The sequence below is a fragment of the Bufo gargarizans genome, chromosome 6, assembly GCF_014858855.1.
Source record: "Bufo gargarizans isolate SCDJY-AF-19 chromosome 6, ASM1485885v1, whole genome shotgun sequence".
Classification (NCBI taxonomy): Eukaryota; Metazoa; Chordata; class Amphibia; order Anura; family Bufonidae; genus Bufo; species Bufo gargarizans.
Window position 1 is genome coordinate 126101438 of NC_058085.1, and position 72089 is coordinate 126173526.

The following is a 72089-nucleotide window of genomic DNA, read 5'->3' on the forward strand; positions in this document are numbered from 1 at the left end:
AATATACCGCCCCCACAGTATACAGTAGAGCAGTATAGCACTCCACAATATACAGCACCCCACACTATATAGCACCACATAATATACAGTAGAGCAGTATAGCACACCACAATATACAGCACCCCACAGTATACAGTAGAGCAGTATAGCACACCACAGTATAAAGCCCCCCACAGTATACACTATCCCACAGTATACAACACCCCACAGCATATAGCACCCCATAGTATACAGTAGAGCAGTATAGCACACCACAATATACAGCACCCCACAGTATACAGTACAGCAGTATAGCACCCCACAGTATACAGCACCCCACAGTATACAGTAGGTTACAGTATATTAGCATAACAGCCCCCGTCACCTTTTCCTGATGTAATCTTCACAAAAAAAAGCCCCACAGTTAAGGCAAACTTCTCCTGCAGCAACACTCCAGATAGAAAGAAAGGACCTTTGATAACCTCATAGCCGTGTGACCAGTAATATTGCTAGGTTACTGGTCACATGGTGATGATGTTATCTGAGGTCCTTTCTCCTAAGAAAATCACAGCTCTCACAGTTCGCTGCCTGGAGTGCCGGCAGGCATGGCATGGCAGCACCCCCTGTGTAGCTGACAGCCTGACACCCGGGAAATTGGCCAGCAGGGCTCAAGAGGCCGCTGCCTTGGGCCCCCCCAGGAGCAACTGGGCCCGGGGCAGCTGCCCCTTTTGCCCCTTATTTAAGACGGCCCTGTGTGTGGTGTCCATATACACTCACCTAAAGAATTATTAGGAACACCTGTTCTATTTCTCATTAATGCAATTATCTAGTCAACTAATCACATTGCAGTTGCTTCAATGCATGTAGGGTTGTGGTCCTGGTCAAGACAATCTTCTGAACTCCAAACCGAATGTCAGAATGGGAAAGAAAGGTGATTTAAGCAATTTTTAGCGCGGCATGGTTGTTGGTGCCAGACGGGCCGGTCTGAGTATTTCACAATCTGCTCAGTTAACTAGGATTTTCACGCACAACCATTTCTAGGGTTTACAAAGAATGGTGTGAAAAGGGAAAAACATCCAGTATGCGACAGTCCTGTGGGCGAAAATGCCTTGTTGATGCTAGAGGTCAGAGGAGAATGGGCCGACTGATTCAAGCTGATAGAAGAGCAACGTTGACTGAAATAACCACTCGTTACAACCGAGGTATGCAGCAAAGCATTTGTGAAGCCACAACATGCACAACCTTGAGGCGTATGGGCTACAACACCGGGTACCACTAATCTCCACTACAAATAGGAAAAAGAGGCTACAATTTGCACCAGCTCACCAAAATTGGACTGTTGAAGACTGGAAAAATGTTGCCTGGGCTGATGAGTCTCGATTTCTGTTGAGACATTCAAATGGTAGAGTCCGAATTTGGCGTAAACAGAATGAGAACATGTATCCATCATGCCTTGTTACCACTGTGCAGGCTGGTGGTGGTGGTGTAATGGTGTGGCAGATGTTTTCTGGGAAGACTTTAGGCCCGTTAGTGCCAATTGGCCATCATTTAAATGCCACGGGCTATCTGAGCATTGTTTCTGACCATGTCCATCCCTTCATGACCACCATGTACCCATCCTCTGATGGCTACTTCCAGCAGGATAACACACCATGTCACAAAGCTCGAATCATTTCAAATTCGTTTCTTGAATATGACAATGAGTTTACTGTACTAACATGGCCCCCACAGTCACCAGATCTCAACCCAATAGAGCATCTTTGGGATGTGGTGGAACGGGTGCTTCGTGCCCTGGATGTGCATCCCTCAAATCTCCATCAACTGCAAGATGCTATCCTATCAATGTGGGCCAACATTTCTAAAGAATGCTATCAGCACCTTGTTGAATCAATGCCACGTAGAATTAAGGCAGTTCTGAAGGCAAAAGGGGGTCCAACACTGTATTAGTATGGTGTTCCTAATAATTCTTTAGGTGAGTGTATACAGAATAGGAGCAGATACTGAGGATCACATCTAGTATATAGTACAGGAGAAGTGGTACTGTGCAGTGTCCATATATACAGAATAAGACTTCACTGAAGTCTTGCAAGACTTCAGACTTAAAGTTCGCCTCCGTGAAGCCCATACATTTTAATGTTGTACTTAATGTACAGCATTAAATCGAAGTTGGGGAACAAATCGACTTCAGATCTTGTATACATATATATATAGAGAGAGAGAGAGAGAGATAATATATACACCTAGTGGATAGTGGCAGAAACTGTAGAGGCCCCTGTGACTTCTCAGGTAATAGTAGCAGAACATTTCTTTTCCTGAATGACATGTAGTGCTCCCGTTCTCTCTTTGGCAGCTGCAGAGTGTGTTATACAGTTCTGTGTCCCAGCTGCTGCAGAACATCACAATACACAGCTCCTGCAGAATGATATCATACACATGTCAGCTGCGGAGGATCTGGAGGAGCAGGATCTGTAACCAGCAGCTATATTACCGCACAGGTAACTTCAGACTAAATTATGACTGAGCAACAAGATAATCTTCAGAGCACAAATCTCGCAACATCCCCAAAAATCATCCCCACAGGCTTCACACTGACATGAAAATTACAGACACGTGCCGCAATGATTTACAGTACTGCTGCAGGCGGCGCAGCGTAAAGAAGGCGGGTGTATGCTAAACAACCATTTATATAGTACCCAGTAGAGTCCTGCGTGCCACATGCCAACAGTGCCCCCCTTCTAGTGGGAAAGAGAGTGGGGTTAGGTTAGTTTGTTTCTGACCTGAATGTGGTGCAATAGGGCAGCATCCCCCCTGCGCTATCCCCCCTCTATAATTTGACTGTTTACCCCTTCAGCACCCTGGGAATTTCCATTTTTATGTTTTTGGCTTTCACTCCCTACCTTTCCAGGGCCATATTTGTTTTTTTATATTTTTCCGTTCACATAACCAAGGGCTTGTTTTTTGCGGAACAAGTTGCACTTTCTAATGGCACAATTTACTATGGCATACAATGAGGGAAGCTGGCAAAGAATTCCAAATAGGGTGGAATTGGAAAAAAAAAAAAAAGAATTCCATCAGTTTTATGGGTTTTGTTTTTACAGTGTTCCCTGTGTGGTAAAACTGACCTGTGCCAGTCTCTGGGTCAGTACGATTACAGTGATACCCCATTTACCGTATTTTTCGCCGTATAAGACGCACCGGCCCATAAGACGCTTCTAGGTTTTTGGGGAGGAAAATAAGAAAAAAAATATTTGTAACCAAAAGGTGTGTTGTGTGTTTGGTGGGTTTGGAACTAATGGTGGTCTGTGGATGGCCCTATTACTGGGGATCTGTGGATGACGGACACTGTTATGGGGGGATCTGTGGATGACGGACACTGTTATGGGGGGATCTGTGATGGACACTGTTATGGGGGGGATCTGTGGTTTGCACTGTTACAGGGGGATCTGTGGCTGGCACTGTTACAGGGGGGGATCTGTGGATGACACTGTTATATATGTGTCATCCACAGACCCTCCCAGCCCATAACTGTGCTATCCACAGATCCCCCGCCGCTCCAGTATACAAATATAATATGTCTTATTCAATTAATAGTTATTAAATATGCCCCTTTATTCCTAATAGTACCTTAAATCCTAAGCGCTGAAGCAGGCGGCGCAGGCAAGTGACATCAGTGAGTGACGCACCTGCCGCCCGGCCTGCATTGTACTGAAGCGGTTAGGATTTAAGGTACTATTAGGAATAAAGGGGCATATTTAATAACTATTAATTGAATAAGACATATTATATTAGTATACCGAAGCGGCGGGGCGGGGCTATAGTACAGTGACTGCACCGCCCCACCGCTATTGCCGGCCCCCAGCTCCTCCTCCCAGTCCCTCCCCGAGTCCCCGCTCGCTCTTGCGATGTAAAACTGACAGCATTCGCCGTATAAGACGCAGGGGCATTTTCCCCCCATTTTGGGGGGAGAAAAAGTGCGTCTTATACGGCGAAAAATACGATATATAGATTTTCTGACTAAAATAAAAACTTAGGGTAAAAATCTTTTTTTCTTTTCGTTGCCATATTCTGACCTCCTTAACTTTTATACTTGGTATTATGGAACTGCGTAGGGGCTCTTTTTTTGCGGACAATCTGTACTTTTTATTGATACCATTTAGGGGTGTGTACGACTTTTTGATGACTTTTTATTCAATTTGTTTGGGGAGATGCAGTGAGGAAAAAACGGAGAATCAGCCATTTTCATTTTCTTTCTGTTACGCCGTTCGCCGTATGAGATAAATATTAGTACATTTTATTAGTATGGCCGTTTTTGGATGCAGCAATGCCTATGATGTTTATCCTTTTATGCTTATTTATTTTTATTTTAACAAAAAATAGAAAGTTTGGTCGGCACTGCTGTGAGTGTGCGGATTTGGGGGTGCAGTGCGTCCGCAATGTTTTGGAGAGTTATAAAAAAAAAGGCAGATTTTGTCACCAAAGCATTGCATTTTATTTTGACACATAATGCGTTCATGTTTAACAAGGAGTGGTTCATGCACCGATCAGGGACAGCGATGGGGACTCCAGTGACATGTACTTTTCCTAACTTCTTTCTTTCAGTGTTTGAAGAGAAATATATATTCACGGTTGATAACCCTTTTGTATGCTATATTAAGACATTTCTTAGATTTATTGACGATGTGTTCATCGCATGGATGGGGACCGTAGTGCAGTTTGATGAATTTGTGGAGTACCTCAATACCAAAAACCAGATGACTATGCGATTCACAAGTAAAATTAATTTTCAGGCGTTGGAGTTTCTGGATGTCAAAGTGGAAATTAGAGGCGGTTCTAGTCACACTAACATATACAGAAAACCGACCTCCACAAATTCACTACTACACTACCATTCCTTCCAGTGGTGCACCAACAGCAGTGGTCCAGCGGGTCTGGACCCCTCCTAGAACAACCAGTGAATAATTTATTATTATTTCTTTATCCCTCAGGGCCGCACTGCCGATCACCACAGGCGGCGCGGCCCTGGATCTGGTAGCCGGCGGTGGGGGGGGGGAGTAGGAGATGAGTGCTTCCATTGTGGAAGCGCTCATCTCCATATTCATTCGTATCGCCGTCCTCAGGACAGCGATACAGATGGCTGTGCTGCGGCGGGGTAGGAAAGAGGCATCTCCCTTCCCTCTTCTTCTGATAGGCCGCAGACACTAATGCCTGAAGCCTATCAGAGTCTGGCCCAGGCAGCACACAGCGGGCGAAACAGGCCGGAAGAGGCCTGCATTGCATCACTGCTGATGAAGGTAAGTATTAGTGTTTTGTTTTTGTTTGTTTTATTGGGGGGAGCTGGCACTATGGGGGCATCTGGCATTTCTTACAGCCCCATTTTTTTGGGGGGTGGCACTCTGGGGGCATTCATTTCTTGCCCATTTTGGGGGGCACTATGGGGGCATTTCTTACTTGCACATTATGGGGGAGGCACCATGGGAGAAAGAAGCACTATGAGGGCATCTGGGGGCTCTATAGGGACTCTTTTTTTATTTATTGTTGGCACATTATGGGGGGCACTAAAGGGGAGAGTGGCACTATGGAGCATCTGGTGGCACTATAGGGGCATTATTTAAGGGCACTATGGGGAAGTGGGGGCTCTAAAGGGGCCTTTTTTATTGCCACATTATGGGGGGCATTATGGCATCTGGTGGCACTAAGGGGGCATTTTTTACTGGCACATTATGGGAGGCACTATAAGGGAGAGCGGCACTATTGGGCTTTTTGGGGGGGGCACTAAGGGGGAGTGAAGCACTATTGGGGTATCTGGTGGCACTAAGAAGGGGCATTTTTTACTGGCACATTATGGGGAGAGGAGCACTATAGGGGCATCTGCCGGGGGCACTAAGAAGGGGCATTTTTTTTACTGGCATATTATGGGGGACATTATGGGGAAGGGGGAGAGGAGCACTATGAGGGCATTTACTGAGGCACTATATAGGGATATTTTATACTGGCATACACTATGGGAACATTAGCTCAACTGCGGGCACTAAGCTGGGGTATTTCAGGTACTATCATATTATAAGGAGAATTATTACTACTAGGGGGTATTATGGGGAGCTTTACTACTACTGGGGGGGTTATGAGGTACATAGTTACTAGTATGGGCATTATAGGGGCATTAATACTTCTAAGTGTGCTCTGGCTGAGAATTATTTCTATTGGTGGGATTTTGGGGAGGACTGTTACTTTGGGGGGCACCCTGGCTCAGTATCAGCTTAGCACAATTTTTTGGGGGGGACATTATCTTTATACTATTAGTGTCTGGCCGCATTTATTTTTTAGAGCACTGTGTGCCAATAATTGTGTGGTAGTAGTATTTCCAGAGGGACTGTGTTCAGAAGATGTAAAAATGATCGAAATGTGGGAAACTAATGTCTGTTTGTCAATCTCTGCAGAGACGGGAGATGGCTGATAAATCATCATGGCTGTCTGGTCTGAATAGAGAAGATGAGGAAACAGAACATCTACGATAAAGGTGACATCACTGGATGTTAGAAGTATGGGGCGCTATGTAGGAGAGGAGATGCTCCGACTCCTCCCACTGCCATTTGCAGTAGGAGGATTTAGAGCTGGGGGAGGATGGCCAAAGGGTACAGCAGGCCACGGGCGGGTGGCAGATGGTGGGGGGGAACCACAGGCCTTGAGCAGAATTTGGAAGGGAGAAGAGCGGAGGAGCTTCCTGGCTGTAGCTTGCTGTTGTTTATTGTATAATGTGACGCAGGCAGTGCAGCCAGAAAACACCTTCCCCTCTCCGTATGATGTGTAGAGACAGGCCTCAACAATAGAATTTCAGCTGTACAATGTTTGTTGGGAGTGGCCTATTATATGTAGGAGGGGTTTTTAATATTAGCCGGGCTAAAAAAGTTTGTGCGGCACGCTGCACGCACCACATTTTTCCACTCCTACATGGCTTTTAGAAATGGCCAGGCAAAAGAATCGGCGCAGCATGCTACGCACGCCGCATTTTTAAATATGAAGGGGGCTTTGAAAAACGGGCGGGCAAAAGAATTGGCACAGCACGCTACACGTGCCACATTTTTTGCCTTTCGAACCCCCCCTAGACAAAATTCCTAGGCGCTCCCCTGATTCCTTCCATCCACCTCATGTGAAATTGTGTCAGATCAGGCTGAGTTATTTGAGCAATCCAAAATTTTAAAGAAACGTTTCCTTCAACGTGGCTACCCGGTAATTGACATGGTGTATAGAAATGCATCCACCCCTCAAAATGTTAATCCTAGGTCCAAAGCAAGTGAAGATAGGGTGGTGTTCACATTTGATTATTCTCCTATGGCTCCAGCTATTAAGCGGGCCATTCTTTTTAATTGGCATATCTTGGTGCAAGATAATACTTTGAAAGATGAAACACAGTTTAACCCCATTTTCAGCTTTAGGGCGCATGCACACGACTGTATGCCCTCCGACAAATACGGTCCATGAGCGGGCCATATGTCCCGAGGCGGCATACATCGTGCGTGCCTGGCACCCCGACTGGGTACCTCTGTTGATGGATGCTCTTAGTGCTTCCCGAGGGCTCCAAGCACTCAACTTGACACTGTAACCATCACAGACCCCACGAACCACCGCAGCTTGGTTGGGGTCTCACTGTCCTCTACCCACGCTGGACCCAAGACTGGGTGTCAGCTTCCAGTGGGTGAACCTCTCCTAAATCCAGAGAGCAGGAACCATGAACAAGCTCTTACAAGAGCTAGTAGTAATAGCCAGGGGAGTATAGCAAATCTTCAGCATATAGCAATCCCCAGTGTCAATCAGTTACCCAAATACCAGCCTCAACATGATGAAGGGTAAAACAGAAACTCTCTATTGAACACACAAGCATTGACTTATATTCACATTTTCCAACAAGGATACCACCCCCGTGGACCTGGTTGGGAACTAAGGACATAACATAACAGCCAATCCTTTACAGTTTTACAGTTTAAACACAAAAACTATACATTCAACAAACACAATGGCATTGCCTGTGACGCACTCAATAACAGAATAGGCATTGTCTTTGACGCAATCAATAAAATACAATTACCAAAACACAATGGGCTCTGCCTGTGATACAATTACCAAACATAATGGGCTAACTTATTCACTCTAGAAACACAAATTTTTCCCCAAAACACAGAAAACACCTCAAAACCCCACATATCCCCATAATTTATACATCCATTGATAGCTCTGATCTGGATGAACAACATATCCAAAAATCACCCAGATCCGAGCAGGGGTTCCCGAATTCCATGGAAGTCACAATTGGCTGACCGCAAGCATGGCTTTCCTGCCCAAACAGTTCCACAGATGTAGGCTGTGCGGCCGGTCTGTCTTCTCCTTCAAAGTTAGTATATGGTCCATAATCCTGAGGCAAGAGGCTGACAAACAGGCTCCTCCAAAACCCGGTGGTGAGGTTAGTTTCGCGAGCACACAGCATCATAGGTTACTATGATGCTGTGCGCATCGATCCACCAACAGGGCTATTGTCCCCCACTCATAATATCATATGAGTACGGGACAATAGTCCCGCAGGTGGTCCAATGCGCAGCACATTACAGTAACCTATGATGCTGTGCGCTCCCGTGCGCACGATGTATGCCTCTCCGGGACATATGGCCCGCTCATGGAACGTATGTCTCAGAGAGCATACAGTTGTGTGCATAAGCCCTTAGGAGGTGTAAAACAATTAAAGATGTCATTGTGAGGAGTAATTTCCAAAAAACAGAACGAAATTGGTTAAAAAAGCGCCCCTTAAAAGGCAATTTTGCATGTGGTCATTGCTCCATGTGCAAATATACACTGAACAAAAATATAAATGAAACACTTTAGGTTTTGCTCCCATTTTGCATAAGCTGAACTCAAAGATCTGAAACATTTTCTACATACACTAAAGACCCATTACTCTCAAATATTGTTCACAAATCTGTCTAAATCTGTGTTAGTGAGCACTTCTCCTTTGCCGAGATAATCCATCCAACCTCATAAGTGTGGCATATCAAGGTGCTGATTAGACAGCATGAATATTGCACAGGTGTGCCTTAGACTGCCCACAATAAAAGTCCACTCTGAAATGTGCACAGTATTGCCTTACTGCTCAATGGGTGACATGTCCAGTGAGTATGCTGGCCATGCAAGAACTGGGATGTTTTCAGCTTCTAGGAATTGTGTACCGATCCTTACAATATGCGGCCATGCATTATCATGCTGCAATATGAGGCGATGGTCGTGGATGAATGGCACAATGGGCCTCAGGATCTCATCTCAGTATCTCCGTGCATTCAAAATGCCATCAATAAAATGCACATGTGTTCGTTGTCCATAACATATGCCTGCCCATACCATAAACCCACTGCCACCATGGGGCGCTCGATCCGCAACGCTGACGTCAGGAAAACGCTCACCCGCATGACGCCACACACGCTGTCTGCTTGCTATCTGCCCTGAACAGTGAAAACCGGGACTCATCTGTGAACAGAACACCTCTCCAACGTGCCAGACGCCATCGAATGTGAGCATTTACCCACTCATGGGCACACGATGACGAACTGCTGTCAGGTCCAGACCCCGATGAGGCCAACGAGCATGCAGATGAGCTTCCCTGAGACAGTTTCTGACAGTTTGTGCAGAAATTCTTTGGTTATGCAAGCCGATTGTTGCTGTATCTGTCCGGGTGGCTGGTCTCAGACGATCATGGAGGTGAACATGCTGGATGTGAAGGTCCTGGGCTGGTATGGTTACACGTGGTCTGCGGTTGTGAGGCCGGTTGAATGTACTGCCAAATTCTCTGAAACGCCTTTGGAGACGGCTTATGGTAGAGAATTGAGCATTCATTGCATGGGCAACAGCTCTGGTAGGCATTCCTGCAGTGAGCATGCCAATTGCACGCTCCCTCAAACGTTGAGACATCTGTGGCATTGTGCTGTGTGATCAAACTGCACATTTCAGAGTGACCTTTTATTGTGGGCAGTCTAAGCCACACCTGTGAAATATTCATGCTGTCTAATCAGCACCTTGATATGCCACACCTGTGAGGTGGGATGGATTATCAACACAGATTTGTGAACAATATTTGAGAGTAATGGGTCTTTTGTGTATGTAGAAAATGCTTCAGATCTTTGAGTTCAGCTCATGTAAATGGGAGCAAAACCAAAAGTGTTGCGTTTATATTTTTGTTCAGTGTATGTATAGAAAGAGATTTTTCAGGTAAGGAGATACTGAGTGCGTGGTCAACCAATTTATTTCCTGCAAAATGCAGTTTGTAGTTTATGTCATTTTTGGGTAATACATTGGTAAAACCATCAGATCTTTATATATCAGATTTATAGAACACATGAGATCTATTAAGACAAGAATTGGAGCTACTAGATTGATTGACCATGTACATGAAGCACATGGAGGAAATGACAGTGTTTTGCAGGGATTGAAGTTGTCCAGCCCTTAGCATGGGGTGGTGATAGAGGCCGTATCTTATTGCAGAAAGAAGCAGCCTGGATTATAAAAACTAGAGCCATGGGCCCTCTGGGGTTAAATGATAAAGATGACCTAGCAGTGTTTTTATAGTGCCATTATTTGCTTGTCTTGTCTTTTTGTCTGTTTTAACGCATGTGTCATTCGTTTAATCAGTGACGAGGGCGTGAAAGCATTTATTCCCCACGCCGACTCAGTCACTGATGGCTTCAGAAAGCTTGAGAAACCGAAACAAGAGCGAAACAATTGTTGCCTATGAACTGTGCTGTGCCCGCATGCCGCTAATTTTTTAATGTGAATAAAGCTGTAAAGAGAGTTTTCGGTGAGGACTGCATCTTCTTTATCTTTTCTATTGCACAATTTTTATTTCAATCTTAATTTTTTTTAAATATATTTTTAAAGGGATTCTGTCACCTCTTTTTACCCTATAGAGATGTGGACATGCACGGCTAGATCGCCGCTAGCATGTCCGCAATATACCTGTCCAATATCTCTGAGTGGTTTTATTGAGTGTAAAAAAAATATTATATATATATATATATGTGTGTGTGTGTGTGTGTGTGTGTAAATCAGCCTGGTAAGGAGCCCAAGAGGCTGTACTAACCGTTCTGGAGCCCAGCATCGCCTGTATCCACGAATCTCCTCCTTGCTCACAAAGTCAGATCGCCGTAATCTCACGATGCGCGAGCTCACGCATGCGCAGTTCCTTCCCTGAGGCTGATGCCAGCACAGGGAAGGAACACTATGCCGGCACAGCGCATCGCGAGATTACGGCGATCTGACCCTTGCTATTTGAAATCGGTCACAGTGCTCAGGTTAGGGCTGCGTACTTTTCCTCAGCCTGAGACGTCACATTTATCAGTTACATGACCTTAGTACAGCTAAGGCTACTTTCACATCTGCATTTTTATCTTTCTCAGTATTGAGATCCAGCAATCCATTCTGTTTGGATGCGTTCCCATACCGGACAGAAAACCACTGCAAGCAGCGTTTTTCTGTCCGGCATGGGATGTGGAACAAAATGGATCCGGCGTGACACACCATGCAAGTCAATGATGCAGTATCAGTTTTCTCGGACACAATAGCAAAGGGATCCAGCACCCATTGACTTGCAATTGTTTTATTGCCGGATCAGTCATTGCCATTTTGAAGATAACAAAACTGGATCTGTTTATAACGGATGTAGCTGATTGTATTATCAATAACTGAAGCGTTTTTGCTGATTCCTGTCGGATCAGGCAAAAACACATATCTGAAAGTAGCCTTAATACCATTCAAGTGAATTGGCCTGGGCTGCAATACCAATCACAGCCACTATACAATGTAAGGTGCTGTGCTTAGTATACTGTGAAAAGGTCACAGTGCTCATCTGAGTGCCAAGGTCTCTATAAACAGCTGATCAGCAGGGGGAGCTAGGAGTCTAACCCCAAGATCAAATATTGATAACCTATCCAGAGCAAAGGTTAACAATATTTAAATCCCACAACGCCACTTCAACATCAATGTAATGCCTGTCTGACTATGCGTCGTGCTACTCAATGATCTCTTCCCAGGGTGCCCCATCCATATGTTGAGGTGAGCACCCTGTAAAGAGACTTCTAAAACTCCTAGGGGGCGGGACTATAATTTACCCAAGCAATCAGGAGGTACATAGCCTTTACCATGGCAGAAGGAATGTTTGAGACATTTCATATCCTGGCCCGAACAAGTCTTGAATGCCAGCTGCCTGACATAGATGCTCTGAAGGGTGGAGGAGGTGTTTTGCACAATCTATAAATATCAGTGTTAAAGATGTCCGTTTAAAAATAAAAATAAAAAAAAGAGCTGCAAATATTGTAAAACACTATTTACCTCTTAAATCCCTGGCCTATCCAGCACAGTTGTTCCTCCAGCCTCAGTGGTCATGTGCTGTATATATTGGCACCACCAAGCAGTGATACCAGTAGTACCGCACGTGACGGCCGAGGTCACTGACTGCAACTATCACATTCTGAATTGTTGGAAAGAGATCACCAGAGCAACTGCACTGCATTAAGACAAGTTGTGACCCAGTGAAACAATCTATAAAGGATGAACACACAGAAAACAGACAGATGCTGATCAGAGATTCCTCATCCATGATATGTCTAGCTTGAGATCTTGGACACTTATTCCAAAGTTGATGTGGACACCACTTTTCCATCTACCATTTCCATAACAATTGTTACTGTCTTGATTGTTGTTGTGCTGGTACTTTGGGCTTGTTCCTTGCTGACAATTTTGACACCTGAAGGTAAAACAAGGTTCAGGCTAAGAATGGGAGCAATTAAGATAACACTTACAAAAAAAAAATATATTAGATTGTGTAAAAAGGTGGACATTCACTTAGAGTGACCACTCAGTGGAGGACCCCCCTTTCTATAACATTCTTATCTCCTAATTCAGTATATGATCAGGGGTTGGCCCATTAGGACCTACATGGTATACAAATAAATCCTGAGGCAAAGATGACTTACTTTTCTGTGTTTCCAGCTGCTGAGCTGATAACAAGCTGTTGACAAAAAAAATAAAACATAATAAAAAATTATTTTATTGTGGTTGTGACCGAAATATACAAAAAAAGGAACAAAGTGATTTTCAATATAATTCAACAAATGACACAGTCCACTATATACTGTAAATATCACAGTTCTTGTCCAGACTCCATACCTTATGTCTTCCTCTTCCAAGTGCCTCCTGTAGGTGGCAATGTCTTGCTCCAATCTTGTCTTAATATCAAGTAGTCTTCTATATTCCATAGAATGGTTCTCATAGTCTGATCTCACTTGCTGGAGTTCGAGTTCATTCTGAGAGATCAAAATCTGGATTTTACTAAGTTCGTTTCCATATCGATCATTTGTTTCGGCTACTATTCCTTCCAGAGCTTGTTTCTGGAATATAGAAAGGGAGAACCAATGTTATAACTAAGCGATCGGACTGTTGAAGAGATAAAGATATACAGAGTATATACTGTATATTTTTTGGTATAGATTTCACCCTTAAAGGACACTTGAAGACCTGCAGACTCACTATGTGCAGTATTGATTGTAGCTCAATTTCCAGGCTCTGGGATGTACTTCTCAGTTCTGTGATCTCTTTCCTAGAATATTCTAAATTTAGTTTGCATACGCTGACTTCCTTCCTGAGGGTTTCAGTCTGTTGGAAAAAAAAAGAAGTCAAGAATCAGTGGAACGGGTTAACTTCACTCAAATTTTGATCTTCTATTCTGGCCATTTCTACCTAGCATTATTGGATTTTTTGCATACCTGTGTTTGGTACCAGTTCTCCACCTCCTGACGGTTCTTTGCCACGTTCTCATACTGCTGTCTCACTACTGCAAGTATCTTAGACACGTCAGCGCTTGAAGAAAAATTAGCTTCTACATTGACCTTTCCTCCAATCTGTCCCTCAAGATCAGCCAGTTCCTAAAACGAGGGAAAATTGTGATAATGCTACTCAGACGACCAAGACTAACCGAAAAACATATACAGCAAAGACAATTAAAAAGCTGATATAATTAGTAAAAGTTACAGGTAGGTGTAAGGTAGTCCCTGCCAAAAAACATGACCCTGGATAGCCGTACCTCTTCATGGTCTATCTTCAGGTAGATCAGCAAATCTTTCAGGCCTTCATTCTTCAGCTCCAGATCAGAGCGGTTGATGGTCAGCTCATCCAGGGCCTTACCCAATCCAGCTGTGTCATTCTCTACTCCAAGCCTAATGGCCAGTTCTGATTCAAATCTACAGAGCAAAGGGGCAAACAGAGGAATTGAAGGTTATATGTGATAATGCACCATGTCTACTGCTTTAAAAGCTTCACATGTGGTCAAAACTATTAAGGTGTTATGTCACTTACTTCAGTTTGAAGTCATCAGCAGCGAGTTTTGCGTCATCAATCTGCAGTAATATCTTGGCATTATCGGTGGTGGCCTCAAGGATCTAAAAAGGAATGTAGAATAAATGATAAATATAAAATAAAAGAATGAATGCAACAATAGATAACCTATCATACTGCCATCTAGTGGCAACAACACAATATGGGAAAAAAAATTAAAATACAAGAGAGATAATATTACCTGAGATTGTAACTTGTTTATTGTCTTATAGAATTCACTTGGGTCAAAAGCGCTGATGGAGGACTTTCTCTCGTAGAACTCACGGATTTTACCTTCCAGTTCACTGTTAGCTTGTTCCAAATAACGAACCTGATAAGAAACAAATGTATATCTCTTATATATATAAAAATTAGTTTCTGTCTGTCTGTTTAGACGTCTGTCTGTCTCGACGCTCTTTATGTGCGACCAAACGACTGGACCAATCTTCACAAAATTTGGCACACAGGTACATCAGGTGTCCGGGAAGGTTTTAGATCAGGTCTCAGCTCTCTAGGACGTACCGTTTCTGAGATATTCCTCAAAAATGACCCACATTAGCCAATACAAGCCTGCAAGTCCTTCTCTTCAAATCCCAACTGCCATAAACTCAAACTCAGCCATTTTTCTTTACTGCTTAAAGGGGCGGGCACTGTGGAGGTTACTGGTGTTATTAAAGGAGCTGGCACTGTGGAGGTCACTGTTATTAAATGGGCAGGCACTGTTTAAAAGCTTCACATGTGGTCAATGTTAAAGTGGTGTCACTATGAAAGTCACTGTTAAAGGAGTGGTCACTGTGAAAGTCACTGTTGAAGGGGCGGTCACTGTGAAAGTCAATGTTAAAGGGGTGGTCACTGTTAAAGGGGCGGTCACTGTGAAAGTCACTGTTAAAGGGGCAATCACTGTGAAAGTCACTGTTAAAGGGGCGGTCACTGTTAAAGGGGCAGTAACTATGAAAGCCACTGTTAAACGGGCGGTCACTGCGAAAGTCACTGTTAAAGGGGCGGCCACTATGAAGGTCACTGTTAAAGGGGTGGTCAATGCTAAAGGGGCGGTGACCGTTAAAGGGGCGGGCACTGTGGAGATCACTGTTAAAGGGGCAGGCACTGTTAATGGGACGGGCACTGTGAAGGTCATTGCTAAAGGGATGGGCACCGTTGAGGTCAGTGTTAAAGACGCGGCCACTGTGGAGGTCAATGTTAAAGGGGTGGGTACTGTAGAGGTCACTGTTATGGGGTAAATTGTCTATCTTTTTACGACACACGGAAACAAAATGAAATAGTCTCTTAAATATATATAGAAATGAATTCCTATCTGTCTGTCTAGACGTCTGTCTATCTGGACATTCTTTATGCGCGATCAAACGACTGGACCGATCTTCACCAAATTTGGCACACAGGTACATCAGGTGTCCGGGAAGGTTTTAGACCGGAGATATTCCCCAAAAATGACCCACATTAGCCAATACAAGCCTGTAAGTCTTTCTCTTCAAATCCAAACTGCCATAAACACAGTTTTACTCTAGGTTTATGTAACAACCCAGCCATTTTTCTTTACTGCTTAAAGGGATGGGCACTGTGGAGGTCACGGTTTTTAAAGGGGCGGGCACAGTGGAGGTCACTGTTATTAAAGGGGAGGACACTGTGGAGTTCACTGTTATTAAAGGGAAGGGTGCTGTGAAGGTCCCTGTTAAAGGGGCGGGCACTGTGAAAGTCACTATTAACCCCTTAAGGACCCATGACGTACCGGTACGGTACCTGGTGCGGCGGCGGTGGTGCCATTGGGTCCCCATGGGGCTGTAGGGGGGACCCGATGGCATGGGCATGGAAGGCAGCTCGATGCTTTCCTGAGGCATTGCGCTGCCTTCCGGTGACGAGCCTGTGAGATCCAGCCCCCTGGATCCCACAGGTCGGAAGCTGTACGAGTAATACACACAGTATTACTCATACAGCCAATGCATTCCAATAGAGAAGTATTGGAATGCATTGTAAAGGATTAGACACCCATCACAAAAAGTACAACAGCAAGCGATCAAAAAGGCGTTTGCCCACCAAAATAGTACCAATCTAACCGTCACCTCATCCCGCAAAAAATGAGCCTCTACCTGAGACAATCGCCCATAAAAAAAAACTATGGCTCAGAATATGAAGACACTAAAACATAATTTTTTTGTTTGTTTTAAAAGAGCTGTTATTGTGTAAAACTTACATAAATAAAAAAAAAGTATACATATTTGGTATTGACGCGTTCGTATCGACCAGCTCTATAAAAATATCACATGACCTAACCCATCAGATGAACACCGTAAAAAATAAAAAAATAAAAACTGTTCTAAAAAAAACTTTTTGGGTCACCTTACATCACAAAAAGTGTAAATAGCAAGTGATCAAAAAGTCATATGCACCCCAAAAAAGTGCCAATCAAACCATCATCTCATCCCGCAAAAATCATACCCTACCCAAGGTAATCACCCAAAAACTGAAAAAATTATGGCTCTCAGACTATGGAAACACTAAAACATGATTTTTTTTTTTGCTTCAAAAAAGAAATCATTGTGTAAAACTTACATAAATAAAAAAAAAGTATACATATTAGGCATAGCCGCATTCGTGACAACCTGGTCTATAAAAATATCACATGATCTAACCTGTCAGATTAGGTATAGCCGCATTCGTGACAACCTGGTCTATAAAAATATCACATGATCTAACCTGTCATATGAATGTTGTAAATAACAAAAAATAAAAACCGTGCCACAACAGCTATTTCTTGTTATCTTGCCTCACAAAAAGTGTAATATAGAGCAACCAAAAATCATATGTACCCTAAACTAGTACCAACAATACTGCCACCCTATCCCGTAGTTTCTAAAATGGGGCCACTTTTTTGGAGTTTCTACTCTAGGGTTGCATCAGGGGGGCTTCAAATGGGACATGGTGTCAAAAAAAACAGTCCAGCAAAATCTGCCTTCCAAAAACCGTATGGCATTCCTTTCCTTCTGCGCCCTGCCGTGTGCCCATACAGTAGTTTATGACCACATATGGGGTGTTTCTGTAAACTACAGAATCAGGGCCATAAATGTTGAGTTTGGTTTGGCTGTTAATTTTCTATTAATTCTTGTGGAACACCTAAAGGGTTAACAAAGTTAGTAAAATCAGTTTTGAATACCTTGAGGGGTGTAGTTTATAGAATGGGGTTATTTTTGGGTGGTTTCTATTATGTAAGCCTCGCAAAGTGACTTCAGACCTGAACTGGTCCCTAAAAACTGGGTTTTTGAAAATTTCAAGATTTGCTTCTAAACTTCTAAGCCTTGTAACATCCCCAAAAAATAAAATATCATTCCCAAAATGATCCAAACATGACGTAGACATATGTAAAGTAATAACTGTAATGTAATAACTATTTTTGGAGGTCTTACTATGTATTATATTGGTAGAGAAATTGAAACTTGGAAATTTTCAATTTTTTAAAAAAAAAATGGCAAATTTGGTATTTTTTTTAGAAATAAAAATTATTATTTTTAAACTTCATTTTACCTGTGTCATAAAGTACAATATGCGACGAAAAAACGATCTCAGAATGGCCTTGATAAGTCAAAGCGTTTTAAAGTTATCAGCACTTACGCTGGGTTCAGACCTGAGCGTTCTGAAACGAGCGCTCTGTATGCGCGATTGTACGGGCGTTTACAATCGCGCATACAGAGACTGGCGTTCACACATTGTCGCGCGTTCCCGAATTTCTATGTGCGGGAACGCGCGACAAACGCCCCAAAAAAAGCTCAAGCACTTGTTTGAGCGTCGGGCGTTTTACAGCGCGATCGTACGCGCTGTAAAACGCCCAGGTGAGAACCATTCCCATAGGGAATCATTGGTTCTTGCCTGTTGTGCGTTTTACAGCGCGTAGGAACGCGCTGTAAAACGCTCAGGTGTGAACCCAGCCTTAAAGTGACACTGGTCAGATTTGCAAAAAATGGCAAAGTCCTTAAGGTGAAATAGGGCTGAATCCTTAAGGGGTTAAAGAGGCGGTCACTGTGAAAGTCACTGTTAAAGGGGGGTCACTGTTAAAGTCACTGTTAAAGCCGCGGTAAATGTGAAAGTCATTGTTAAAGGGGCAGTCATTGTGAAAGTCATTGTTAAAGGGGCGGTCGCTGTGCAAGTCACTATTAAAGGGGCGGTCACTGTGAAAGTCACTGTTAAAGGGGCAGTCATTGTTTAAGTCACTATTAAAGGGGCGGTCACTGTGAAAATCACCGTTAAACGGACGGCTACTGTTAAAGTCATTGTTAGAGGGGCGGTCACTTTTAAAGGGGCAGTCACTGTGAAAGTCACAGTTACAGGGGGGTCCCTGGGAAAGTCACTGTTAAAGGGGCGGGCACTGTGAAGGTCTCTGTTAAAGGGGCAGACACTGTTAAAGGGGCGGCCACTGTGAAAGTCACTGTTAAAGGGGAGGTCACTGTGAAAGTCACTGTTAAAGGGGCGGTCACTATAAAAGTCACTGTTAAAGGGGCAGGCACTGTAAAGGTCACTGTTAAAGGGGCGGCCACTATAAAGGTCACTGTTAAAGGGGTGGTCAATGCTAAAGTGGCGGTGACCGTTAAAGGGGCGAGCACTATGGAGATCACTGTTAAAGGGGCCGGCACTGTTAAAGGGGCGGCCACTGTGGAGGTCAATGTTAAAGGGGTGGCTACTGTCTTTTTACGACACACGGAAACATAAAATGAAATAGATTAAATATACCCGTGCAAAGCCGGGTCCTTCTGCTAGTCTCTTATATATATATAAAAACGAGTTTTTGTCTATCTCTGTCTGTCTGGCTAGACGTTCTTTATGCGTGACCAAATGACTAGACCGATCTTCACCAAATTTGGCACACAGGTAAATCAGGTGTCCGTGAAGGTTTTAGAGAGCGTCTAAGCTCTCTAGGACTTACCATTCCTGAGATATTTCCAAAATTAGGCCATCCCCCAAATACAAGCCTGCAATTATTTCTTTTCAAATCCCAACTGCCATAAATACAGTTTTACTCCAGGTTTCCATAACAACCCAGCCATATTTATTTACTGCTTAAAGGGGTCACAGGGGTGAAAGTCACAGTTAAAAAGGCGGTCACAGTAAAAGTTACAGTTAAAGGGGCGGTCACAGTTAAATGGGCGGTCACAGTGAAAGTCACAGTTAAATGGGCGGGCACAGTGAAAGTCACAGTTAAATGGGCGGTCACAGTGAAAGTCACAGTTAAAGGGGCGGTCACAGTGAAAGTCACAGTTAAAGGGGCGGTCACAGTGAAAGTCACAGTTAAAGGGGCGGTCACAGTGAAAGTCAGTTAAAGAGGCTGTCACAGGGAAAGTCACGGTTAAACGGGCAGTCACAGTGAAAGTCACAGTTAAAGGGGCAGTCACAGTTAAAGGGGCGGTCACAGTGAAAGTCAGTTAAAGAGGCTGTCACAGGGAAAGTCACAGTTAAACGGGCAATCACAGGGAAAGTCACAGTTAAACGGGCAGTCACAGTGAAAGTCACAGTTAAAGGGGCAGTCACAGTTAAAGGGGCGGTCACAGTTAAAGGGGCGGTCACAGTGAAAGTCACAGTTAAAGGGGCAGTCACAGTTAAAGGGGCGGTCACAGTGAAAGTCACAGTAAAAGGGGTGGTCACTGTGAAAGTCACAGTTAAAGGGGCAGTCACTGTGAAAGTCACAGTTAAAGGGGCAGTCACAGAGAAAGTCACAGTTAAAGGGGCAGTCACAGAGAAAGTCACAGTTAAAGGGGCAGTCACAGTTAAAGGGGCGGTCACAGTGAAAGTCACAGTTAAAGGGGCGGTCACAGTGAAAGTCACAGTAAAAGGGGTGGTCACTGTGAGAGTCACAGTTAAAGGGGCAGTCACAGAGAAAGTCACAGTTAAAGGGGCAGTGGCAGTGAAAGTCACAGTTAAAGGGGCAGTCACAGTGAAAGTCACTTTTAAAGGGGCGGGCACTCTGGAGGTATCTGTTAAAGGGGCGCACACTGTGAAGTCACTGTTAAAGGGGTGGGCCCTGTGAAGGTCACTGTTAAAGGGGCAGATACTATGGAGGTCACTATTTAAGGGGTGGTCAATGCTAAATGGGCGGTCACTGTTAAAGGGGCAGGCACTGTTAAAAGGGCAGGAACTGTGAAAGTCATTGTTAAAGGGGCGAGCACTGTGGAGGTCAATGTTAAAGGGGTGGGCACTGTGGAGGTCATTGTTAAAAGGGCGGGTACTACAGAGTTTACTGTTATGGGAGAAACTGTCAATATATTTTTACGACACACGGAAACATAAAATTAAATAGATGAAATATACCCATGCGAAACCGGGTCCTTCTGCTAGTCTCTTATATATATAAAAATGAGTTTCTGTCTGTCTGTCTGGACGTTCTTTATGCGCGACCAAACAACTGGACTGATCTTCACCAAATTTGGCACATACATCAGGCGTCCGAGAAGGTTTTCGACCGGGTCTAAGCTCTCTAGGACTTACTGTTCCTAAGATTTTCCCAACAAATTACCTGCATTTGCAAGGTCAGTGTTAAAGGGGTGGTCACTGTTAAAGGGGAGGCCACTGTGGAGATCACTGTTAAAGGAGCAGGCACTGTTGAGGTCACTGTTAAAGGGGCGGTCACTGTGAAAGTCACTTTTAAAGGGGCGGTCACTGTGGAAATCTCTGTTAAATTGGCGGTCACTGTTAAAGGGACAGTCACTGTCAAAGTCAGTGTTAAAGGGGTGGGCACTGTCAAGGTCACTGTTAAAGGGTCGGCCACTATGAAGGTCACTGTTAAAGGGGTGGTCTATGCTAAAAGGGTAGGCACTGTTAAAGGGGCAGGCACTGTATAGGTCACTGTTAAAGGGGCGGCCACTGTGGAAGTCATTGTTAAAGAGGCGGGCACTGTAAAGGTCACTGTTAAAGGGGCAGATACTATGAAGGTCACTATGTAAGGGGTGGTCAATGCTAAATGGGTGGTCACTGTTAAAGTGCAGGCACTGTGGAGTTCACTGTTGAAGGGGCAGGCACTGTGGAGGTCAATGTTAAAGGGGCGGGTACTGTAGAGTTTACTGTTATGGGGGAAACTGTCAATATATTTTTACGACACAGAAACATAAAATGAAATAGATGAAATATACCCATGTGAAGCCGGGTCCATCTGCTAGTCTCTTATATATCTATAAAAATTAGTTTCTGTCTGTCTGTCAGGACGTTTTTTTTATGCGCGACCAAACGACTGGAATGATCTTCACCAAATTTGGCACACCGGTACATCAGGTGTCCGGGAAGGTTTTCAACCGGGTCTAAGCTCTCTAGGACTTACCGTTCCTAAAATATTCCCAACAAATTACCTGCATTAGCAAATTTAAGCCAGCAAGCATTTCACTTAAATCCAAACTGCCATTTACACGGTCACATGTCCCTTATTAGCCAATAGAAGCTCGCTGGTCCTACTCCAGATTGCCATAACAACTGATCACAGTTTTTAGCAGTTTGCAGGTCCTTAAATATTCAGTCATATGAGGTGTGTCAGTCAATATAAGTTCATATTTAATTTATCCATGTTTTCATAACAACATAGCCATAAATACACTGCACACACGGTCACATGTCCCTTATCAGCCAATAGATCACAGTTAAGGGGGTCAGCACAGTTAAAAGGGCAGCCACTGTTGAGGTCACTGTTAAAGGGGCGGCCACTGTTGAAGTCACTGTTAAAGGGGTGGCCACTGTGGAGGTCACTGTTAAAGGGGCGGCCACAGTGGAGGTCACTGTTAAAGGGGCGGCCACTGTGGAGGTCACTATTAAGGGGGCGGGCACTGTGGAGGTCACTGTTAAGGGGACAAGCACTGTGGAGGTCACTGTTAAAGGGGCAGGCACTGTTAAAGAGGCGGGCACTAGGGCGTTCACTGTTAAAAGGGCGAGCACTGTGGAGGTCATTGTTAAAGGGGCAGGGACTGTGGACGTCACTGCTGAAGGGGCGGCCACTATGAAGATTACTGTTAAAGGCGTTGTGAATGTTAAAGGGGTGGGCACTGTGGGGGTCAATGTTAAAGGGGCGAGCATTGTCGAGGTCACTGTTAAATAGGTGGTGTGAGACAGTGACAGGTTAGAGGCAAGGAAGGGGTGGATAGTTCGGTCCACACCCCTATTCCACCACAGGTGAGACTAGCTGGAAGTAATCAGGCTGGCACAAAGCACCTCCCAGGGTGTCAGCAAGGGGGGAGTGTGTTGCCTGTGGACAGAGGCCTGGAGGCTCTGTGTGGTCCAAGCCAGGAGGGCTGAGAGACCACTATTCCCCATGTGTGCTGAGACACTGGACTGGAGGCAGTGGGGCGTACTGTGCTCTGTACAGCCAGGAGGCTGTGGGACATTGGCTGAGAAAGCCGCTTGTGTTCACAGGGTGTGAACAAGGACTTAGGTGAGTCAGGAAACTCTGTGTTAGTTAGAGCCTAGCCGGGCAAGTGTTTATTATTTTATGTGGATGTCACATGTGTTAGGTGAAGCTGCGACGATAACCTGTATTGGTTGGAGTGTGCACAATAAATGCACGGTTTGGACCTGAAACCTGGTGTCCTAAAGTCGTATCTGTGAGAATGACCCCCAAATAAGAGGCGATCCCTTACAATTGGTGTAGGATGCGGGCAAGTTGTCCATGAGAGAAGGGCAACGGTCGGTTGCTAGGGGCAACGCTGAGACTGCAGGTGCTGCTAAAAGCTGTTTTTTGCCGTGTGTGGCGTTAAAGGAACGGAAGCTTTTTTTTGTCCAGTGGAGCAGGTGCTGCTCATAAGAGTGTGAACTATTTTGCTGTGGTGCAAGTAAAACTGCAGTGAATTAAAGGGCCAGTAGCCCAGCAAAAGTGGACTTGTGGCTGAAAGCTTTTCCTGCTACCATGGGTCTCGGGGAAGAGTATGTCCGGCAGCGCTGGCGCATACAGCAGGCAGAAGAAATGGCCATAGCAATTGGCTACACTAAAAATGAATTGGCGAAATTTGATGCAGAGCGAGAGGCTTTGGAGGCACAGTTGCAGCTGGCCTTGAGAAATGGGTTCTCAACACTGTATGGACCCTGTACAAAGTTCCAAGAGGTTGGTGGTGTGCCGGGACTATCAGGGGAAAAGCAAAGATATGCCGTTGCCAAGGGCAACCGTCGGGAAGATAAAGAGGTGGAGAGCGGTGCGGTTCTCAGGAGTGCATATCTTCCCTGCGACTGTGTCCGGAGTCCTAGAGAGGAAGTGCGGAGGTGCAGTAAAGCTGTTGCTAGGAGCAACCACAACCTTGATGAGTCCGCGGGAGAGGATGTCACTGCTTTACCAGAATGGTTGATTATAAAGGGTAAGACTGTTCCTGTTATTAACTATGTGGCAGACCCAGTGACAGTGAGCTGGCGGCAGTTGATACCTGCTGGGCCGGTAGGTAATAAGTCACACAGAGAAAAAACTGTGTCTGAACAGGCGGATAAGCCTGCTGTGATTGCTCCCTCGCAGAAACCTGCAGGGGAGAAGGTTTCTGTGTTACCTCAGTTGCCCATGACCAAAGCTAGTTTTGGGATGACAAGGATCTGGGATCCCATGCTAGCCCGGGTGAGAGGTAGCACAATATTGTGCAACAGTCGTGCGGATAAGGACTATCTGCTGATTTTCACTGAGCGTGAGACTCCAATTAGAACAGAGACTGATGAACTTGATGTTACAGATAAGCTTATGCATGAGGGAGTGTTGGGGTGCAATTTTCCCTTATGCTGGGAGTTGTGGCGTAATGGAGACACTTCTGCAGAGAGTGCAAAAACTCCTGCAGAACTTGTACCTGTACCTGTAAGGGAAAGGACCATTGAAAACAGTGATGGTACCACGTTTGCCGAAATGCATAATGGAAATGTGAAGTCATGTGATATATGTGATCATAATGACATGCCTTTTCCTTTGCAGGCTGTGATTGGGGAAAAAGCTCCCCCTGTTGGTAAACATGTGTCTGATATAAAAGTGTTGATAAATGTTGAAGAAACACCGCTAGGAGACCCCATTGTAGACAAAGTGGCGGGGCTAGAGGGTGTACCACACGGACCAGAGGTGGATGTGCAGTCTCCACAGGTTTCTATGATTAATAAAATGTCCCAGGTGGGGATTGACTCAGGGGTGCCCCTAGAGGCCAGGGTTAATAATGACACGAGCAGTATAAGTGGCCTATGTGCCGTGACAGTTAGCAACTCCGAGAGTGAGGCTACCATGTCAAGACCCAGCAAAACTAAAGTGGTTACTAGTAGCGAGTCTAGCGACCAGATGACAGTTATATCTGACGAGACGAGAGTTCAGTCGGGTGACAGCCTAGTGTCTGAAGCTCATATCCTGACAGTTGTAGATGACCTGACAGGACAGTACAGCTACAAACTTGAAGATGTTTTCGCTCACTCTGCACAGTCCCTAGATACACTAGAGATGGGGCTAGCGGTTCTTGCAGAGCAACTGCAGGAATCTCCAGAGGAGTCACAGAAAGAGATGAATGAACTGAAGGAACTAGAGTCACTAATAGAAGCGGAAATTCTCCAACTTCAAGAGGAACTTGCAGCTTCTGAGCGATCCAGACTTCATGCAGAGCAGGAAAGAGATGAGCTGGCTGATGAGGTTCTAAACAGCGCCTCAGAAAAATCTGCTCTTTTGGAGGAGAAAAGACATTTGGAAGCCAGGATGGCTCAACTTGATCAAGAGTTATGTGATCGCATGGTGGACCTGGACCACCAGAGACAAACTGTATCTAGATTGGAGAAGAAACAAAAGAAGTTTGACCAGCTCTTGGTTGAAGAGAAATACATATCGGCTCGATATGCCGAAGAACGTGACCGAGCGGAGGCTGATGCTCGGGAGAAAGAGTCCAAGGCCCTCTCCTTGGCTAGAGCCCTTGAAGAAGTGCTTGAGGAGCGAAATGAATTAGAGAGGCTGAACAAGCAACTTAGAGCAGAGATGGCATCTTTTGAGCTCATGAGAGCTTCCATCTATGAGGTGGAGAAGCCTAAGCGTGCTCCTGCACAGCAGGTGGAAGAAAGTGAGAAACCGGAAGAGGAAGATCCTCTGGAAGACGTCAAGAAGCCAGAGCCTGTTAAAAATGGGACTGGAGAGGGTGGCACTGTGGTGCTGGCTGTGGCAGAGAAGATGGAAGATGCTTCTGCTAAACCAGTTGATGGGGCTGATGTGGATGCCGAAGACCACAGACCCGTGGTAGCGTGTAACCTAGGCCTGGAATACGTCCCCTCTGCATACAGGGCCTTCCAAATAGCCAGCAGGCTGCTGGGGAAGAAGTACGAGGAGGTGAACGATCAGTTTTCGGATCCGGGCTATTACGATGGGCTGTATCTCCTGACTCCTCCACAAAAGGAGAACAGTGTCCTGGGTGAGCCTCTGGAGAAAATGACAGAAGACGAGGAGTCTGCTGAAGACCCTGGTGCCTCCTGCCTCGATGAGAAAGAGGGGGAGGGGTTATCAGGGCAAGTGTATGGTGCCATGTCCGAGAAGGCTGAGAAGGCGGTCAAAGAGACTGGAGACTTCAAGAAGACAAAGACTGAAAAAGTTAAGGCCGATGTGTTGGTTGACGTGAAGTCCCCAGGTGCTACAGAGACCAAAGTTAAGCCAAAGGGAGCCGCGGCCAAAGTGGAAAAAGCCGCTAAAGAAGCAGAGGTCTCTAAAACTGCCATAGTAGCTGGGGTAACGACTGCTGGAAAGAAGGAAGAAGTGACCCAGATGCACGTAAAAGAAGCAAGTAGGGGCAAGCATGCTTTGTTGAAGGAGCCCTGCAAAGCAAAGGAGAAAGTGTCGGGATATGACCATGACTGGGAACAGTTTAGGCAAGAGCTACAGCAGTCCAAGAAAGGACGTGAGGCGCATGTACAGGAGCCAGAGGATCTAAAAAGAGAGAGAGATCAAAATATACGACAGCGCATCATTATCACTCGGGAAAAAGTAGGAAAAGAGTATCTGGTCATGAGATGGGCACATGAGGCCTTTAGGCAGTTTCGGTTAGGCAAGATGTTGGTTTTGGTGATAAACCAAGCTCTGCTGGCGTGGGTCTGGCAGAACAAAGGGAAGGTACGTGTCACCGAGGTTCCTGGCCTCGGTGAAATAAGAACCGGTAATTTTCTGTGTCAGCGGCAGCTAGTGCTCGCTGACACTGTGTTACTTAGTGTGGCTGTAAAGCCAATCTGGGCCGGTTCTTATTGGGAGCAGCCAAAGAGCAGGGTGGGTGGCTGTTCCCCACGTCCAGGCCAGGTGGATGCCCTCTCACCAGCCTCCCGTGGTTATGCAGGTGTTCACCCTCACGGGCTTGAACAAAGGGGGGGGGGATATGTGAGACAGTGACAGGTCTCACGCAGGTTAGAGGCAAGGAAGGGGTGGATAGTTCGGTCCACACCCCTATTCCACCACAGGTGAGACCAGCTGGAAGTAATCAGGCTGGCACAAAGCACCTCCCAGGGTGTCAGCAAGGGGGGAGTGTGTTGCCTGTGGACAGAGGCCTGGAGGCTCTGTGTGGTCCAAGCCAGGAGGGCTGAGAGACCACTATTCCCCATGTGTGCTGAGACACTGGACTGGAGGCAGTGGGCGTACTGTGCTCTGTACAGCCAGGAGGCTGTGGGACATTGGCTGAGAAAGCCGCTTGTGTTCACAGGGTGTGAACAAGGACTTAGGTGAGTCAGGAAACTCTGTGTTAGTTAGAGCCTAGCCGGGCAAGTGTTTATTATTTTATGTGGATGTCACATGTGTTAGGTGAAGCTGCGACTTCATGATAACCTGTATTGGTTGGAGTGTGCACAATAAATGCACGGTTTGGACCTGAAACCTGGTGTCCTAAAGTCGTATCTGTGAGAATGACCCCCAAATAAGAGGCGATCCCTTACAGTGGGCACTGTGGAAGTCACTGTTAAAGGGGTGGGCACTGTAGCTGTCACTACTAAAGGGGTCGGAACTGTGGAGGTCACTGTTAAATGGGTGGCCACTGTAAAGGTCAGTGTTAAAGGGGTGGTCACTGTGGAGATCACTGTTAAAGGAGCAGGCACTGAGGAGGTCACTGTTAAAGGGGCGGTCACTGTTAAAGGGGTGGGCACTGTGGAGTTTATTGTTAAAGGTGCGGTCACTCTGAAAGTCACTGTTAAAGGGGCGGTCACTGTTAAAGGGACGGTCACTGTGAAAGTCACTATTAAAGGGGCGGTCATTGTGAAAGTCACTTTTTAAAGGGGCGGTCACTGTGAACGTCTCTGTTAAAGAGGCGGTCACCGTTAAAGGGACAGGCACTGTATAGGTCACTGTTAAAAGGGCGGGCACTGTGAAGGTCATTGTTAAAGGGTCAGGCACTGTGGAGGTCAATGTTAAAGGGGCGGCCACTGTGGAAGTCAATGTTAAAGGGGCGGCCACTGTGGAGGTCATTGTTAAAGGGCCAGGTACTGTAGAGGTCACTGTTATGGGGGAAACTGTCAATATCTTTTTACGAAACACGGAAACATAAAATGAAATAGACGAAATATACCCGTGCGAAGCCGGGTCGTTTTGCTAGTATTAGATAAAGAGCAAAATCCTACTATGTGTATAATAGGTGGTAAATAGTATGGGCACCTCAGATGTGGCCCTTGACTCCACTAGAGGACCTTATATCACATTCAGTGAACCTCTGTTCTCAGTATCAGTGAGTGTCAATTTATATAATGTCTCTTATGTACAATTTATACAATCTACGGGGCCTTTTTACGTGAGCTGATTATCAGTCAAAAGGAACGCTTGTTCTTGATCGGCCCTTGTAAAAGGCCCCCCAATTACTCCACAGATCTTTTAAAAACTTTTGTTTGGGGCGTGGCTTGGCTGCCGAGTGTAATGGATTCCTGATCCAGCAGCTCCTGCACAGCAGCGACTTTCCCCCAGGATTTTAGCCCATCTGGCAAACATCTAATCAGCCTCTTGATACAATGGGGAAACCGAAAAGGCTACTCCCGAAGGTGAGCAGCGAAAGTCTGGAGAAATACTTCGACAGAGGGAAATTCTAAGATGGCGCCCGGAGCCCAGACACCTCTATAGCTCACCCCTTCATCTCTGCTGCGTGCACTCTCCCGCGCCTGTCACAGGGCACATCGCCTACTCATCTCCTCCGGTCCCTCTGGCTTCTTCCCACCTCGACTCACCTCCGTTCCCCACCACACAGGAGGACATTAGAGCAGCAGGATCTAGCCGTCCTATCATCCGGGATGGCTCCGCAAACACCGGCTTCTCCCCTTCCTCCAGCCCACAGAAAAGGAGATCGAGAACAGAACTACCTAACGACACACAGGTTAGTCCGGTCTCCTCTCCTCCTGAAAATATGTATACCCAAGGGAAAGATTTTTTCACTAACTACCCTGTATCAGATAAGCTAGTGTCAGAAGACACATCAAAGCAAATGCTGCTAGCATTAAAATCATCTATGCAACATGATCTAGCAGCTATTATTGCTCCACTGTCTTCCAAACTGCAAGATGTAGACCAGAGAGTGACACATATTGAATCTAAGATGTCAAATTTCGCTGCATCACAAAATGAAGTTATTGATGCACATAACAGAATGGCAGACGAATTGGAAAGTATTAAATTGAAAATAGCAGATCTGGAGGATCGCTCACGTAGAAACAACATCAAATTTCGCGGTATCCCAGAAGATATCTCCAACCCTGAGCTGCCTTCATATATTCAAAACTTTTTCTTACTCTCCTCCCAAAGCTGTCACCCAGGAACTTATCATTGATCGAGCCCACAGGGTTCTGAAACCAAAACACCTGGGTCCAGAAGTACCCAGAGATCACAGCTTACTTCCCCACGAAGGAAGCCGTGATGTTGGCGGCCAGAAAAATGGGGACTCTCCCTGCTCTTTACTATCCTATCCGAATGTACACAGACCTCTCTGCAGTCACATTGATACAACGTCGCGATCTATTGCCTATTAAGCTCTCCCTGCGCAAGCACGACATCGCTTACAAATGGGGGTACCCAATGAAGTTACTCCCGATCTTGATCTTGTTCAACCAGGTGGTACCAGTGCCTATTGTCAGCAACTTCTTTAGCCATCATTGGTGCAATCCCTGATCTGTTCTAGTCCACCCAAGTTCAAAGTTGCTCCAACACTTGGCTTCGACTTAGAACTTTTGCCCCTCCCCGTAGACAAAGTTTACTGTCTACTTTGGTTAATTTTTTTTTTTTTAAATCTCTTCTATTGTTCCTCCTGCAAAGCATTATTATGTTATGTTCTTCGACAGGCTTGTTTCCTTTCTAGGTCGCTTTGAGCACTACAGCAGCCGTCTCCAGCGCCGTAGAACGAGACCATGGGATTGAAAATCCTATCTCTCAACTCCAAGGGGTTAAATTGTCCACAGAAAAGATCATACCTTTGGAAAGAAGAAATATCTTGTAACGCTGGTATACTTTGCGTTCTGGAATCTCACCTGTTGCAAAGAGATGCATGTAGGATTAGACATCTCTTGTTTCCAACTATTATACACTCTAATAATGTTTAAAAAAAAGCAGAGGTGTATTCATAGCCGTTAAAAACTCTCTTTCTTTCACCTCACAGGTTGATGATTCATGGGGCAGGTACGTGATCTTGGTATGTGTGGTAAACAACATTAATTACACTATTGTGAACATTTATGTGCCCAATGAACACCAGGTTTCCTTCCTACACAGAGTTATGAAGAAGGTTCACAAAGTCAAACAAGGTAAATGAATCATTTGTGGAGACTTCAACTCCATTGTGGATCCCTCTCTCGACTCAACTAACCCCTCCAGACGTTCTCCTATCCGCTTAGCAGCATTTCTCCACTCTGAAGGCTTTATAGACGTTTGGAGGGCTCAGCACAGCCAGGAGAGGGACTACACATTCTTCTCCCCGATCCACTTATCCTATTCTAGGATCGACATGTTCCTAGTGGACCAAAAAACCCTGTTCCATACGTTGAGCTCCTCCATTGGTGTGATCTAATGGTCAGACCATGCCCCTATCATATTGCAATTGGCAGAACAATTCCAATCTTCTCACCCTCCCGTATGGAGGACAAACTCGTTCCTTCTATCGCACCGTAAACATAAACCCGAAATCACCAGAGCTTTACAGGAATATTTTAAACTGAATGCAGACTCCGTCCGAGACCCATATAAAGTCTGGCAGGCACATAAAGCGTACATAAGAGGTAGTTTAATGAAACTGAACCATATGGAAAAGAGAAACCGGGAAAAAGATTTAGTCTCTACATTAGACAAAATGTTAACTCTGGAAGCTAGAAACAAACTACAACCTTTAATAGAGACTATGAATGATTTGCCCGGGGGCGTAGCTAGCTGAGCATGTGAGCGGCCGCAGGTCCTGTGAGCTCCCGCATACCCTCGGTATTCTTATCATGAAAACTGCACTATTTGCCATAAACGGATCCCTAAAGTTTACCTGACGGTGCCTGGAACCCTCCGATACTAGTACCTAGATAGTGGAGGACAAAATGACCGGCCAGAGAGGAGCTAAAAGCGCCGATAGAGAGGTCCAAGATGGCGCCGGATCAGACACGCTGAGGCGCCGAGAGCTCGCTGGAGAGGTGCAGAGGGAAGCAGCAGCAAAGCTGGGCAAGTATGTGTAGTGTCCCACTAGGTAGGGGTGGAAACTACACAATGGTCAATTGGGTCACGTGTTACTTCTGCTCACAAGGGATAGTGATATTATATTTAACTATGCATTTAATGTATTTTTCTATGTGTTTTTACATTTGTATGGTTCCCCTGTTATATGCTCAGCAGGCCTATTTGGGTGTAGTTAGACATCCTAGACACTAGAGGGAGATAGGGAGCCCCTAGTATAAATGTCCAGGCCCACACAGGGAGGGGTTAGGTCATAGTCAGGAGTCTGTGGAGACAGAAGTGAGAAGGCACCAGCCAGAGATATGCTGAGGGCCTCCTCCTGACATGCAGCTACATAGTCCTGGTTCCTAGCTGCACCAGGAGGCTAGAAGGAGAACAGCCTGCCTGGAGACCAGTAATCCAACAAGCACAGAAGAATTTACCTCCTGGGAGAAACCTGCAGCTTCCCTCACAACAGGAACAATACAACCAGCTCAGATAAGTAAGCTGATGGGCAGAGGTACTATAAGATAGAAGCAAGGGTCAATACGGGAGGAAGATTTATTACAAAGGATTAAAGCCAGCATTTAGGCATCCGGGCCTTGGGATCCAGCCAGCTAGAATAGCTGAGGGGATAGAGCAACCTTGACTGTGAAGAATTAACTGTTTACCCTCCAAGTATCTTGCAAAATTAATACCTGCCATATTAACCACTTCAACCCCCCTTAGCTGAAACACTGTTAATGACCAGGCCACTTTTTACACTTCTGCACTACACTACTTTCACTGTTTATTGCTCGGTCATGCAACTTACCACCCAAATGAATTTTACCTCCTTTTCTTCTCACTAATAGAGCTTTCATTTTGGTGGTATTTCATTGCTGCTGACATTTTTACTTTTTTTGTTATTAATCGAAATTTTTGCAAAAAATGACATTTTTCACTTTCAGTTGTAAAATTTTTCAAAAAAAATGACATCTATATATAAATCTGGAGGATCGCTCACGTAGAAACAACATCAAATTTCGCGGTATCCCAGAAGATATCTCCAACCCTGAGCTGCCTTCATATATTCAAAACTTTTTCTTACTCTCCTCCCAAAGCTGTCACCCAGGAACTTATCATTGATCGAGCCCACAGGGTTCTGAAACCAAAACACCTGGGTCCAGAAGTACCCAGAGATCACAGCTTACTTCCCCACGAAGGAAGCAGTGATGTTGGCGGCCAGAAAAATGGGGACTCTCCCTGCTCTTTACTATCCTATCCGAATGTACACAGACCTCTCTGCAGTCACATTGATACAACGTCGCGATCTATTGCCTATTAAGCTCTCCCTGCGCAAGCACGACATTGCTTACAAATGGGGGTACCCAATGAAGTTACTCCCGATCTTGATCTTGTTCAACCAGGTGGTACCAGTGCCTATTGTCAGCAACTCCTTTAGCCATCATTGGTGCAATCCCTGATCTGTTCTAGTCCACCCAATATATAAATTTTTCCCTAAATGTATTGTTTTACATGTCTTTGATTAAAAAAAAATGTTTGGGTAAAAAAAAAATGGTTTGGGTAAAAGTTATAGCGTTTACAAACTATGGTACAAAAATTAGAATTTCCGCTTTTTGAAGCAGCTCTGACTTTCTGAGCACCTGTTATGTTTACTGAGGTTCTACAATGCCCAGACAGTAGAAAAACCCCACAAATGACCCCATTTCGGAAAGTAGACACCCTAAGGTATTCGCTGATGGGTATAGTGAGTTCATAGCACTTTTTTTTTTGTCACAAGTTAGCGGAAAATGATGAATTAAAAAAAAAAAATAAATTTTCCTTACAAAGTCTCATATTCCACTAACTTGTGACAAAAAATAAAAACTTCCATGAACTCACTATGCCCATCACAAAATACCTTGGGGTGTCTTCTTTCCAAAATGGGGTCACTTGTGGGGTAGTTTTACTGCCCTGGCATTTTAGGGGCCCAAATGCGTGCAAAGTAGTCTGAAATCAAAATCTGTAAAAAATGTCCGGTGAAATCCGAAAGATGCTCTTTGGAATGTGGGCCCCTTTGCCCACCTAGGCTGCAAAAAAGTGTCACATATGTGGTATCGCCGTACTCAGGAGAAGTTGGGGAATGTGTTTTGGGGTGTATTTTTACATATACCCATGCTGGGTGAGAGAAATATCTCGGCAAAAGACAACTTTTCCCATTTTTTTTTATACAAAGTTGGCATTTGACCAAGATATTTATCTCACCCAGCATGCGTATATGTAAAATGACACCCCAAAACACATTCCCCAACTTCTCCTGAGTACGGCGATATCAGATGTGTGACACTTTTTTGCAGCCTACATGCGCAAAGGGGCCCAAATTCCTTTTAGGAGGGCATTTTTAGACATTTGGATCCCAGGCTTCTTCTCACGCTTTAGGGCCCCTAAAAAGCCAGGGCAGTATAAATACCCCACATGTGACCCCATTTTGGAAAGAAGACACCCCAAGGTATTTAATGAGGGGCATGGCGAGTTCATAGAATTTTTTATTTTTTTTTGGCACAAGTTAGCGGAAATTGTTTTTGTTTTTTTTTCTCACAAAGTCTCCCTTTCCGCTAACTTGGGACAAAAATGTAAATCTTTCATAGACTCAATATGCCCCTCACGGAATACCTTGGGGTGTCTTCTTTCCGAAATGGGGTCACATGTGGGGTATTTATACTGCCCTGGCATTTTAGGGGCCCTAAAGCGTGAGAAGAAGTCTGAAATATAAATGTCTAAAAAATTTTACGCATTTGGATTCCGTGAGGGGTATGGCGAGATTTTATTTTTTGACACAAGTAAGTGGAATATGAGACTTTGTAAGAAAAAAACAAACAAAAAAAAATAAATAAAAAATAAATTTCCGCTAACTTGTGCCAAAAAAAATGTCTGAATGGAGCCTTACAGGGGGGGTGATCAGGGAGTGTATATGGGGTGATCACCCCCCTGTCAGGCTCCATTCAGACGTCCGTATGTGTTTTGCGGATCCGATCCATGGATGCGTGGATCCGCAAAACACATACGGACCTCTAAATGGAGCCTTACAGGGGGGTGATCAATGACAGGGGGGTTATCACCCCATATACACTCCCTGATCACCCCTTGTCATTGATCAACCCCCTGTCACTGATCATCCCCCTGTAAGGCTCCATTCAGACGCCCGTATGTGTTTTGCGGATCCGATCCATAGATGCGTGGATCCGTAAAACACATACGGGCGTCTGAATGGAGCCTTACAGGGGGGTGATCAATGACAGGGGGGTGATCAGGGAGTGTATATGGGGTGATTACCCCCCTGTCATTGATCACCCCCCTGTAAGGCTCCATTCAGACATCCGTATGTGTTCGATCCATGGATGCAAGGATCCGTAAAACACATACGGACATCTGAATGGAGCCTTACGGGGGGGGTGATCAATGACAGGGGGGGTGATCAATGACAGGGGGGGTGATCAATGACAGGGGGGTGATCGGGGGTTCATAAGGGGTTAATAAGTGACAGGGGGGGTGTAGTGTAGTGTAATGGTGGTTGGTGCTACTTTACTGAGCTACCTGTGTCCTCTGGTGGTCGATCCAAGCAAAAGGGACCACCAGAGGACCAGGTAGCAGGTATATTAGACGCTGTTATCAAAACAGCGTCTAATATACCTGTTAGGGGTTAAAAAAAAAAAAAAAATTGCATCTACAGCCTGCCAGCGAACGATCGCCGCTGGCAGGCTGTAGATCCTGTCTCTTACCTTCCGATCCTGTGAACGCGCGCACCTGTGTGCGCGCGTTCACAGGAAGTCTCGCCTCTCGCGAGATGACGCACGGATGCGTCCAGGAGGAATGAATCGACCGCCTCCAGGACGCATCCGTGTGTTAGGCGGTTAAGAAGTAAACCTGCTTGTGAATGATATGATTCAAGGAACTGCATAATCAACTGTCTGTATAAAGTTGGACTGTTTTCCAAGTAATATTGATATGTAGAGAAAATCTAAATCGCACATCCTCATTCCTATGCTTCTGATATGACAACTGTTTGCAATTTGCAGTATTTCTTTTGATAAAACATGGCTGTACAGCACTAGTATCAATCATTTGCTGTGCACTATTAAGAGGCATTAGTATACAGTTTGATCAAAGAGCATAGGCCCACTTACCGCGACAAGGTTGCCTCTTTTTAAGTGGGGACCTACTCTAACCATAGTGCGGCGCTGTGCGGCGACCACCGCGCCTCCAGACCGCTCCAGCAGGCAATGGGATCCAGCAGCCACACCGCGGCCCCACCGTGAGGCAGAGCCACCTAGGCCTCGGATCCCATCACTCCTACAGCACAGCACAGAAGCAGCGACAGCCACCGTCCAGCGCCGCATGTGAACTGGTGCAAAGTGATCACCTGTTCACGGCTTCTCAGGAACTCCAACTGAGAGGTGGTAGGAATTATTAGACCCTTTGCAGACTCCTGCTAATTAAAAGCACCTGAGCCAAATGGGGAGGAGTGCTGACTCAGAGGGGGGAAAAAGAAGATAAAGCATATAAATTGTATTGATATGTAGAGAAAATCTAAATCGCACATCCTCATTCCTATGCTTCTGACATGACAACTGTTTGCAATTTGCAGCATTTCTTTTGATAAAACATGGCTGTACAGCACTAGTATCAATCATTTGCTGTGCACTATGAAGAGGCATTAGTATACAGTTTGATCAAAGAGCATAGGCCCACTTACCGCGACAAGGTTGCCTCTTTTCCTCCCCATTTGGCTCAGGTGCTTTTAATTAGCAGGAGTCTGCAAAGGGTCCAATAATTCCTACCACATCTCAGTTGGAGTTCCTGAGAGGCTGTGAACAGGTGATCCCTTTGCACCAGTTCACATGCGGCGCTGGACGGTGGCCGTCGCTGCTTCTGTGCTGTGCTGGTGGAGTGATGGGATCCGAGGCCTAGGTGGCTCTGCTGCATAGTGGGGCGGCTGTGTGGCTGCCGGATCCCGTTGCCTGCTGGAGTGGTGTGGGGGCGCGATGGTCGCCGCACGGTGCCGCGCTTTGGTTAGAGTAGGTCCCCACTTAAAAAGAGGCAACCTTGTCGCGGTAAGTGAGCCTATGCTCTTTGATCAAACTGTATACTAATGCCTCTTAATAGTGCACAGCAAATGATTGATACTAGTGCTGTATAGCCATGTTTTATCAAAAGAAATGCTGCAAATTGCAAACCGTTGTCATATCAGAAGCATAGGAATGAGGATGTGCGATTTAGATTTTCTCTACATATTAATATGTTTTCCAAGTAAAGCAACGTTTGTTTCACCATACCAGCTGTGTACCTCAATTACTACTCCTATAAATCGGTGTGCCACCGTTACAGGCACTGGCGTCACGATCCTTAACCGCCTCCGGACCGCCTAACGCAGATGTGCGGTCCGGAGGCGGCAGCCCTGTGCACGACGACGCATATACGCGTCATCTCGCGAGGGCCGGGATTTCCTGTGAACGCGCGCACACAGGCGCGCGCGCTCACAGGAACGGAAGGTAAGCGAGTGGATCTCCAGCCTGCCAGCGGCGATCGATCGCTGGCAGGCTGGAGATCTGATTTTTTTTAACCCCTAACAGGTATATTAGACGCTGTTTTGATAACAGCGTCTAATATACCTGCTACCTGGTTCTCTGGTGGTCCCTTTTGTTTAGATCGACCACCAGAGGACACAGGTAGGTCAGTAAAGTCGCACCAAACACCACACTACACTACACCCCCCCCCCCCGTCACTTATTAACCCCTGATCACCCATGATCACCCCATATAAACTCCCTGATCACCCCCCTGTCATTGATCACCCCCCTGTCAGGCTCCGTTCAGACGTCCGTATGATTTTTACGGATCCACGGATACATGGATCGGATCCGCAAAATACATGCGGACGTCTGAATGGAGCCTTACAGGGGGGTGATCAATGACAGGCGGGTGATCACCCATATACACTCCCTGATCACCCCCTGTCATTGATCACCCCCCTGTAAGGCTCCATTCAGACGTCCGCATGTGTTTTGCGGATCCGATCCATGGATCCGTAAAAATCATACGGACGTCTGAATGGAGCCTTACAGGGGGGGTGATCAATGACAGGGGGGTGATCACCCTGATCACCCCCTGTCATTGATCACCCTCCTGTAAGGCTCCATTCAGACGTCCGCATGTGTTTTGCGGATCCGATCCATGTATCCATGGATCCGTAAAAATCATACGGACGTCTGAATGGAGCCTTACAGGGGGGGTGATCACCCTGATCACCCCCTGTCATTGATCACCCCCCTGTAAGGCTCCATTCAGACGTCCGCATGTGTTTTGCGGATCCGATCCATGGATCCGTAAAAATCATACAGACGTCTGAATGGAGCCTTACAGGGGGGGTGATCAATGACAGAGGGGTGATCAGGGAGTCTATATGGGTGATCACCCCCCTGTCATTGATCACCCCCCCTGTAAGGCTCCATTCAGACATTTTTTTGGCCCAAGTTAGCGGAAATATATATTTTTTGTTTGTTTGTTTTTTCTTACAAAGTCTCATATTCCACTAACTTGTGTCAAAAAATAAAATCTCCCATGAACTCACCATACCCCTCACGGAATCCAAATGCGTAACATTTTTAGACATTTATATTCCAGACTTCTTCTCACGCTTTAGGGCCCCTAAAAAGCCAGGGCAGTATAAATACCCCACATGTGACCCCATTTCGGAAAGAAGACACCCCAAGGTATTCCGTGAGGGGCATATTGAGTCCATGAAAGATTGAAATTTTTGTCCTAAGTTAGCGGAAAGTGAGACTTTGTGAGAAAAAAACAAAAAAAATCAATTTCCGCTAACTTATGCAAAAATTTTTTAATTTCTATGAACTCGCCATGCCCCTCATTGAATACCTTGGGGTGTCTTCTTTCCAAAGTGGGGTCACATGTGGGGTATTTATACTGCCCTGGCTTTTTAGGGGCCCGAAAGTGTGAGAAGAAGTCTGGGATCCAAATGTCTAAAAATGCCCTCCTAAAAGGAATTTGGGCACCTTTGTGCATCTAGGCTGCAAAAAAGTGTCACACATCTGGTATCGCTGTACTCAGGAGAAGTTGGGCAATGTGTTTTGGGGTGTCATTTTACATATACCCATGCTGGATGAGAAAAATATCTTGGTCAAATGCCAACTTTGTATTAAAAAAATGGGAAAAGTTGTCTTTTGCCAAGATATTTCTCTCACCCAGCATGGTTATATGTGAAATGACACCCCAAAACACATTGCCCAACTTCTTCTGAGTACAGCGATACCACATGTGTGACACTTTGTTGCAGCCAAGGTGGGCAAAGGGGCACACATTCCAAAGAGCACCTTTCGGATTTTGCAGGCCATTTTTTACACATTTTGATTGCAAAGTACTTCTCACACATTTGTGCCCCTAAATTGCCAGGGCAGTATAACTACGCCACAAGTGACCCCATTTTGGAAAGAAGACACCCCAAGATATTCCGTGAGGGGCACGGCGAGTTCCTAGAATTTTTTATTTTTTGTCACAAGTTAGCGGAAAATGATGATTTTTCTTTTTTTTTCTTTTTTCCTTACAAAGTCTCATATTCCACTAACTTGCGACAAAAAATAAAAAATTCTAGGAACTCGCCATGCCCCTCACGGAATACCTTGGGGTGTCTTCTTTCCAAAATGGGGCCACTTGTGGCGTAGTTATACTGCCCTGGCAATTTAGGGGCCCATATGTGTGAGAAGAACTTTGCAATCAAAATGTGTAAAAAATGGCCTGCGAAATCCGAAAGGTGCACTTTGGAATATGTGCCCCTTTGCCCACCTTGGCTGCAAAAAAGTGTCACACATCTGGTATCGCCGTACTCAGGAGAAGTTGGGGAATGTGTTTTGGGGTGTCATTTTACATATACCCATGCTGGGTGAGAAAAATATCTTGGTCAAATGCCAACTTTGTATAAAAAAATTGGAAAAGTTGTCTTTTGCCAAGATATTTCTCTCACCCAGCATGGGTATATGTAAAATGACACCCCAAAACACATTCCCCAACTTCTCCTGAGTACGGCGATACCAGATGTGTGACACTTTTTTGCAGCCAAGGTGGGCAAAGGGGCACATATTCCAAAGTGCACCTTTCGGTTTTCGCAGACCATTTTTTACACATTTTGATTGCAAAGTACTTCTCACACATTTGGGCCCCTAAATTGCCAGGGCAGTATAACTACCCCACAAGTGACCCCATTTTGGAAAGAAGACACCCCAAGGTATTCCGTGAGGGGCATGGCGAGTTCCTAGAATTTTTTATTTTTTGTCGCAAGTTAGTGGAATATGAGACTTTATAAGAATTTTTTTTTTTTAAATAAAATCATCATTTTCCGCTAACTTGTGACAAAAAATAAAAAGTTCTATGAACTCACTATGCCCATCAGCGAATACCTTAGGGTGTCTACTTTCTGAAATGGGGTCATTTGTGGGGGTTTTCTACTGTCTGGGCATTGTAGAACCTCAGGAAACATGACAGGTGCTCAGAAAGTCAGAGCTGTTTCAAAAAGCGGAAATTCACATTTTTGTACCATAGTTTGTAAACGCTATAACTTTTTTTTTTTGCCCAAACATTTTTTTTTTATCAAAGACATGTAGAACAATAAATTTAGCGAAAAATTTATATATGGATGCTGTTTTTTTTGCAAAATTTTACAGCTGGAAGTGAAAAATGTCATTTTTTTGCAAAAAAATCGTTAAATTTCGATTAATAACAAAAAAAGTAAAAATGTCAGCAGCAATGAAATACCACCAAATGAAAGCTCTATTAGGCTACTTTCACACTAGCGTTCGGGTTTCCGTTCGTGAGCTCCGTTTGAAGGAGCTCACGAGCGGACCCGAACGCAGCCGTCCAGCCCTGATGCAGTCTGAATGGAGGCGGATCCGCTCAGACTGCATCAGTCTGGCGGCGTTCAGCCTCCGCTCCGCTCGCCTCCGCACGGACAGGCGGACAGCTGAACGCTGCTTGCAGCGTTCGGGTGTCCGCCTGGCCGTTCGGAGGCGTGCGGATCCGTGCGGATCCGTCCAGACTTTCAATGTAAGTCAATGGGGACGGATCCGTTTGAAGATGCCACAATGTGGCTCAATCTTCAAGCGGATCCGTCCCCCATTGACTTTACATTGAAAGTCTGGACGGATCCGTACTAGGCTATTTTCACACTTAGCTGTTCTATGCTAAAAATAATGCAGACGGATCCGTTCTGAACGGAGCCTCCGTCTGCATTATTATGAGCGGATCCGTTCAGAACGGATCCGCCCGAACGCTAGTGTGAAAGTAGCCTTAGTGAGAAGAAAAGGAGGTAAAATTAATTTGGGTGGTAAGTTGCATGACCGAGCGATAAACGGTGAAAGTAGTAGCAGAAGTGTAAAAAGTGGCCTGGTCATGAAGGGGGTTTTAGCTAGCGGGGCTGAAGTGGTTAAAGGGACCTTGCCCCAGGCACTCAAAATACCTGCAACATCCAGGGCACCACATCCACCATCAGGCCTGGTCCCTACATACAGAGTGTGCCCCAGAGGAACGTGTGTCTACCTCTCCTTCACTGCCGCATGCCTGCCCAGGGTTCTCCTCTAAAAAGTGAGTAACCCTCGATTGCCCATAACCGTGACCTCACTATCGCAATACCCTGCAGGTCTGGCGTGCTGCATATGTCCGCAATACAGCCTCAACCCCAGCAAAGAGCAGCAGTGGACACAGACATAATCCTCCTACTGATTTGGAGGAAGAAGATACCGTTGCAGGAGCTGCACCCAGACATGTCTCTGGCATAAGTGACTCCCTGCTAACTTATAAAGACAGGGCTGAGATGGATGCAGATCTGGAGCCAGAAGAACCCACTCTTAAAGACGACCTGCGAGCCATCTCTAAGTGCAGTAAGTCCCTAACTGCTCTTACAATGCAGGTAGGCACTATTAAGGAAGACGTGTCCATAGTGTGCCATGATTTAAAACGGTTGGCGGAGCGTACCACTGCTTTAGAAGGCAGCATGGGGGATCTTGAGGACGTTGTGTCACCTCTGAGAAGGGAAACAAGTGAGCATGCCCGCAAGCTAGATGTTATTGCAGCCAAGCAGGATGATTTGGAAAACCGTCTATGCAGAAATAATGTGCGTATAGTGGGAGTACCAGAAAAAGTGGAAGGGCCGAACCCTACTGACTTTTTTGAAAATTGGATTAAAGAGCAATTTGGGCCTGAATCCCTTACTCCACTTTTTGCAGTAGAAAGAGCGCATCGGGTCCCGACCCGACCATTACCACCGGGAGCCCCACCCCGACCAGTGCTCATGAAAATACTTCACTAGAAAGACCGGGACATTATCACATTATCCTCAGAAAAGCTTGTGAAATGCCTGCAACATCTATCAACAGCCAAAAGGTGTCACTCTTTCCCGATTATTCTCTGGATGTCCAGAAAAGGAGGGCGAAATTCCTGGATATTAAGCGTTGCCTGCGAGGTATTAATGTGGCCTATTCCATGCTTTATCTGGCAAAATTGAGAGTAGTTGCCTTTGGGACTACCAAATTTTTTGAAGACCCAAGAGAAGCGGTGCGATGGCTGGATCGTCATGAGCGACAACTCCGTGCGGCGGAACCACAGGCAGACGGGGACTGAACCATCTCCTCTTCTGATTGCCGTTGAACATTTGAGTATACTGCACTGAATGCATGCATGAGAAAGTGCGCCTGAATGTTTGTGCTGCTTTGTATTAGAGTTTCCATTTTTAGCGGCACAGTTTTTTTCCCTTTCTAACATAAAATAATAGGGATCCATAGAAGATATATACTATAGATAGGTTTGAGATTATATTGAAACTTCATAGTCCGAGGGGGTGATCACGGTGAGTCCGTGGACTTTACAGGCCCCAGCGATCGCAAATTTTATTTCTATTGTTCCGTGTTACATGATTCAGAGTTAAGTTTAATTTTTGTATCTTACTACCACTCCCCTAACGGGATAGCCAACTACGGGGCTGGGCCTGGTACTGCTGACATGTTTTGGTTATTGATCCCGTGGTCCTGTCATAGGAGTTGTTGTGGGGACCTGTTGGCACGGCCAGTGTCCGTCCTTTGGTTCTAACTGTTTACACGAGTTCGGGTTGGGGGGTTCCAAAGGTTGCAGTTGGGGAATCTCGAATTCTTAGAAAGTACGTTCTAATTAGTCACTTGCTGATGTTTGATGACTATGGCTAGTTCCGTAAATCTTCTGATCTGGAATGTGAGAGGGATTAAGGACGCCGACAAAAGAAAAGCAGTTTTAGACAATATACGACAGCACCAGCCGGTAATATGCTGTCTGCAAGAAACCCACTTGCTCTCCTCTGATACTCATTTGCTCACCCCTTTCTGGGCTGGACACAGCTTCCATGCTACGTATTCGTCGTACGCCAGGGGAGTGAGCATTTTGGTTCATAAACATATTCCATTTACCTGCATTGATAAAAAAGTTGATGAGGAGGGGAGGTATATATATTTACATTGCACGGTATTTAATGTTGAATGCGTTCTTATAGGGATCTATATCGCCCCACCCTACTCTCCGCCGCTAGTAAGGTGATCTCGTTTGTTGCAGACTTGCCACAGGTTCCCACTCAACTTTTTGGTGACTTTAATACTGTTCCCTGTCCAAAATTAGACAAACTCAGCCAGACCTCTAGTGTGATTAATGAGGATATTACTCCCTTCACGCGGTTAATACAGGATGCAGCGCTTTTGGATTTCTGGAGACTGAGAAACCCGGATACGAGGCAGTATTCTTGTCACTCTAGTTCGCATGACTCATTGTCTGGAATTGATTTGGTGCTAGAAAATGAAGCTATGGGCCGTTTTGTACGAGACATAGTATACCTTCCTAGAAGGTTGTCTGATCACTCGCCGTTATTGACAGTCATTGCATTACAACCGCGCTTGCAGCAGGGGGACAGGTTTTGGAAATTTAACCTGCATATACTAGTGGATGTAGTAGATGTTAAAGAGCTTCTGTCAGCCCACTAAACCGTTTTTTTTTTGTTTGTTTTTTTACTAATAATCCCTATACTGCGAGCTCTGCATACATAAGTTAAATAATCATTTTGGTTCAGTAGAATTTGATAAAAAGCTATTTTTAAAATATGCAAATTACCTTGCTACCAGCAAGTAGGGCGGCTACTTGCTGGTAGCAGTCGCATCCTCCGATCCTAAAGACGCCCCCTCCGCATTGTGATTGACAGGGCCAGGGAACGGAATAGTTCTCTGCTGGCCCTGCCTGTTTGCAATCAAAATCCGGCGCCTGCGCCGTGGCCGTACCTATCTTCAATCTGTGCAGGCGCACTGAGAGGCGGCCGCTCCATCCTCAATGCGCCTGCGCCGGGTGTAGATGTGACGTCATCGGCGCAGGCGCATTGAGGATGGAGCGGCCGAGCGAGCGGCCGCCTCTCAGTGCGCCTGCGCAGATTGAAGATAGGTACGGCCGCGGCGCAGGCGCCAGATTTTGAATGCAAACAGGCAGGGCCAGCAGAGAACGATTCCGTTCCCTGGCCCTGTCAATCACAATGCAGAGGGGGCGTCATTAGGATCGGAGGATGCGGCTGCTACCAGCAAGTAGCCGCCCTACTTGCTGGTAGCAAGGTAATTTGCATATTTTAAAAATAGCTTTTTATCAAATTCTACTGAACCAAAATGATTATTTAACTTATGTATGCAGAGCTCGCAGTATATGGATTATTAGTAAACAAAAAAAAACGGTTTAGTGGGCTGACAGAAGCCCTTTAAGCAGCAGTTGACAGAATTTTTCACTTTCAACTTAACTACGGCTTCGCGGATGGTTGTTTAGGATGCGCTGAAAGCCTTTTTACGGGGTCTTCTGATAGCGAGGGTTAATGGGAGGAAAAGGGAGACTAGAGAAAAAGTGAGGAGACTGACGCAAGAGGTGGCAGAAACAGAAGCTGAGTTTATTTTAAATCCATCTATTGATTTTGAGAATAAGTGGAAAGAGGCCCAAAAGGCGCTGAATGACCGATTACTGGTGAATGCGCAGAACAGGAGATTTTTTCAAAAAAAGCGGTATTATGAGGAGGGTGAAAGAACAGGGAGATTATTGGCTCTCTTAACTAAGGCCCAACACCAGTCCAGCTTTATACCAGCTCTACGTAATTCGGAAGGGTTAATATGTAGCTCCCCAGAGCAGGCAGTAGAAATTATGCACTCCTTTTACTCCAATTTATACTCCTCAAAAATTACTGCCACTGAGGCTCAGATGGAGGACTTTCTGGCCCCACTCGATCTCCCTGCTCTTACACAGGACCAGCAATCCCAGTTAGATGCCCCCATTTCCCTTATGGAATTGGAAATGGCGCTGCAAGACATGTCTACTAATAAAGTTCCTGGGGGGGATGGACTACCAGCTGAAATTTATAAAACTTATTCCTCAGTACTCCTGCCCCAGTTGTTAGAAGTCTTTAAAGAGGCTCAAACTAGTAAGACCTTGCCAGCCTCTATGAATGAGGCCATTATTGTGGTTATCCCAAAACCGGCAAAAGACGTCCTAGAAGCAGAATCTTATCGGCCCATTTCCTTATTACAGGTGGACATTAAACTGTTGGCAAAGGTATTGGCTAATCGTTTGAATCGGGTGATTACCTCTGTAATCCACTCTGATCAAGCCGGTTTCATACCCAATATGTCAACGGCAGTGAATATTAGACGACTGTACTTGAACATTCAGGTGGGCCGGACGCATGCATCGGATGCGGCGGTCGCGTCTCTTGACGCGGCCAAAGCATTCAACAGTGTGGAATGGCGGTACCTCATTAATGTTCTAAAAGCCATGAGATTCGGGTCAGGGTTTATTAATTGGCTCCAGTTATTATATGCCTGTCCTACTGCTAGACTACAGGTGAATGGCAATCTTTCTGACTCCTTTGCACTGCACAGGGGGACTAGACAGGGGTGCCCTCTTTCGCCTCTATTGTTTGCAATCACGGTGGAACCTTTGGCAGAGGCTCTCCGAAAGGCAGAGGCGGTGAAAGGTATCACTTGTGGGTCAGTAACGGAAAAGGTCGCTCTCTATGCAGACGACCTTCTGTTATTTCTTGATGACTGGACTTCCTCTCTGCCGGCAGTTATGCAAATCATTAATGATTTTGGGCGTCTATCTGGCCTGACTATTAATTGGGCAAAGTCAATGTTAATGCCTTTGGGAAATACTACGCAGACAGATCATAGTTTTACTGCGGGTTTGCAGGTTGTACCCTCTTTTAAGTATCTGGGTATACAGGTATCGTCAGATTCTCGGGATTTTGTCCGCTTGAACTTATTACCGCTATTAGATAAATTCAGACGGAAGGTCCAAGTGTGGATTAGGCTTTCCTTGTCACTCATCGGTCATACCAACTTGCTAAAAATTATCCTTATGCCTCAGCTTTTGTACATTTTGCATAACTCCCCATCCTGGATCCCCTTACGAATATTTCATTCTATTAATGCAATATTACGGAACCTCATTTAGAAGAAAAAAATACCCCGAATTAAACTTGCGGTGTTGTGCAGATCTAAAACCCAGGGGGGGTTGAATGTCCCTGACCCAAGGATGTATTTCATAGCGGCCCAACTGCAACATCTTCGGGGATGGGGAAAGGCTGATAAATTGAGCACTGCTGGGTGGGTTGTGCCACAGCTTATCCGTACTAAGAATGTAATGGCAGCTTTGGAGGGCAGAGTTTTTTATGACAAGGGTAGGCAATACGATATCCTACACACCATACACACAGTATGGTGGAAAGCTAAGGAGATTGTGGGAATCCGAGGGTACACACAACTTACCCCGATCTGGCCCAACTACCTGTATAAAGAGCTAAATACAGTAACTAATGTGAAATTATGGGACGTGTATGGTCTTAATCGAATGTGTCAGCTATATGAGAGCAATTGTCTTAAATCCTTTAATATGCTACAGCAAGAGTTTGGACTGCCTAAGACGTTATTTTATGTCTACCTTCAGGTACGACATGCTGTACAAACACAGGACCGTAAGGAGAAAATAGTCTCTGCTGATTCGCATCCGATTATTACTCATATTACCTCCCTGGGGGATACAAGAGGGGTGATCTCTTTGTTCTATCTGAGCTTAATGGAGGCGTTACACAAGGCCCATCCACTGCAGTTATATCCCAAATGGCAACAAGATGTCACTGGCTTAACAATGAAACATTAGGAGGAGGTATTGGAGGATTTCACGGTGGTAGTGGTCAGTGAGGCCCACAGAGTCTCACAATTTCTATTGCTGCATAGAGTGTACAGAACTCAAGTCTTATTACACAAAATGGGGTATAGGAGGGATGATAATTGCCCTAGATGTGGCGCACATAATGCTGATTTAATTCACTTAATGTGGAATTGCCCAAGGTTGCGTAGATATTGGTCTGATGTGGGGAACTTAGTCTGTAATGTGTTTGATGTTACTATTGAACTAACTCCTGCAACCTGTGTTCTGGGATATACCAAGGAGATACCTGTTACCTCTGAGCTTAGAATAGCGATCACAAGTATCCTTTACCAAGTGAGGAAGCTAATTGCGTTTCACTGGATTGCCTGTGTACCCCCAGCTATCCAGAACTTAGTAGACAGGATTCATATGTTAGTAAGACTAGAGAGTTACGTATACAAAAAACGGAGGAGTAATAAGAAATTTGAGAAAATATGGTCCCTTTGGATATCACATTATAATGTTGGCAACGTGTGGCACAGTGATCTGTGAGTGAGGTTGGGAGACAGGCAGGGTGGATGCTGGATATGCATGTGACAAATGGAGAAACGACGGAATATCGAGCAACGGTTTATCCTGAAGATCTTCTGGGACTATGGTTCTTGGAGTACTACGAAGCCACCATTGATGCCTCTTCTAGAGACTTTCTTACAACCGCGAACCCGAGACTTTGGGTGTGGGAAGGGGGGAGGGAGTGGGGGGGATTTATGTTTTTCCCCTTTTTTTGGGGGTGTTTGTATAAAATCTTATTGAAAATCAATAAAAAAGATTTGATAAAAAAAATTAATGATTTGCGCACTGAAAGGGATAAACTAATGCATCTCCTTAATAAGGATTCCAATAAGACACTTTTACGCACTAAGGCTAGATACTACACCCAGGGAAATAAAGCAGGGAAACTTTTAGCTTCTAAGCTCAAAAATCAGCAGACGAAATCCAGAATTCCCTTTCTACTACACCCTACAACTAAAGCAAAAATTATGGACCAGAGAGATATAGCGGAACAATTTTGCCTTTACTATAAAGGCCTATATAATCTTAAGGATAGCTCCTCCCTACCAGCCGACTACGACTCCCTACTCCAAGACTTCTTAGATAGAGCTAAATTACCCCGGCTCTCTCAAGCACAATTGACTCTGTTAAATGCCCCAATCCGAGAATCCGAACTGAATAAACTAATCTTATCTCTTCCCTTTCTAAATCCCTAGGCCCTGATGGGCTATCAAATGAATATTACAGACACTATTATACCACTTTAGCCCCCTTTCTTCTTCCTATGTTCCAAGACACGATGTCTGGTTCCCCTTTTCTATCGGATATGCTGATAGCCCCCGATTGTCACATTACCTAAACTGGGCATGTCCCCTGACTCTCCCAAAAATTTTAGACCAATTTCCCTCTTGAATTCCGATATAAAATTTTTTCCTAAACTGATTGTCTCTGGGCTAACGTTAATCCTTCACCAATAACAAAGGATGACCAATCTGGTTTCATGAAAGGTAGACAGGCATCTGACAATACTAGACGCTTTTCTGTTCGTGAAACAATGGGCTTCTCTGGTCCCATTATTCATGCAATTCGTGGACTATATTCGGACCCAATAGTAAAAATTTTTGTCAATGGCGTGCTATCAAATAGCTTTCATATCACCAATGGATCCCGTCAAGGGTGCCCCCTTTCCCCCTTACTATTTATTCTAGCCCTAGAACCTCTGGCACAGCATATTCACCTTTCCCCTGACATAGAAGGCATCCAAATAGGAACAATGTCACATGTAATATCCCTCTATGCAAATGATATTATCCTCACGGTTACTAACCCTATACATTCATTACATCACGCATTCTCCATCATTTCCCATTATGGCTCCCTTTTCCTACTACAAAATTAACAATTCCAAATCCCAAGTGCAGCGTCCCACTACGTGTGTGTGGGCACTGCTTAAAAGCACTTTTTTTTATATTATTAAGAGCACTAGGTTGTCATGTATAACTTTGCATTTATGTATCTGCAAAATCCCTGTTAACAGGCCTATTAGGGGTAATTTATACATCCCGCCACTAGATGGGGATACATTTCGTGTCATATATATATCCAGGTCAGGCCTAGTGAGACAGTTCAGATCAGTTCAGAGTAGTTACAGGTTCAGTTGAGAGCACAGGTCAGTGTGAAGATCAGAGAGTGAAATGGTGCAAATCCAGCACTTCATTTTTAAAAAGAAGTCTTAGTCCAGAAAGGGACAAGAGAAAAGGACAGATTTAAATTCATCCAAAGGATAAAAGCCATCATCCAGGCATAAAGGACCTTTGGGATAATTTAGGTGAAGGATACCATAGCCTCCGGCCACCTCACCAGAAGTTCCACTGACGTAGAAGTAACCAAATGCTCCAAAAACCAAGAAACCTGACAAGCCTAAAACAGTGGATTTGCAGAATTAACTCTGTACCATCTAGAGACTGCATATTTCTACTACTGCAACTGAAAGACATCCAAAGTAAAAGTTGTGAGTTGCATCTTATCACTGTCTACCTCATTATTACTACCTATGGTTGTACCACCATTAACGGTTTTACCACCATTTACTGGCGTCACAACAAAAAACATCAAGGGACTCAGCCGCAACAAGCACCCTAAGCACCCCTAACATCAAGGGCACCTCAACCACCATCTTGGCTGATGCTTCCTACCACAGAGTGTTCCCCGGAGGATTTTGTGCTGTCCACCTCAACACTGTGCTGCCAGCCCAGGGAGGCTATTTGCTAACCGTGAGTAAACTGATGAACTGTGTGTTATATCATTTGGCCCCTCATCGGTCCACTGCGCACCTCACGTGTTGCCCCTGCGACTGGCTGGCTGCACAAGCCGTCCCCATTAACATCCCAATGGCGAAATTGAGAGCCTTAAAAAACATGTTTCCACTAGATTGGCAAACCTCACACATTCCATATATGTGAATTAAACTTACCTATCCTTGTTCACTTGCATACCAACTCAACTATGCACCCCTTCCCTCAATGATGTTGAAGGACTTTACAAACTTTAATATGCAGGAGATTTCGTGGGCTGATAGAATAGCATCATTCCAGATGATGACTTTGCCTAAGCTGATCTATCGGTTCCGTGCATTACCAATCCCGGTACCTGAATTATTTTTGAAGGATACCCAAAAGATCCTTAATAACTACATTTGGAAGGCCAGATGCCCCAGGGTGGCCCACTCCATAATGTTTAGAAGGAAACAAGCTGGCGGCATTGGCCTTCCATCCATTACAGATTACTTTCACACCATCAGCCTCTCTTTTATTAGAGAGTGGTGGAACCCCTCCTCCGAAAAACCATGGGTCAAAATGGAATCCCAATTAACACCAGAGGGTTCACTAAAGGACCTGAAATGGGAAAGTGATCTACGACTAACATTTTCAGAGGAGAGATGGGCTGAGGCAGTCCGCTTCATTGGGTCTACATTTAAATGTGTTACACACTATGAGGCTGGGATTAAAATCCTTCTTAGGTGGTACTTTACCCCTCACCATCTAAGCCTCATGTATCCAGGAGCATCTGCTTGCTGTTGGCGGGAGTGTGGCAACACCGGATCTCTCTTTCACATTCTCTGGTTGTGCCCAAAACTTACTTCATACTGGCGATCGATCTTTGAATTGATTAGCATATACTGGTTTCCAGGTGTCCCCCATCTCCCGCCTTAGCACTTCTGCTCCTCCACATTGATGACTTTCCCTACGATTACAGGCGTATCATAGGACATATTTCACTTAGTGCTAAATTAGTAATCACAAAACATTGGAAAGCCATGAATAAACGCATGAGTTCTGTCAGGCTGCTTTGTGCTGCTTAATAGACCCTTCACATTTCTGCCCTTTTTTTTTTTTTTTCTTGAGTTTATGCCTATATTTTAGTTCTTATTAACGGAACACAAGTTAAATGTTACTTTGATTATTGCTTTGTATCTCAAGTAAGTGTCATTTCTTTGAGGCTCACTGAGGGTCCTGTGCCTCACCCTCACTTTATGGTGTTATACCAGTCTTCTTTTCAACATGTTTGTGCTGTAAATTGATTACTGTATGATATTATACCCGTTATTACAAAATCAATAAAAATTATTATTCATAAAAACTCTTGTTTGTCGACAATATGTCGACTAAATGGAGAGCTAACAATTTCAATAACGATGATTCATCCCCTGTGTGAAAAAGCCTGTTAAACAAGCACCAATCAGCCTGTATATCGTAGAGTGGCACTTCCAGCCTGTAATTGCTATGGGATTCCAATTAAATCAGTAACAGTGCCCCCCTCCCCCCAACTACCATTTAATACTGGTGTTGTCTTATGTGAAACAGGGATCATTGATCCCCCAGAGGCACCATGGTTCAGATGCGACTGCTGCCTCTGCACCCCCTATTGCAAATTTCTTGGATCTCAGAATATCAGTTTTAGCAATGAGATTATATACAGCACTTTGTTTGCCATATTGGCAGGTGCGTAGAACAGCACAGGTTGCGGAGAGGAATGGAAATGGGTACAATTGATAAATCTTGCAATCATAGACAATGTATGGGGCAGTGCCAACCCTACATGCAACTCTATAAGAGGTTTCCTATTCTACAAACAGGTCAGTACTTACCCTTTTCAGGTAGGCAGCCAGACGGTCATTCAAATTGTTCATGGTCTCCTTGCTATTGTTACTAAAGAGGCCAGCATCTTGACTCCCATTATAGATTGGGGCCCCCATAGAGACCTCCTGCCACACTGCATGCCCTCTGTGTGCTAGCCCCACTAAATCGGCCTTGGAAGAGGTTTTAAGTCAGCTGTCTAAAATTAATACAAATAAGTAACAGGGGCCTGATGGGATACACCCAAATCTATTGAAAGAGCTCAGCGGTGAACTAGCAAAACAATTAACAGATTTATTTAACCCATCACTGGTAACAGGAGTCGTCCCAGAAGATTGGAAATTAGCAAATGTTGTGCACATTCACAAGAAAGGTAGTAGGGAGGAATTGGGCAACTATAGGCCAGTAAGCCTGACATCAATAGTGGGGAAATTAATGGAAACCATTCTTAAGGAGAGGATTGTGGAACATCTAAAATCCCATGGATTGAAAGATGAAAAACAGCATGGGTTTTTCTCAGGGATCTGTTATGGGCCCCATATTGTTTAGTATTTTTATCAGCGAAATTGAAGAAGGCCTTGATGGTAAGGTGTGTCTTTTTGCTGAAAACACAAAGATTTGTAACATGGTTGATGTTCCTGGAGGGATACACCAAATGGAAAAGGATTTAGGAAAAGTAGAGGAATGGTCAAAAATCTTGCAACTAAAATTTTATGTTGATAAGTGCAAGATAATCCACCTGGGGGGTAAAAACCCAAGAGCAGAATATAAAATCAGTGATACAGTCTTAACCTCAGTATCTGGGGAAAGGGATTTAGGGGCAAGGCCGGCGCTTCCATATAGGTAAGGGGGGCAATTGCCCCCAGGCCCCCAAGTCCTTAGGGGCCCCCAAGCCCACCACCCGACCTGCTTTGTGGAAGCGCTCATCTCCATAGTCATCTGTATTGTGTACAATACTGGCGGCTACTGGCACAGGATAGGGGGGCTCTGGCTACTTGCACATGATATGGGGGCTCTGGCTACTTGCACATGATATGGGGGGCTCTGGCTACTGGCACATGATATGAGGGGGCTCTGGCTACTGGCACATGATATAGGAGGGCTCTGGCTACTGGCACATGATGGGGGCCTCTGGCTACTGGCACATGGGGCTCTGGTTACTGGCACATGATGGGGAGGGGCTCTGGCTACTGGCACATGATGGGGGGGCTATGGCTACTGGCACGTGATATGAGGGGGCTCTGGCTATTGGCACAGGATAGGGGGGCTCTGGCTACTGGCACATGATATAGGGGCTCTGGCTATTGGCACATGATATGAGGGGGCTCTGGCTACTGGCACATGATATAGGGGGGCTCTGGCTACTGGCACATGATGGGGGGCCTCTGGCTACTGGCACATGGGGCTCTGGCTACTGGCACATGATATGGGGGCTCTGGCTACTGGCACATGATATGAGGGGGCTCTGGCTACTGGCACATGATATAGGGGGGCTCTGGCTACTGGCACATGATCGGGGCCTCTGGCTACTGGCACATGGGGCTCTGGTTACTGGCACATGATGGGGAGGGGCTCTGGCTACTGGCACATGATGGGGGGCTATGGCTACTGGCACGTGATATGAGGGGGCTCTGGCTACTGGCACAGGATAGGGGGGCTCTGGCTACTGGCACATGATATAGGGGCTCTGGCTATTGGCACATGATATGAGGGGGCTCTGGCTACTGGCACATGATATAGGGGGGGTCTGGCTACTGGCACATGATGGGGGGCCTCTGGCTACTGGCACATGGGGCTCTGGCTACTGGCACATGATATGGGGGCTCTGGATACTGGCACATGATATGAGGGGGCTCTGGCTACTGGCACATGATATAGGGGGGCTCTGGCTACTGGCACATGATCGGGGCCTCTGGCTACTGGCACATGGGGCTCTGGTTACTGGCACATGATGGGGAGGGGCTCTGGCTACTGGCACATGATGGGGGGCTATGGCTACTGGCACGTGATATGAGGGGGCTCTGGCTACTGGCACAGGATAGGGGGGCTCTGGCTACTGGCACATGATATAGGGGCTCTGGCTATTGGCACATGATATGAGGGGGCTCTGGCTACTGGCACATGATATAGGGGGGCTCTGGCTACTGGCACATGATGGGGGGCCTCTGGCTAGTGGCACATGGGGCTCTGGCTACTGGCACATGATATGGGGGCTCTGGCTACTGGCACATGATATGAGGGGGCTCTGGCTACTGGCACATGATATGAGGGGGCTCTGGCTACTGGCACAGGATAGGGGGGCTCTGGCTACTGGCACATGATATAGGGGCTCTGGCTATTGGCACATGATATGAGGGGGCTCTGGCTACTGGCACATGATATAGGGGGGCTCTGGCTACTGGTACATGATGGGGGGCCTCTGGCTAGTGGCACATGGGGCTCTGGCTACTGGCACATGATATGGGGGCTCTGGCTACTGGCACATGATATGAGGGGGCTCTGGCTACTGGCACATGATATGAGGGGGCTCTGGCTACTGGCACAGGATAGGGGGGCTCTGGCTACTGGCACATGATATAGGGGCTCTGGCTATTGGCACATGATATGAGGGGGCTCTGGCTACTGGCACATGATATAGGGGGGCTCTGGCTACTGGCACATGATGGGGGGCCTCTGGCTACTGGCACATGGGGCTCTGGCTACTGGCACATGAAGGGGAGGGGCTCTGGCTACTGGCACATGATGGGGGGCCTCTGGTTACTGGCACATGATGGGGGCCTCTGGCTACTGGCACATGATGGGGGGCCTTTGGCTACTGGCACATGATGGGGGGCCTTTGGCTACTGGCACATGATAGGGAGGGCTCTGGCTACTGGCACATAATATGTGGGGGTCTTGTTACTGGCACATGATGGTGGGGGGGCTCTGTGACGAATACCACACCCCGTGCCCGCTTGACGCCAACTACGTCGAGCTCACGAGACACAGTATTGTCCCTGGTTACCAAAAACGTGACGTTACGCCCTCCGGGAGGAGAAGGTAAGGTCAGGTTGGTACAGTTTACACACACACCTCCCGTCCACGCGGGCACAGAGAGGCAACAAGCACTGACGCAGTGAAAACAGCGCTGTCTAAGCCTGGGAAATCTGCCGCCAGCTTCTCTTTTGATATAAGCCCGGTCCGCTAACAGGATTATATAGGGTCAGAAACCAACCCGCGGTAGCTTATAACTAGGCCAAAACACGGACGTTGAGATTCGTGATCGAGATACAAAATAGCACAAGATTAAATTATGTATTTAATCGCCGTAAGGGCACACTAGATTTAATACAATATACACAGAGAATATACACAGTGGTCTGAGGTTACAGATACGGGTTATATGGGTACAACAGGGTTAAGTAGAGTAAAAGTCAGTTACCGGGTAAGATGAAAGTTCCTTTTGGTTGTGAGATGTTCTTTGCTGGAGTCCACATGAAGGGCCTTGATCTCAGCTAGTTCCTGGGTCCCTCTAAACACATTTGTAAGATGTGACCCTTCTTCAGAGAAAGACACAGCCGCTTGCCTGCACAAGCCTTTTAACCTGTATCCGGCCCCTCCCCTCCCTGCCTCAGGGAGGAGTCCACTCCCCCTCTTCTGGGCTGGCAGCAAATGACCCACAAAACCCTTTAGGGTTTATAGCTCTAGACCAGAGGGTCACAGGGAGATGGTTCTGGGACCAACGGACCTGCCTGGGTTCTGGCTACAAGTAGAGTCCCAACCTGGTACCGTTATGTGGTTTCTATGGGGATATATAGATATCTCCCTCCCCTGACCTCGTCCCATTAAACCAAGACCATGGGCACGTGCATCGTTGCCACCGGGACACAAATATGTATCCGGTTTGCGCCTGCAATGGCCAGGCGATTTATAATTCCTTATGAAAGGTAGGTGCCAACATGTCTGTAAGGTCTCATTGATCATGGGCAAGTGCTGATGCCCCCTGCTGGGGGTTTTCCTGCAGGATTTAGCTTGGCTCCAAACTAGTTGACTGAGGTGTGACCTACTCCACCTGGGGCCTCCTTGAAGCCTGGACCCCTGGGGCTTTCTTCCTTGCCAGCTGACACTCAGATGGCTGGGGAGGTGGAAACTTATTTTGCATGCACACTGATGAACCTCCCAAAAGGTGAATCAAATGACTAGAGATGTCCCGAACTATTCGCCTGCGAATAGTTCCCGGCGAACATAGCTGAGGTGACCCGGCTTGTGGCAGCGGTAGCAGGTCCGGATCTCCACTGAGGCTTGGCTTCGTCAGGTCGCTGGGCAGGCCTCTGGAAGGGTCGCTTGGCCGGGGCAGACAAAGCCGGCCGTGAGGAGGAAACAGGGGAAGGGTTTCCTCCCAGATGTGAAAGAGTTTCCTTGGAGGACCGAGTGCTAGGCATAGCGAGGAATTCATCAGCTAACTCGGCCGCCTCCCGCGCACTATTTGACTTGTGCTCACAGACATACTTTTGCACATCAGGGGGGCAATTGGCGACAAACTGTTCCTGGACCATCAGATCAGCCAGGGACTGCTTGGTGTCCTAGGTGAGGGGATCAGACCACTGTTTGAAGATGGTCTGCAATTTGCCAAGATAGTCCATAAATGTATCCTCGGGCCCTCTCCTCAGTAAGTCTCTGGGGTAAGCATGTACTTAGCTAGGATAGCATTTTTGATGGCCTTGTAACTGGCCCGCTCTGCAAAGGGTAGTCCAACAAGGGCCTCTATGGCTTTTCCCTTTAGCGCAGACATAAGGTGTCCCGGCTCTGGCACTTGGTACTGATGGCATGAGGTCTCAAAAGCATGCAGGAAGATGTCAATGTCACAGTTCTCCGACTCCATCACAGGCAGTTTTGGCTTGACCACCAGGGATGGTCCTGTGGAAGCAGCAGCCCAGGCCGGCCTGTGAAGCTGTAATTGGGCCATTGCCAGTTCATGACGTTGGTCAGCCTCACGTTCCGCCCGACGCGCCTCCAGCAGCTGAAGATACAAGTCTGGGTTAGTGTGGAGTAGCTGGTCCATAACACTTGAGGATGGCATAGAAACAGAGCTATGCTCAGCTGGAGAACTGCAAGGCTCAGCAGGATGTCCGTTTTCCAGTTCATCCTCCTCAGTCTGGGAGGGGTTATCCAACTCGGTGGCATCTGAGTTTCCTCCATTCAATAAATCCTGGGCCTTCAGCATACCTCGTGTTTGGGGGCCCTGTGGTGCACTCATTGTTGCCAAATAAAAGAAAGGAAAGAAAAATTAAGAGAGGGGTTGGGGTACACTTCCAGCTGCTATGTATGTATAAACAAAAAATGCACCGTGTCTCTTTCTTAAAAAACGGTTCGGTTTTTTTCAGTGTGAGACTAATCGCTTAACCCACACACTCATGCTCTAAGCAAGCTGCAATCCCACCTAGCTGCCACCAATTCTGTGGCACATGGGGCTCTGGCTACTGGCACATTATGGGGGGGCTCTGGCTACTGGCACATGATAGGGAGGGCTCTGGCTACTGGCACATGATATGGAGGGGTCCTGGTTACTGGCACATGATGGTGGGGGGGCTCTTATTACTGGCACATGATTGGGGGACATCTAGGGGGGCACATTTTACTGGCACATTATTGGGGGACATCTATGGGGGCACTTATTACTGGCACATTATTGGTGGCACTATAGGGGCATCTACTGAGGCCACAATAAATTTTATATGGGGGGCTCTGTATAGGGGCATTTTATACTGGGACACATTATGGTGGGTACTATGGGGAAGGAGGGAGAGTACTATAGGGTCATCTACGGGGGCACTGAGAAGGGGTATTTTATACTTACAAATTATGGGGGACACTGAGGGCATCTACTGGGGCACTATATATGGGGCATTTTATACTGGTACACTATGGGGGGCACTAGGAGGGAGGGGGAGAGGAGCACTCTGGGGGCACTATGTAGGGGTATTTTATACTGGCACATTATGGGGGCACTATGGGGACATTAGCTCAACTGGGGGTATTACAAGGGGGTATTTTTTGCACTGTCACATTAAGGACCATTATTTCTACTAGGGGGCATTATGGTGGGCTTTATCACTCCCCCATGTTAAGACCCTCTAGTAGCAGCACCAGCCTCTCCCTGCTCTGCTATCCCTCTGCCCCTTCTCCAAATCCTTATTATGAAATCTTTCTCATTTAGGATAAAACACAACATCAGCTCCACCGAGGTCCCCCGGCCAAAGTGTTGGAGTGGTGTCCGAGATCCCCAAGGGCCAAGCCAAGTAATCGTAAGTTTTCATGTGAAATATGTTTATGTTATAGACATATAGCATACACTGTGCCATGCAATATATACAGTTTCTTCTGTATGAATGTCCACAAATTAAATCTCCAAAGTCAATATGGGAAGTTAAAGTCAGGAAGTGTCATGGGGGGGGACCTTATTGTTTTTCGCCCCAGGGCCCCTTTTCATCTAGAATCGGCCCTGTTTAGGGGTCTTTATTTAAGAAGACTTAAAGGTAGGCAGACAATGTCATAGAGCAGCAGGAAATACTAGCAGAATGCTTGGGTGTATAGGGAGAGGCATTAACAGTAGAAAGAGGGAGGTGCTCATGCCGCTCTACAGAGGACTAGTGAGACCTCATTTGGAGTATTGTGCACAGTACTGGAGACCATATCTCCAGAAGAATATCGATACTTTGGAGAGAGTTCAGAGAAGAGCTACTAAACTAGTACATGGATCGCAGGAAAAAACTTACCAGGAAAGATTAAAGGACCTTAATATGTATAGCTTGGAAGAAAGACGAGACAGAGGGGATATGATAGAAACTTTTAAATGCATAAAGAGAATCAACAGGGTAAAAGAGTAGAAAAACTGCTACAAGAGGACATTAGTTTTAAATTAGAGGGGGAAAGGTTTAAAAGTAATATTAGGAAGTATTACTTTACTGAGAGAGTAGTGGATGCATGGAATAGCCTTCCCGCAGAAGTGGTAGCTGAAAATACAGTGAAGGAGTTTAAGCATGCATGGGTTAGGCATAAGGCCATCCTTCATATAAGATAGGGCTAGGGGCTATTCATAGTATTCAGTATATTGGGCAGACTAGATGGGCCAAATGGTTATCTGCCAACACATTCTGCATGACACATATCTCATGTTTCTATCGGTGATACTTTTGGTGGAGAAAGTCATCATTTTCTTGGAGTTAAGATAGACTGGACAAGTAGAGGTTGTGCAGGAGGATGAGCTGAATCAGAAGCCCCTGTGCCCTGTCTTATATACCCAGCGAGGGGGCGGGGGAGTCGTTATCTGCACAAGCAACCTGCATGACTACATGTACACAAAAGGACATTCCTGCAGGTATGAGAGCATGACTTGACCTCAGGTTTTCCAGAAATTCCTGCAATGCTAGATTCTGTTCCACTAAATTTTCAGAACATCTATTGGGAAAAGAAAAACCATAGCAAAATGGTATTAGTTAGTTCCCCAAGAACTTCCGCAGCAGCTGTCAAGAGTCATTTTCTCTACTGACCACCTCCTTGATGGTGTTTGAATGTAATTTTTTTTTTATGAGTCTTTATTGGATGGAAGAGTCCACTGCCACCCAAATGTAGCAACAGTTCCCCAGCTTTTCAGGGTGCCCTCATCTATTATATTGCAGGAATGTATGACAGCCACATAACAGCCACATAACGGCAGAACAAACTTACAGGGGTTATTACCTTCTATGACATTTAAAGGGGTTATCTCATCTAGAGTATTGGTGGCATATTGTAGGATATGCCACCAATGCCCCACCTCTGGGACCTGAAACTATCTCTAGAACAAAGCTCCCAAACAGAATAGGAGCTCATCGTCTATTTTCGGAAGTCCCATAGAAATGAATGGAGAGCGCACCTATCTGACATTGCTGGCATATCCTAGCAATATGCCACTAATGTTCCAGGTGAGACAACCCCTTTACGGCTTATCCACAGGATATACCATAAATGTCAAATAGACAGGGTTTTCACCTTTGAGACTCAGTCACCTATCTGTATCCACCGCTCCATTCCAGCACTGAGGGTCCAGCCCGGCTTCTTCCAGTCCCTGGCCTGTTTGCATCACTGTCTTTGGCATTCACATGTCCACAAGCAGTGACTGCCCCTTAAGGACATATTGCAATGTGCCAGTCCACAGGGGTAGAACATGTGAGGTTCACGGTGGGCCGAAGAGTACAAACAGTTCATCGGTTACTCACGGTTTAGCAGACGCCTCCCTGGGCCAGCAGTGCAGTGAAGGGGAGAACAGCACTGGATTCTCTGGGGCACACTCTGTTACAGGGGACACCGGCCAGGTGGTGATCGAGGTGCCCTTGATGGTGGTTAGGTTTTGGAGTGCTTGTGCGGCTTGGCCCATGAATTAAGTAATGTTGTGACGCCAGCACCTTGATGGTGCAAAATGTTGAGAGTGGTAGTGGTATGAAGTTAGAAGAATCAGGCAGGTTTAAATCCAACTGAGAACTTTACTATAACCAGGTTATTGATAACAGTTTACATCCAGATAATAAAACAGTCTCTTATGAACATGCAGGTTGGAGGTGATAAATCACAGTAACAGGCTGAACTTGTAGTTATGTCTCAGGCTATAATAGGTAACTATGTACTCACTGATATTTCAGCTCTTTGCCTTGCTTCAGTCTCAGTGGAAGCAGTTCAAGTCTTTTTCTTCTACACACAAGTGATGCAACATAAATCTTATCTGTCCTTAAAATAACGGTGAGGCTGCCGGAAGCTAATAAATCCTTCACCTAAATACAAAGGCGCCTAGAGCCTAGAATAATGGCTTTGTCATTCCTTTGTCTTTATCCACAATAAACTACTCTTCTTATCTTCTTGGCTTGACACTGAAGTAAGTTGGCTCCTCTGGGCCGTGGAGCCCAAGAGAGAGCTGAGAGGAGAGGGGAGCTCTCCTTCCCCCTTAGCTCCTCACTCCATCTCCATCTTCCTCCACACTCTGGACAACCGCCCCTTAACTAGGCCTGAACTGAGCTATATATACTGTGGTGCTACCCCATCTAGTGGTGGAATGTGTGTAGTGCACCTGACAGGCTGGTAACAGGGATTTCACATAAGGATGAAATACACCATGATATAACATATGACACAATAAGCTTTTGCAGTGCCCACATAAACTAGTGGGACGCTGCAATATGTCACCCCATCTAAAATTTCACAGGTCGGGACTGTAAGGAGTCAGACTGGACCCCCGACAGTGGAAAGTAGCAGAGGGAAGCAGATGAGCAACTTTAGGATCAGAGCTCCACCGGCCGGATGGATAAATGACCTAACCCTTCAAGCTTATTCGCTGTATAATGAAACGTTCTGCAGCTTTTTGATGTACTTTCAATTCATCACCATTTTCAAGATGTCTGCTTTCTGTCAGTGAATAAGAACATTATATTAAATGGCACACAAATTAATACTTTATTGGGGGTTTCAGGTAATGGCTCAAAGGGGGACTCGATTAGAGTAAATAAAACCAGATTTAAATCCCATGGAGGAACTGTGGACCTGACTATAGGTTCCTTCCTCCAGGCCCCTCTCACAAATCTTTTAATAAGATCTACTTCTGCCAGTTTAGTATCTAAAAACGCATTCAGGGCCGATATCTGGACTTTAATGGTGCTGACTTTCAAACCTTTGTTTAAACCGGCCTGCAAAAAATCTAAACTATTACAAACCATAAAGGGGCCTGCCGTGTTATATTTTGTAAGCGTTAAAAAAGCTTCCAGATTCTATTATACATTTTTGATGTAATAGCTTTTCGACTGCATAGTATTGTAGAAATTACCGCCTCTGAAAGTCCCTTTCTTCTTAATAATTCCTGCTCAGGTTCTAGGCTGCCAATTGAAGCTGAGTTGACCTGGGGTGTAAAACTAGGCCCTGATGAAGGTCTGGAATATTCGGTAGGATCCAGAAATCTCCTGCTGACATCCTCAACCTTCTCGGGCAGTAAGGCGCTATTAGGGTTAACCTGGGTTTTTCTTGTAACACCTTTTGCAGGATATTTGCAATTAATGCAAATGGGGGAAACGCATACAGGGTCTCGTTTGGCCAGGGCTGGGAGAGTGCATCGACGAAGAATGGGCGATCTCTGTAGGATAGGAAGTAACATGTTTCTGTTTGTCTGTTTTGTAGTGTTGCAAACAGGTCCAGGTCTGGAAACCCCCATTTATGTGTTATTTGAAGAAAAATCTGTCGATTCAGACTCCTTTTTTCAGAACATCTCTGCTTAGGAAGTCTGCAACTCTGTTGTCCTTTCCTTTTATATGGACTGCTGTGATTGAGAGTATATTTTTTTTTTGCCCATCGGAATATCTTTTCTGATACTCTTGGCAAGGACGGACTTCTTGTACCTCCCTGTCTGTTCAGATAAGTGACCGCCGTGATGTCTGATAACATTTTTAATCTCTCTTCCTTTCCGATTGAAGTGTTTTTAAGGCCTCCCAAACCGCAGATAATTCTCTTAGATTGGAGGAAGATAGATTTTCTGCCATGTTCCCTGTACAATGGACAGGTCTGAATGAGCCCCCCAGCCGATTCTGCTGGTGTCTGTTGTAATTGTTATGGTGTTTGTTTGTCGCCAAGGTACTCCCCTGCAAAGATTCCTTCAGTTTTGCCACCAATTTAGGGAGTCTTTTACATACTGGGGAACTCTTACCTTCTTCTCTAATGAGGATATACTTTTGTCCCAATTATTTAACATAAACGCTTGAAGAGTCAGAAAATGTGCTTGTGCCCATCTTACAGCATGAATTGACAAAGGCATTAGACCCAATACCTTCATTATCATCCGAATCATCACTTTTTCTCCTGCTGTGGAATAGATAAATTTCCTGGTTGATTTTTGATAATTTTTCGGTTGGAAGAAAAGTTTTCACAAGATTTGAGTCTAATAACATGCCCAAAAAGATTTTCCTTCTTTCGGGACGCAGATTTGATTTTTCTGGATTTATCATCCATCCTAGTCTCTCTAGATCCTGCTGTACAATACTTAATTTTTATTCTAGTGTCTCTTCTGACTCTGCAGCAATAAGAAAATCATCTAAACAGGGGATGACCAGTATCCCTTTTTGATGCAAATCTGCTACAGCCTCTGCCATTTTTTTAAAAAGACCCTCGGAGCAGATGTGAGGTCAAAAGGAAGGACCTGGAATTTTTAATAGGGAGTCAGTGTCCTCTATGGAACAAAGTGAACGATCAGACTCGTCCTCCAAGGATTCAGAGTAGGATCCAGAAGGTAACTCCCCTTCAACAAAATCATCGTCTTGTAGATCAACTTCAGAGGGTGCGGACATAACAGACATGAAAGTAGATGGTTTTTGAGATGTGGATGCTAACTTAAGGTCCACAGCACTGCTCACTTCTTCTTTGATAATGTTTCTAATATTATCCAGAAGAGTAGGAGATTCTTCAGACACAATCTTTTCCAGACATTTCACACAAAGGGGTTGCTTATGACCGGAAGGCAGTCCTTTTTTTTTACAAATGGAGCACTTGTTGACATGCTAGGGAATATATTAAAAAAGTGCATTCAGAAAGGAGCAGCCTTAGTCATAAAAGATTGACATGGACAGCCCCTCACCCCTGGTAAAAAATATTGTATTCTGCCCAAATGTGAGAAATCGGTGAACACACATCATTAAAAAAAAACTCCCAAGAGGAAGAGAGCTTACCGGGCTGTTGGCTTTTGATGGGTGTGCAGATTTCCGGACGCTGCCTGACTCCCCTAGTGCCGACATGTTACCAGCGCAGCTGTTCAGCAGGACACTGGAACCACTTCTCTCCTTTCCTTTTAAACTGCTCGTTGTCTAAGGGGAAGTACGTCATACAGATGCATCCCTGCAGTTCCGGTCTGCCGCGAGATCTCGCCTGCCACGTGACCCGTCCATCCTAACTTCGCACGGACGCTGCCCGGAGCTGCCTCCACCGGAGGACTTGTGCCTGAGATGCAGGAAGGACCGCACCGCGAGCACCGCAACCCTGCTCCCCTGCCTAGCACACTTTCCTTTTACAGATCTTCAGCCGAGCCTGTGAAATAAATAAAATATTCCTGCCAGAGCTCATTATACAGCAGGAGGAGCTCCACGTATCCCCAGAGGGACAGGAAACAACTGGAGCAGGTAAGGGGAGGGGGCTATTTAAAGATCTCCACATTGTTTCCTGTCCCTGGGGAGGCAGAGTAATCCTCCTGTCAATCGTGCCGCTGTGAAGGCGTTTGGAAAAAACACAGAATATAGAACATGTTGCGATTTTCAGGCAACGCACAAGTAATGCGTGAAAAATCACCGCTGATCTGCACAGCCCCATTGAAGTTAATGGGTCCGGATTCAGTGCCGGCGCAATGCATTCACCTCACGCATTGCACCCGCGTGGAAAACTTGCCCATGTGAAAGGGGCCTAAGGGTACCGTCACACTGCAGATTTAGTTGCAGAAATTTCCGCAACTGAAAATCTGTTTCATTCATTCGAATGGAACAGCAAGCACATGGATTTTTGCAAGGCTTATTTAGTTGACTGGATTAGATTTTTAGTTGTGGAAATTTCTTCAACAAAATCTGGAGCGTGTGAAAACACCCTAACCTACAATTTTATCTCTATGGTCCAGTAACCAAAAGCCTTAAAGGGGTTGTCTGGTTTTGACCTATTCTCAAGTGAATGGGACCACCACTTGTAATTACACTGTTCCGCCGAAGGCGTGAAGTTAAACAGTGAACGCTCGTGCAAGCGTTGTGGTGTCTTCAAACAGCTGATCAGTGGGAGTGCCAGGGGTTAGACCCCCGCAGATCTGATATTTATGTCTTACCCTGAGAATAGGTCATCAATATGGGAAACTAGACAACGCTTTTAAGGCTCCCATATACATTTGAGTATTGTCACCTGAATCTGCCAAGAACAGGTTTGTCCGAAAGTCTAATATGTATGGCGAGCTTTCGACTCTCCCCCGACAAATAATGGAGATAAGACATCATCAGTGGTGTCTGGTAGCAGCTCTCTCTTCCCTCCCCATTGATAGCACATATTTGTTTGGCTGAACCATCAGGAGATAGATGTCAGACGACAGCTACCTAATATGTATGGCCAGCCACAGAGTAGATCCACATCTCTGCTAAATGTAATCCGGTAGTCTGTTACAAAGGAGGAACAGACTACCAGAGATGCTTGAAAGCCACTGGATCCCTGTTGGATCCCAGTATAGTCAATCGGGATTCAGGGGTCCAGATTACCTTTAGTAGAGATGTGAACTTTGATCAAGTCACTCAACTAGTCATCCATTGTGATAAGTCAATATCTGATAGGTTTATATTAACCAAAAATGATTATTTTGGATCCTCCTCACTACTAACTAGTGGTAGGTGGGCTTTGGCTTAGCAGAAGTCTGCAATGCACTTGATTACTGACTAACCTCAAGGCACTTTAAGCTCCTCTTCTCAAGGCTTGATCCAACCTAGAACGCAATCCATGTGGCGCAATGTGATAGTGTCCGCATGTGTGACTAGTGAGCTCAGCTCAGCCACATAACCATGAAATATAAGCCAATAAATAAGTGAAAATCCTAATTCCCCTCATTGTATTCTTTGCAATTCTGTAAGATACAACTCCACACACTTTGAATGATACAGATCAGTATGTGCAAGCCAGACAACATGGGCAAGAATGTGTAAGTAGCCTGAAGGCAGCCACCATAATGAAGGGTGAATGGTCTCAGAAGGTGCCATCCTTCAAAGTGGAAGGTTCAGACAATAGGAACTGGATGAACCTGAATGACTCCCAACAATCTTTTTGTGGAAGTATCTGATGGACATGCAGGAAAACTGATCACATGTGGGGCTTTCACATCTGATCTCAGTGCTGAGGGAGTCAGTAGGGTAGAATGATTTACAGTATGTCCCATATAAGGGAGTCTTCCAATTAGGACCCCTTTATTTTATCCAATTCACTCATTTTAATGGAAATATGGGTGGGGGCTAGTACAACACCACCATAACAGTACATCGCTGTAAGTAGGTAGTAAAAGGGTCCTATCCCATGACTCTCGTACAAAGCTAGAACCAGCCTTGCACCTCATACGAAACCAAAGATCTCCCCATTCATTGCTCCAATTGTTCTGCTAAATTTATTGTAGTCCTTTCTTAGAGAGTCCTCTCTCTTTCCCTGTACCTGCAACAGCTTCTAACATATGGCTGGTGGCAGCAGAAGATTTAAACTGAGCATATGCAACCACCTCATTGAGATGAATGGAATAATAAGGAAAAGAATAAACAGCAGGTGGCGCTATACAGGTACATGTTATTGAATAACTTTGTGGCTATAGTACATTTTTAATTACATGCAATTACAAAAGTATTCAGATCCAGGCGCTGGTTTGAAAAATGTAGAATATTTTGAGTGGCAAAACCCCTTAAAGCCTCAGCAGCATACTCTTATGGCGCTATCATGGTGTCGGCTCAGGTGCTAAGCCCACAGTATCGTTGCAGGGCGTCAGCTGTATTATACAAGCACTCTGCTGTCACTGCTGGGATTGAAGCTGACTCTGATCTCTGCACTTTAACCGCTTTGCAGCATCTAAGTGAGTAGAGAGAGGGATGGGGCTCCTTCTCTCATCCCTTCAGACCCTACCCTATGATGAGCTTGCGAAGTACTAAGGGATGGTGATGGAGAAAGGGGTCTAACAATAGCCTCTAGGCCTTCCATGTACAGATGCCTATACAACTCAGGAATACCAGAACTGACGGCAATACAGAGGATCACATGTTCAATCTGAGGATTGCATTTAACAAAAAGATTTTTTTTTAAAGAGAAAATAAAATAAAAATATAAACAAAAAAATTCTCTTTTTCACTTGCAAGCAAGTTGCAAATTTAAATAAAATGTGCTGACTGGTTTGTATAACCTATGTTGTAGTTGATGTACTTCTGATCAAAATACAAATAAAAACTACTGATTTAAAAAAAAAAATGTTAAAAACTACACAGTGATATGACGAGTGATCTGCTGTGTACAGTGGTTGGCTGTAGTGCCCCGCGTCAAATCAGATGAGGACGTGGGGAGACTCGAGATCTGCAGTGGAGGCAAAGAAGCAATGGAGCTCAAACCCAGCAGCAGGGATCAGGTGAGAATGATTCCGTCCGCAGGTCCTGCCACGCTGGGGGGTCTGCCCAAAAGGCCCCTGGCGGTAAACTGTCTCTTTAAATAGCAGACTAGGCAGCATCCCTAAAGGGGTAAAATAAATATTATTTCTTTAAAATCTCTTATCAGGTTGACAAAGATATGTATGTGAACAATATCTGTAATATTCACTTCTATTATTTCCATGAATGAGCCCTACAGGGACGGATTAGCCATAGAAAATCTCCCAGTGGGCCGATGCCCAGGCAGCTGCCCGAGCCCTCCTATCTGGCTGGGTACAACTCTCAGCGGCAATTAATGCTGTGAGAATCAGGTACTCATGTACACGGCTGGCAAACACCGAGGCCCTTCTCAATTCAATTGCTGTGGCCTGCATCTTACATCGTAAGCCCCCTGTTCCATATATTAATCTGAGACAACTGGAGGAGGAGAACAGAAAATGGCAGCTATTGATGGCCACCACAGAGGGTCAGCTTTTGGGGCAATATATTGTGCTGCACTGTGGTATATGGTTCTGATGGGACGGTATTGCTGACCCGGCCTACTTGTGCTGCCCCACCTTGTGTCAATTTGGACCCCTCTACAACATGGGGCTATTTTTACAGGACCGCGTTTAATTCTCATTCCTCCTCTGAGAAAATATTAAATTATCCATAGTCCAAACATGAACCTGCCCTTGGTAAGGTTCCAGGAGCCGGACCCTGCTGTAGTAGTGATAACCAATAGCCTCTGTCATTGTGGGTTTGTGAACATGTTGCCCCGGCATGTACACACACAGCACATATGTGTGTCCTCAAAAATATTATTTTGGGCGAGAATTGGAACCTCCCCATACACATTAGATTGTCAGCTGGTCCTGCAGAGGTTTCCTGATCCAGTCTAGCCTTCACAATACGGCCCTTGTCAGAGAGCCCGACACTTTTTCCTATGGTCTGCAAGCACGGCCACCGCTAATGGAGTGGCTTGTACTAACTTACTCCACATGATAAATGCCATTTGCTGAAGTGACACAACCCTTTTAATTCGACTGGGCTGAGATTGACAGAGTATAAACTACTAGTGGTGCTTGGTCACTGATCACATAACCAAGGTGCTGCGCCAGTTATTTGGGGTTTGTCATACCAAGCTCTTTCAACTTGGATCCATAGTTTAGCCAAAGTGGTTGCTGGCTGCTGTGCATGGGAGATCCTTCGACCAATCCAGTCCAAGACATTGTCAATGGTGGACTGATCTGGAGATAGAGCTGGTTAGGGGAGCTGCTGGAACCACTGAAGAGCATGTTGTGTAGTGCGGGATGCCCTCAACATACTGAAAGCTGGTCAATGGTACCTCCACAAATACCAGATGGTAGCTGATGGTGCCCCACACCAAGACACCTGGTCCTGTGTGTCTCCGCACTATACATAATGGCAGTAGGCGCTCTCCAGCTCCCCAGCAAAATTCTGATGCAGCTCCAATGGCAATTAATAGTGTTCAGTGTTCAAAGGAGGTTCTGCCTTGGTACTACTGATGCCCGCAATTGGATGTACACCATAGTTCAAATTTTTTCTAATATATTTTTGTTACAAAATAAATTTACTTTTGGAGCTCCTACATACACCGATCATCCATGACAGGGACCATACATGATGCGGCTGTTGGGCGGTAGTGTGCTGCATCACTTAGCACTTTACCACAAATCGCAACAGTTTTGCAATGCAGTTTACACACGGCATGTAAGGCTGAAGCACATAAAAACCATGCATAACAACCCACTGTAAGATCATGTATGGTTTTTGGCTGCATTGTGTACGGCACTCTGAGTGATGGGAATAACACTGATTCTCTTGTAACAATGGCAATTGTCAAGGAGTGGGATATATTACACAGCAAGTGAACAATTATTTCTTGAACTTGGTGCGTTGGAAGCAGAAAAATGGGCAAGTGTAAGAGAATCTGACAAGGGCCGTATTATGAAGGCTAGACTGGATCAGGAAACCTCTGTTTCAGCAGGACCAGCTGACAATGTAATGTGCATTAGGAGGACTCAATTCTCGGTCAAAAGAACATTTTTGAGACACACACTGATGTTGGTACAGAAGGTATGGCTTTCAAGCAGTGTTCCAATATATTCCAAAGTCGTTGGATGGGGTTGAGGTCAGGACTCTGAATAGCCACTAGAGTTCTTCAACATTAAACTCATCATACCATGCCCATATGGACCTTGCTTTGTGCACAGTTGCACAGTCATGCTGAAACAGGAAGGAGGCCTTTCACAAAAAGTTGTAAAAAAGGAGGGGGCGTGGCCAGCGATGGAAGAGTGAGGACGTGCTCGCTGTGAGCTCTGCTGCACCCCTGCAAAAAACGAGCATCTACCTGCCTCCATGATGGGGAAAGTATCCAAGAAGGGTTGAGCTCGTCCATCTACTCCCCTTACGGCATCCCACGGTGACCTGTGTTCATACTTTGCTAAACAGGCCAGCCCTGAAGAAAGTATATTGACAGACTGGACTAGCTCCATCCAAGATGGCAGCAGCTCCTTTGATTCGCAGCCTGCTGAGGCCTCAATCTGGCCCTCGGGGACGCGATTCCCGCCCGCAAGACATCGGCGATCCTGCTCTGCGCCGCCTGCGGCGCGTCCTCACAATGGGACCTCCACCGGGACCAATATTAATCCCGGGCCTGAGGATCTTCTAGCGCCAGAAGCGCAAAACCTGCCTCGGCAGAACCAGCAGGAAACCACAGCACCTGCCAGCACTGCGACAAAAGGCAGACAACCGGGAGGATGAAGATGGCATAACCCCTCAGGCAAGCCTTCCAATACCCTCTCCCTTCTTGCTACCATCCTCCATTGCCCCATTGCTTCCTTCTACCGTCTCTCACACCGAAAGCTCCATGCTGCAACCTGGAGCGCAAATTTTCAAGCCGCACTCCTATGCTACATTACCCCCTCACTCCTATACCTAAGTGCCCCATGCTCCTCATACAAATAGTCCGGATACCAGATCCCAAGAGCTGAAACGCACTGAAACAGCCAATTGTCACCAGCTAGATCAATCCCCGGCCCCAGAAGAACTTGGGCAATGTCCTAGGGGCGCTCTGTCTCCACCAGAATCACCTAACTGCCTGGCAGCTTCCCTACATTGGTCGTCCGGATCCTCTTGGGATAATTCCCAGAGTGGGGCACCAGACAGTCTCCTAATATGCACATGTTAAGCCTCAAAACCCAGGGGACTCCTCACACCCACCCTCATTTGCAACTCCATACAAACCACTCAGCTGTGCAATCCAGGTCACCTTCTACAGCACCTAACAAAGACTCAAGACCTCCAACTATAGCTGACTTGTGCTTTTCTCTGCGACTTCTCCAACTTTTCAGCAAATATTTTACAGGCGTGCAAACAAGAATTTGCCCAATTCCGCACAAATTTATCTACACTTTCTGAACAAGTGAACTCTATTGCTCAAGACTACACAACAGTCTCGGCTGAAGTGAAAGCTCTTCAAGATGTCACTCAGATCCAAGGTACTCAAATACGTGCTCTTCAACAACACTTAGATGACTTGGAGACTCGTGGACGTCGCAATAATCTTCACATTAGAGGTCTCCCAGAATCTATCTCTACTGCTGACCTTTTTCCCACCCTCCTGTCAATATTCAATAACCTTCTGGAGCGCCCTAAGACCACCCACATCGAAATAGACAGGGCACACCGAGCTTTTCGCCCACCAGCGCCTGAGGGATCAAGACCCAGAGATGTTATTTGCAGGATCCATTTCTATGCCTTAAAAAACAGATCCTTTTCAAAGCCAGGCAACGGCAAGCTCTGTCATTTGAAGGATCCTCCAAGACCTATCCCGCTACACGCTTGCTCAACGAGCAGCACTGAAACCTCTCCTCACTTTACTGCGAGAGTGAGAAATAACTTATCGTTGGAGCTTTCCTTTTGCTTTGATAGCAGGTCATAAAGTTCAATCAGCTTCACTTCGCTGTAACGAAGATCTCCCTGGATTTCTCCACAGTCTCCACCTACCATTTGTGGACATTGGCCTTTGGCCCAGCTTTACCCCACCTAACTCCACTCCTCAGCAAGGACTCTCGAGTTCACAAACGTCTTCAAGAGGCACCCAGGGCTCTTCACCCTGCTCCCTCAGAAGACGGAACCGATGCCCAACGGTCCACTGAGAAATTAGAGGGTGCCCATCCTGTCCTGAGGACACTCTGGAAATGTTACACATCTGGAATTGTTTCTTGCCCCATTATTTGATGCCTGTCAGGTTTTTTCTTTTTAGTCTTATGCTACAGGTGATGCTGTTTCATTCTGTAATAGAGTAGTTAGATTTGTCTATGGGGGTGACAGATGGACCTCCTTCTCTTGACTGTCACTTTCCCCACATAGTCTGAGACACTTTCTTGGGAGGATTCTTCTCGTGAGTGACCGTCTCTTAGGACCAAGTGGTCTTTTTACGTTGTTTATTTCCCCTTATCTTTTTTTTTAGGTTCCTCTCCCCTCCCTCCCACGTCTTTTTTTTCCCTCCCCATTCCCCCCTCCCCTCTGTTTGTCCTCTCTTGTCGTTACTATTTTTCTTACATTCTGCAGTTTCGTGTAGGATTTCTACGATGATGTCTCTCAAAATCGCGCCATTCAATGCGAACGGCCCTAACTCACCTGAGAAACTACATCAGGTTCTTCATCATTTCCACCGTCAACAGGTACATATTGTTTGCTTCCAGGAAACGCATTTCAGGGAGGGATCTGTGCCTGGCGTCCGGCATCATCAATACACAACCTGGCATGTTGCAAATAAACTCAACAAGTCCAAAGGCGTTGCCATAGCAATTCACAAGTCCTTGACTTACCAATTACTGGACTGTGTGGTCAATCCAGAAGCTAGGTATCTGATCCTCTCCTTAGGTATCGATTGCCGAGAATTCACTTTCTTGAACATATATGCCCCTAATCAAAATCAGGTTACCTTCCTAGTCGACAAGGTCCTCTCCAAGCTAAGAGGCACAGTTATCTTATGTGGAGATCTGAATCTCACCCTCGACCCCACCCTAGACAATTCCTCAGGACGTGCTGCCATTTCTTACCAGGCAATAAGGAAGGTTAAGAAAGCCTTCCTGCAATTGCAGCTTAGCAATCCCTGGCATATACAACACCCAACAGACAGGGGCTATACCTTTTACTCCTTGCCGCATTCGTCCTATACAGGGAGTGCAGAATTATTAGGCAAGTTGTATTTTTGAGGATTCATTTTATTATTGAACAACAACCATGTTCTCAATGAACCCAAAAAACTCATTAATATCAAAGCTGAATATTTTTGGAAGTAGTTTTTAGTTTGTTTTTAGTTTTAGCTATTTTAGGGGGATATCTGTGTGTGCAGGTGACTATTACTGTGCATAATTATTAGGCAACTTAACAAAAAACAAATATATACCCATTTCAATTATTTATTTTTACCAGTGAAACCAATATAACATCTCAACATTCACAAATATACATTTCTGACATTCAAAAACAAAACAAAAACAAATCAGTGACCAATATAGCCACCTTTCTTTGCAAGGACACTCAAAAGCCTGCCATCCATGGATTCTGTCAGTGTTTTGATCTGTTCACCATCAACATTGCATGCAGCAGCAACCACAGCCTCCCAGACACTGTTCAGAGAGGTGTACTGTTTTCCCTCCTTGTAAATCTCACATTTGATGATGGACCACAGGTTCTCAATGGGGTTCAGATCAGGTGAACAAGGAGGCCATGTCATTAGATTTTCTTCTTTTATACCCTTTCTTGCCAGCCACGCTGTGGAGTACTTGGACGCGTGTGATGGAGCATTGTCCTGCATGAAAATCATGTTTTTCTTGAAGGATGCAGACTTCTTCCTGTACCACTGCTTGAAGAAGGTGTCTTCCAGAAACTGGCAGTAGGACTGGGAGTTGAGCTTGACTCCATCCTCAACCCGAAAAGGCCCCACAAGCTCATCTTTGATGATACCAGCCCAAACCAGTACTCCACCTCCACCTTGCTGGCGTCTGAGTCGGACTG

At 45.6% G+C, this 72089-nt stretch overlaps 1 pseudogene; it reads right to left on the reverse strand.

Moving 5' to 3' along the window:
* Positions 1–12614: 12614 nt before the first annotated feature.
* On the reverse strand, positions 12615–56089 carry LOC122942039 (annotated as a pseudogene).
* Positions 56090–72089: the final 16000 nt, after the last annotated feature.